This window comes from Moschus berezovskii, chromosome 15 (assembly GCF_049115385.1).
Source record: "Moschus berezovskii isolate FMDL1 chromosome 15, NW_MosBer_1.0, whole genome shotgun sequence".
NCBI classification, from domain to species: Eukaryota; Metazoa; Chordata; class Mammalia; order Artiodactyla; family Moschidae; genus Moschus; species Moschus berezovskii.
Window position 1 is genome coordinate 7017604 of NC_142474.1, and position 71917 is coordinate 7089520.

Here is a 71917-nt window from a genome sequence, read left to right on the forward strand (position 1 = left end):
TCCTTTCTGAAGTCATATATCTACCAAGGACAAAATACAAGCTTGGCAGTTTGCAGAACTGGTTCCAAAAGGCAGATTTAAAATGCAGATCATGAATTGAGAAAGTAGCATTGAAATATACATACATTAACATATGTAAAATAGATAGCTAATGTGAAGTTGCTGGATAACTCAGGGAGCTCAACCTGGTATTTTATAATAACCTAGAGGGCTGGGATAGGGTAGGGGGAGGTAAGAGGGAGGTTCAAGAGGGAGGGGCTATATGCATACTACGGCTCCTTTACATTGTTTTACAGAAGAAACCAATACAACGTGGTAAAGCAATTATCCTCCACTTAAAAATAAATTTTCTAAAACATATTTTAGAAATGCAAATCATGAAAGGACTGAAGTTCTATAGGTGAAAAAAAAGCACAGTAACCAAAATAAAGGGCTTCCCAGATGGCTCAGTGGTAAAGAACCCACCTGCCAAGCCGCAGACGCAGATTCAATCTGTGGGTCAGAAAGATCTCTTGGGGAAGGAAATGGCAACCCACTCCAGCATTCATGCCTGGGAAATCCCATCGTCCGAGGAGTCTGGCAGGCTACAGTCCATGGGGTTGAAAAGAATCAGACCCAACTTAGCAACTAAACAGCAAAACCGAAATAAGATGCACTGAAGATTTAACAAGTTGTAAATGAAGCTTTAGCTAGTAAATAACTCTGTGTGTCAGTCAGAATGGCCTAGTGTATGCTGCAGTAACAAATCTCAGTAGTTTGAAATAAGAAATAGTTAATTCTCATAAATGCTGCGTTTCCACCTCTGTTACAGCAGGGATTTCTGTAGCTTGTTTTCATTAAGGGCCCAGCCTTCGGCTCGACAGGTGTTTCTATTATACCACTATGGCCAGTGGATGATAATGGTGCTTAAGGGAATGGTTCAAGAATAACACACTCCACTTCTACTCATACGTCACAGGCAAAGCCAGTCACATGGCTGCACCAAATTTCAAATATGGTGGAGAAGCGCAATGCTGTCTAGAAGGAAAGAGGGCCTTGTGTATTTAGCAAATAGCCCTGATGACCACCACACTTCATCACATACAGCGATGTATAGCTTTGCTGGGGCATGGATTTGACTGTCCTACAGCAAAGCTGGTGGGCAGGACAACACACCTTAGCTGGTAACTGAGGCTGGCCCACCACTTAACATTTGGAACCCAGGAAGGGCTAAATTTTTCTCCCATCCATGTTGTGTTCAGGTAAATAACTGATTAAAATTCAGATTCCTTGTGAATAAACATCTCTGAACAGAAATCCAACCTCCATTCTGTTGCGACTTTGTTAAATGAACATTTATTAAATAGAGTCCTGCGTACTGGATGAAACAGATTCAACAAAAGACTGCCAGGGAAAGTGAAATATGAAGGCTTATTACTCACTGGTCCTGGAGGCAGTACATGACACATCTGGAGGGGCCCCTGGGGAAATCAAGGCAGGGTGCAGGCAGAGAGGGTGCAGGCTGAGAGGGTGCCACAGGACCTGGGGTGAGTGCCTTTATTAGGGTCCCCAGGAGGAGTCCTGTGGGGTCCCTGAACTAAGGCCAGATTAGTCAATTGAAGCAAAAAGAGAAGGGTTTGGGTAAGCTCTGGAGCTATGAGGTGATAGAGGTGTTTGAGTGGCACACAGAGGAAGGCCCTGGGCTGTGGGGAAGAGTTTATCATAAAGGTCATTGTGGGAGTCATATTAGGAACTTAACGTTTACCTGTGACACAGCGGTCTCTTAAGTAGGGCAGCGGTTGCCAAACTTTTTGGCACCAGGGACTGGTTTCCTGGGAGACAGTTTTTCCACCGACCCGGATGGTGGAGAGGAGGGTGGGGGTGGGGGTGGGGCTTGAGGCTTGGAGCTTGGCAGGGGGCGCAGAAGGGGGTTGGGGCCCAGGGGTGAGGGGTGGGCATGGTTCAGGCAGCAATGCGAGTGTGGGGAGCAGCAGTGGAAGCTTTGCTCACAGGCCTCCCACTCCCCTCCTGCTTTGCAGCCCGGGTCCTAAGAGGCCTCCCACCGCCACTGGTCCTGGGCCCTGGGAGTGGGAGCCCCTGATGCAGGCATGCAGGAGGGGCTAGTGTCCGATCATGGCCCCTGTAGGCTGCCTGGCCTCACTAAATGGACGCTCAGGCAGCAATGTTATGGAGTAAGCTGATTTTTTAATTTCCTTTTAACCTTTACAGTCCATAACTGTCTTCATCAGTTTCCCATATTATTATTATTTCCTATAGATGCCTATTTGTTAGGACGTTTTAGCTTTAATTTTTCCAAGATAAGACCTGGGTCCTGGCTATTGTTTGGAAGAGGGACAGTTTTATAGAGGTGTTGGTGACCTTGTAAGATACTATATACACTTAGGAGGTCAAATTAACAGAATAGTCTGATACTAAATGGAATAAATGATCCCAGAAACATGAACTTGAGCCCAAAGGCTAGCAGCGGCTTCTGTGGTATTTGTGTATAAAAAAGTAGTCTTTCAGGGGATTTTCAGTATTATGGAGACATTTAAGTCAACTCAGCACAGCCTTTGAAGTTGGAGAAGCCTGAAAGATGAATGGTCTTAGCCAGGAAATGGCTCTTTTGGAAAAAATGAAACAGTGAGATGCAAATACAACTGAGATTGATGAAATGGATGAGACCGCACTACAGAATGGAAACAGAAAGCAATCCATGAAACTGCTTTTCAGCGAGAAGGCATCCTGTGGCATAGCTGCATTTTAAGGGGACCTGATTGAGACCACAGAGCTGTTTGTAAATACGGAAGTTTCCAGTGGCTTCTGGAAGTTGGGATCTACCTGCATATTGAAAAACGAGCCCCTATGAGCAGGTGGCCTAGGTGCTTTGCGGTCACTCAGGTAAAACAGGTCTCTGCCCCTATGGGCTTCAAATATATATGTGAATTTTAAAATTTACTGTGAACAGAAGTCTTGTGTGTGTGTAAGATTTTTTTGATGTGGACCATTTTTTTAAACTCTTTATTGAATTTGTTACAATATTGCTTCTGTTTTCCCTGGTGGCTCAGCTGGTAAAGAATCTGCCTGCAATGCGGGAGACCTGGGTTTGATCCCTGGATTGGGAAGATCCCCTGGAGAAGAGAACAGCTACCCACTCCAGTATTCTGCCCTGGAGACTTCCATGGACTGTATAGTCCGTGGGGTCACAAAGAGTCGGACACGACTGAGCGACTTTCACTGCTTCTGTTTTATGTATTTTGTGTTTCTTTTACCCAAGAGGCATGTGACCTTGTAAAGGTCGAGTCTTTAGAAGACCCAACGAAGGGTCGAACCTGCACCCCCCACTTTAAAAGCCAAAGGCTTAACTGCTGGATCACCAGGAGAGTCCCTGAAAATATATTTCGGATTGAATTATCAGAACTCAATTCATGAAAATAGTGTAAAAAGCAAAATGCAATGATTTTTAAATGTTAGAAGAATATTTATACTGGAAATGCGTCTCTTCAGAAGATGGATAGAGAGCATGGTGGAGAGTTGGTGAGTGGGGCCCTGGCCCAGAGGCCAATGTGCTAAGTTGCCCCTTGGTTTGATGCCCAGTAGGTGTGTACACTTGGAGGTAAAGCCCCAGGGGAAAAGTTTGGATGGCTGAAACCATGCCTTTCTTTTGCAAAATTCAAGAAGGAATATTATGAAGCAGGGGGATGGGAGAAGGCAACAGACTTGCTGAGAACATAGCAAGAGTGTTCTTGGGCAGATCAGTTTAGACAGCAAAAATTGTTAGAAGCTTTTGAACTACCCAGGCCCACGTTTATATACACCCCTTGAAAAGCAAGGGAGAGCCCCAGGTACGCCTTCCTCTGTCAGGCAATCTTTGCTCTTACTCCCATGATTACTTTGCTGGCTTCTCTCTCTGTTCAAACTGTAAGTGTCAGACGTTCTGTGAGTCATATTTGACCCTTTTAGGACCACTGTCCCATGTCTGTCCTCATGGCAGTGTTGGGAGGTGCCCAGGGAAGGAACTCTGTGTTGCACAGAAAGTCTAGTTTGCTATGCCCCTGGCACTGACCTGTTCCTTCTTTCCTGCTTCCCTTCTCTCCACGATCCCATCTCTCCTCCACTTCCCTCTTCCTTCCCCTCCATCTTTCTGTGTAGCTGCCATCTTGGTCTATCTTCTCTCCCCCCATCTTCTTGCTCCCTAAACATTTCCCCAGAATTAAGTCTTGAAAGCTATTTGCATAAAACCATTGCAAAGGGGGCGACAGTGACATTTCTTTATGGACCTGGGTCAATAGCTTTGACAAATGGGGCTGAAAGCAGGGAAAACAAATTGTTAGTATTCTATTGAAATTTCGCAGTGGGTATTAAATATTTGCATGAGGTAACCAAACACGCTAGGGGTTAGGCAGATGAATTCCATTCCAAAACCACTAAAATGAAAAGCCAACTGCAAATTAGGTTTGAAATGGACCTGGCTGTCCTCAGAGATTCCACAGTGACGAATGGATTAGTCCCCAAGTGGAACACAAACCTACTTTGCTTTCATAGAAGCGAAGAAGACTAATAAAGTCTGTCTCTATGCAGTTCTGAGTCAACCAAGTCTCGGTCAACCTCTGTTTAATAGCCTGATGCTTCTCAGCTGAGCTTCTTAATTAAGTCGCAATAAGAGTTGGCCCTTAAGAAATCCCCAAACACCTGAGTTCTTGTCTTAATATCCTTTACTAGTGGCAGTGCCAGCAAAGAATTGAAAAAAGGGCATTCACCAGCCTCTGCAATCTCCACTTCAGTTCCACTAAGAAAAGATGTGTTTAAAGTAAGAATAAAATAAAACTGCTTCATTTTAATCTTATTGATCTTAGACATACACTCCAAATAGAACCAGAATGTTTTGCTGAGGCTCTTCATGACAAGTGCCCTCCACCCATCACGATAGCCCCTAATTAAACATGCTGCTGCTGCTGCTAAGTCGCTTCAGTCGTGTCCGACTCTGTGCGACCCCACAGACGGCAGCCCAGCAGGCTCCCCCGTCCCTGGGATTCTCCAGGCAAGAACACTGGAGTGGGTTGCCATTTCCTTCTCCACTAATTAAACAGAGAGGGCTGAAATTATGCTGTAGCAACAAAGGCTCCCAAATCTCAGTGGTAACTGATTCAAAAATGTGTTTGTTGTATGTGAACTTAGATGCTTATTTTTCTTCTCATGTGAGGTTCACTGAAGGTCCAGGTGGCCCTCGAGGGTAGTGTCCCTGAGTAGACTCAACCATCGCGGAGGCTGAGTGGGGGGACTCTGACTTGGTGTCCCACCAAGCGTGGTGTGGATCTGGCAGCACCAGCTTCCCCATCACGGTGCAAGGTGGAGAGCCCTGGAGCTCACTCACCTGCCATGAAATGCTTCAGCGGAGTGACCCACGATGCCACTTCCATCCACACCAACCACCGAGAGCCTGCCTCCTGGCCCCGCTAAAAGGGCACTGAGAAGCTCTGTACTTCTATTTCTGGAGGTGAGACCATGGAAAATCGTCAGTCAAGTCCACTTCATTTGTCTTCATTAATAAAGGACATGCATGTCCTCCAAATGGCATGTAGCTTAATAAGATGTTTGTCCAGATTTTTTTTCCCCCCAGAAACTTGGGAGTCAGCTGTGCCTAGTTTGAGCTGGTTGCTGCTGCTGCTGCTAAGTCACTTCAGTCGTGTCCGACTCTGTGCGACCCCATAGACAGCAGCCGACCAGGCTCCGCCGTCCCTGGGATGCTCCAGGCAAGAACACTTGAGTGGGTTGCCATTTCCTTCTCCAATGCGTGAAAGTGAAAAGAGAAAGTGAAGTTGCTCAGTCGTGTCTGACCCTGAGCGACCCCACGGACTGCAGCCTACCAGGTTCCTCCATCCATGGGATTTTCTAGGCAAGAGTATTGGAGTGGCTTGCCATTGCCTTCTCCGTTGAGCTGGTTCAGGTCAGTTCAGTTCAGTTCAGTCGCTCAGTTGTGTCCGACCCTCCATGACCCCATGAATTACAACACACCAGGCCTCCCTGTCCTTCACCAACTCCCAGAGTTCACTCAAACTCATGTCCACAGAGTCGGTGATGCCATCCAGCCATCTCATTCTCTGTCGTCCCCATCTCCTCCCGCCCCCAACCTTTCCCAGCGTCAGAGTCTTTTCCAGTGAGTCAACTCGTCGCATGAGGTGGCCAAAGTATTGCAGTTTCAGCTTTAGTATCAGTCCTTCCAATGAACACCCAGGATTGATCTCCTTTAGAATGGACTGGTTGGATCTTCTTGCAGTCCAAGAGACTCTCAAGAGTCTTCTCCAACACCACAGTTCAAAAGCATCAATTCTTCGGCACTCAGCTTTCTTCACAGTCCAACTCTCACATCCATACGTGACCACTGGAAAAACCATAACCTTAACTAGACGGATCTTTGTTGGCAAAGTAATGTCTCTGCTTTTTAATATACTATCAAGGTTGGTCATAACTTTCCTTCCAAGGAGTAAACGTCTTTTAATTTCATGGCTGCAGTCAGCATCCGCAGTGATTTTGGAGCCCAAAAAAATAAAGTCTGACACTGTTTCCACTGTTTTCCCATCTATTTCCCATGAAGTGAAGGGACCAGATGCCATGATCTTTGTTTCCTGAATGTTGAGCTTCAAGCCGACTTTTTCACTCTCCTCTTTCACTTTCATCAAGAGGCTTCTTAGTTCCTCTTCACTTTCTGCCATAAGGGTGGTGTCATCTGCATATCTGAGGTTATTGATATTTCTCTCAGCAATCTTAATTCCAGCTTGTGCTTCTTCCAGCCCAGCATTCCTCATGATGTACTCTGTATATAAGTTAAATAAGCAAGGTGACAATATACAGCCTTGACGTACTCCTTTTCCTATTTGGAACCAGTCTGTTGTTCCATGTCCAGTTCTGACTGTTGCTTCCTGACCTGCATACAGGTTTCTCAAGAGGCAGGTCAGGTGGTCTGGTATTCCCATCTCTTTCAGAATTTTCCACAGTTTCTTGTGATCCACACAGTCAAAGGCTTTGGCATAGTCAGTGAAGCAGAAATAGATGTTTTTCTGGAACTCTCTTGCTATCTCCATGATCCAGTGGATGTTGGCAATTTGATCTCTGGTGCCTCTGCCTTTTCTAAAACCTGCTTGAACATCTGGGAGTTCACAGTTCACATATTGCTGAAGCCTGGGTTAGGATTGGATAAATTAAGATTGGCTAGAACAGTGGAAACAGTGTCAGACTTTATTTTTTTGGGCTCCAAAATCACTGCAGATGCTGATTACAGCCATGAAATTAAAAGACGCTTACTCCTTGGAAGGAAAGTTATGACCAACCTTGATAGTATATTAAAAAGCAGAGACGTTACTTTGCCAACCAAGGTCCGTCTAGTCAAGGCAATGGTTTTTCCCATGGTCATGTATGGATGTGAGAGTTGGACTGTGAAGAAAGCTGATCGCCGAAGAATCGATGCTTTTGAACTGTGGTGCTGGAGAAGACTGTTGAGAGTCCCTTGGACTGCAAGGAGATCCAACCAGTCCATTCTAAAGGAGATCAATCCTGGGTGTTCATTGGAAGGACTGATGCTGAAGCTGAAACTGCAATACTTTGGCCACCTCATGCGACAAGTTGACTCACTGGAAAAGACTCTGATGCTGGAAAAGGTTGGGGGCGGGAGGAGATGGGGACGACAGAGAATGAGATGGCTGGATGGCATCACCGACTCTGTGGACATGAGTTTGAGTGTACTCCGGGAGTTGGTGATGGACAGGGAGGCCTGGCGTGCTGTGATTCATGGGGTCGCGGAGAGTTGGACACGACTGAGCGACTGAACTGAACTGAACTGAACTGAGGACCACCAACTGGGCATGCGCCAGCTCCCCTTAACAACCTTCAGATGTCAGAGGGCTGAACACTCCACCCTCTGACTGGCTGAGCGCCTTCACCTGTGAACCCCTGTTCCATGAAGAGGCCCAGGGCTTAGTCACGCCTGCGCAGAAGGACAGACTGCACCTGTTTCCGATCATCTTTCCCCACGCTCCCCACACTCAGCCCGCGCGGCTGCTTTATCCCCTAACCCATAAATACCCCAGCCGCTCATCCTCTCGCAGGGGTTGAGCTGAGTTTGGTCTTGTCGCTTCTGGTCTTGACTGTCCTGCAAGTATCAGCGTCTCAGGTCCTGGGTTTGCTTTGCATCAAGCAAAGATAAGCCTAGTGTCAGCAGAAGGAGGAGGATGATGCTCACGGACAATGAAAACTCTCAAACACTTTTCACACAGAAGTCTGCTATAGTAGAATTCCAGAGCCACTTGTTGGAAACAACTTTTTTTTTCCAAATGAAAAGAATTTTTTGAACTTTCTTCTAAAAGGGGTGCCAGGATGGGGGTGCCCCCCGAGGAAAGGTCTGGGGTGTCCCTGAGGAGGCTCTGGGTTCACTTGTTGTCTCCACCATGGAGTGTGAGCTCCATGGGTGAAGGCTGAGCCAGCTCTGTTCATGTTGTGTTCTAACTTGTGTCTGGCATGTAGTGGTTAGCACATATACAGTGGAGGAGGGAGGGGAAGGCAGGAAGGTCTGACCCTAGTGTGACTGTATCTGAAGATGGGGCCTGGAAGGAGGTCATAAGGGTGGGGCCCTAATCCGTTAGGGCTGGTGTCCTTATAAGAAGAGGAGGAGACACCAGAGCTATCTTCACATGCACAAAGAAAAGACCATGCTCCTTCTGGAAGGAACATGGTTCCTTCCTGAAACAGGCAGGGTCCCCTGAGGGGGTAGTTCAAGATCTCCCTCTGATTTTACCATGTAGCTGATGAAAGCACAGAACACAACAGAGAGGGGACGTACGTTAAAAATGCAGACCTCCAAGTCGGTGCCATCTTAGGTGAAGGAGGCAGATTCATCTGTCCCTTGGAAGAAAAGAAAACCTTTTTCATATCTGTTTTGGGGCGTGGAACAGTGGCTGCTTTTTCTACTTGACCAGCTGGGGAGTTAGTGAAGGTGGGGGGGTCTCTTAAGGGTAAGCGTTTCTCTCCATTCTTGGGGATCTCAGTCAAAAGGGAAACTTTCCCCACTCCAGGGCCTGTTACATACCTCCTCCTGTCCACACTCCGGGTCCTGGGCAGGCGTAGTATCAGCACAAATGCTATCTAAGAGGTAGCCCCACAGCCATCCCACCAGAGTGACACCATTGCCTCCACTTGTGACCACAAACCTCTCCCCAAGCCTCAACTTCCTCATCAGTAAAAAGAGACTGCTAACTCCTCCTCCCCCAAGGTTGCCGTGAGGGTCATCAGGGCCTGGCAGGCCATGGGGGCCCAGCTCCAGGAGTTGGGTGGCTGTCTACAGGAGTGAAACCCCTTCTGGCCAAATCTTTCTTTAGAGACAACTTGGAAACCTGGTTGTTTTATTTGGAGTTTCCCAACTAATTAAAAAAAAAACTTTAACAGTCAATCTGTGGCCCGGATTCACCTGAGGCTATCAATTTTCTGAACTGAGTGCAGGAGGAAAGAACTGCAAACTAGGAGTTCAAATGTTGTGAAAGTTGCTCAGTCATGTCGACTCTTTGCGAGTCCATGGAATTCTCTAGGCCAGAATACTGGAGTGGGTAGCCTTTCCCTTCTCCCAGGGATCTTTCCAACCCAGGGATTGAATCCAGGTCTCCTGCATTGCAGGCAGACTCTTTACCAGCTGAGTTACAAGGGAAGCTCAAGAATACTGAAGGGGGTAGCCTATCCCTTCTCCAGCGGATCTTCCCAGCCCAGGAATCAGCCAGGGTCTCCTGCATTGCAGGCGGATTCTTTACCAACTGAGCCGCCAGGGAAGCCCTCAGACGCTTATAGTAGTAGTAGTATTCGCTCAGTCGTGTCCGACTTTTAGCCACCCCATGGACTGTAGCCTGCCAGGCTCCTCTGTCCATGGGATTCTTTAGGCAAAAATACTGGAGTGGGTTGCCATTTCCTCCTCCAGGGGACCTTTCCAACTGTACCTAAAGGAGACTTCATTAATGTGCATTACAGGATACCCCAGGTTAACCTGTTACAGAGAACTGTCTCTTGTCTTTAAATTCTATACCAGTTCCATACCTCTGGTTGGCCTATTGTTTGTTTAGGTTTTTAAGATGAATGACCTGGGGCTATTTGTTTCCATCAACCTGATTGAGAATCTGAAGGCACAGTTGAAATGTCTATTTACCTTGCTATCCTCAGAAGAGATTGCTGCAAATCTACAGCAATGTATGATTCTCATTCTTTTCAGCTTACAACACAAATAACTCATTATTTTTTGCAACCTGCTGCTGCTAAGTCGCTTTAGTCATGTCCAACTCTGTGCAACCCCATGGACGGCAGCCCACCAGGCTTCCCCATCCCTGGGATTCTCCAGGCAAGAACACTGGAGTGGGTTGCCATTTCCTTCTCCAATGCATGAAAGTGAAAAGTGAAAGTGAAGTCACTCAGTCGTGTCCGACTCTTTGCGATCGCAGGGACTGCAGCCTACCAGGCTCCTCCACCCATGGGATTTTCCTGGCAAGAGTACTGGAGTGGGTTGCCATTGCCTTCTCCTTTTGCAACCTATGTCTTATAATAAAGCAGTGCTGAAAAATAGAAGAACATTCAATTGCCATATAGGCTATGAAAACAATTTGCTGGTGCTGATTTTTAAGCTTGATTCTAAATAGATTTATGAGAAGAATGGCACTTGGAAGACGTGGTTCAAGTTTTGCTACTTAAGGTTTGTTGAAATTATAGTCTCGCTCTCCCTAAAACTTCAAAAAGCAAAGAACTTAGGACTTAAAGGTATAGCTGTGATAAAAGCTTTCATAGTCATTTCTTAAAAGCAACACTTCATCGTTTTCTCTCTCCAATGGTTCTCTAATATACTTGTAGAAGGAAGGCAACAGAAAACCAAGAATAAAAATAGCTGAGCTCTCCACAATTGGGCTTCCTGCTTGCTTTTCCTGTTCAAAGAGAAGAGGAGCCACCATCTTGCAATAGAGGCTTCATAGACAACTGGGCTTCTGCAGTGACAGTTGGCGTTTGATGCCCCACATCTCTCTGTGGTTCTTGTTGCCAGTGGTCGACCTGGCAATGGTGAAATGGGAGCAATTAAGCTGTAGAAACAGCTCACCGCTCTGTATTTTCTTGAACACTGCCAACTGCTTTCTGGATGTTTTTACACTTTTCCTCCAAATCGTGGAAACTCTCCCCCCAAAGACTGACTAGCGGGCAAAGTCCTGTGAATGGAGTTTCTTTGCTTTCTTCATGTCTTCAGTTTGTACACAGCTTCTGTGATTCAGCCAAGGAAGAACCTGCATTTCCTTTTAGTTCACGTAGATTGCTAGTGTACCAAGATAAGCCATCCACTTCCTCCTTCTGATCTTCTATCTTATTGGCCACAATAGACGAAATCTTGAAAACATTCTTCAGTTGACTGCTGATTTCCAGTACAGATGCCACAGTGGGGGAGAAAGCTGTTCCCAGTGAATTGAGGTCAGTAATCAATTCCTGAAGTACAGTTTTACTTCCTGCTGCTAAAAACTGTTCTTTCAATATCATATTAGACATCTGAGGAGCAAGTGTAGGCACATTTTCTGGAATCGATGCGAGAGATCCAAGTGCTGCAGTAATCGTGTCTAATGCAGAGACACGACGTCCGCAGGGTACCAAACGAGATTTTGTGAACTTCTAGCATGGCCTTTTGTTTCATGCTGCCATCCTTAATTCTTCCATGTTATTAAACAGACTGTTCAAGTTTTTGCCAGAAACATCTTGAACTTTTGCATTATGCTGATCAACTGTCTTTTCTTCAGCTGTGTTAAGCAACCTGTTGGCAGAATCATGAAGTCTCTCCTCAGTACTTTTCAAAGCCGAGGTGATATATTCCTCTTCAATAAGCTGTGATTTTGTTTCCTGCAAATGTCTTTGAGTGATTTCAAGTTCCTGTGTTTTACTTTGCAGGTCAGATTTGCACTGGTTAAGTTCATGTTTACTCTCCATAAACAGTTCTGGAACCCTATTTAGCTCTTCCTCAATAGCAGCAATTTTTTCAACCAGTTCTACAATTTCTTCCTCTTGAACAGTTAGTTTTCCATTCATAGCTCTAGAATTTTCTTCAGAAATTGTACACTCCATTTTTTTTCACAAGTTGCAGCAAGATCCTGTTTCAGATGCTCTTTTCTGTATATTCCTTAATCAGAGCTTTCTTGGTGAGTTTCTGGTTAACCTCAGGCTTATTGGGAGAAGGCAATGGCAAGCCGCTCCAGTACTCCTGCCTAGAAAATCCCATGGACAGAGGAGCCTGGTGGGCTATAGTCCATGGGGTCGCTACTAGTCAGACACGACTGAGCGACTTCACTTTCACTTTTCACTTTCACGTATTGGAGAAGGAAATGGTAACCCACTCCAGTGTTCTTGCCTGGAGAATCCCAGGGATGGGGAGGCCTGGTGGGCTGCCGTCTATGGGGTCGCACAGAGTCGGACACGACTGAAAGTGACTTAGCAGCAGCAGCAGCAGCAGGCTTATTGAGTATGTTCTTTGCTCTATGAGCATATTCCAATGTACTCAGAGTTTCCTCCAGATTGAGAGATGCAGGAGAAAGTATTGCAATGATTGATGTTCTTGTACATCCCCCAAGAGAGTCCTGGAGGATTCTAGTCAGTTTTGATTCTCGATAAGGAACATGAGGTGTTCAAGAGCACCAATAACCCTTCCCGGAGTCAACAGGGACTGATTGATATTTCCAGCTTCCCGCGCTCTCTTGTCAACTGCTCCAGAACGGCCAATGTTCTCACTGCCTGCAAGATCAACCTTAATCAGAGCTTTCTTGGTTAGTTTCTGGTTAACCTTAGGCTTATTGAGTATATTATTTGTTCTAGCCCAATTCTGCCACCTCCTGGCAGGGGAACTTTCCCCATCATGTTGCCAAGACTCTGTTCTTATAACTTGGGGATACTAATGACACATTTGTCCAATGGCCAATGGACTGCTGTGACATTCAAATGAAAGGTATTGGTAAAGTGAAATTCATTCGCTTGAGTAATTATTGATGAGTTGTTCTAGATCCTTAGGAAAAAAAAAGATGGAGTAATAATTGAAGGTTGGAACTCTGAACACCCCCACACACACACACATACATACATCTGTAGACCAAATCCTGGCTTCCTTACCCACGAACTCTGGGAGAACTAATACTAACACTTAAGAGTTATTGCCAAACTTGTGCTCAGTTGTGTCCGACTCTTTGTGACCCCATAGACTGTAGCCTCCAGGCTCCTCTGTCCTTGGGATTTTTCAGGCAAGAATACTGGAGTGGGTTGCCATTTCCTCATCCAGGGGATCTTCCCAACCTAGGGACCGAATCCGCGACTCTTCATCTCCTGCATTGGCAGGCAGATTTTCACCACTGCTCCGTATTTGCAAAGCACTTACCACATAGAAAAAGTTGCTCTAAAAGCCTTTGAAAAGAAAAGATTTCTTTGACATAAACTAGGTCGAGTTACTCTTTAAGGAGACAGCTGAATATCTTAAATTATATCAGAAGAGGTAAAGGAGAGCAGAACACACCAGTATAACAATTCTTTAAATATAAAATGAAGTTTTAATTATTAATCACTAGCCGTTGGGAACACAGATGTCCAGGATGCCTTACATTACTTGGGTTACAAACTAAAGATTAATTCTACTGCCATTAGAGCATCCTAGGTTTCTTTTTATTAACTAATTACCCAAGTGATATGTGAATATGTTCCTTTAATAAGTAATGAAAACATTTAGATGAGGCTAAAGTTCCCTGAACTCCTTATTGCCAAATTCAGACTTAAATTGAAAAAAGTAGGGAAAACCACTAGACCATTCAGATATGACCTAAATCAAATCCCTTATGATTATACAGTGGAAGTGAGAAATAGATTTAAGGGACTAGATCTGATAGAGTGCCTGATGAACTCTGGATGGAGGTTCGTGACATTGTACAGGAGACAGGGACCAAGACCATCCCCATGGAAAAGAAATGCAAAAAAGCAAAATGGCTGTCTGAGGAGGCCTTACAAATATCTGTGAAAAGAAGAGAAGCAAAAGCAAAGGAGAAAAGGAAAGATAAGCATCTGAATGCAGAGTTCCAAAGAATAGCGAGAGATAAGAAAGCCTTCCTCAGCGATCAATGCAAAGAAATAGAGGAAAACAACAGAATAGGAAAAACGAGATCTCTTCAAGAAAATTAGAGATTCCAAGGGAACATTCTAGGAGAAGGCAATGGCAAGCCACTCCAGTACTCTTGCCTAGAAAATCCCATGGATGGAGGAGCCTGGTAGGCTGCAGTCCATGGGGTCGCTAGGGGTTGGACACGACTGAGCGACTTTACTTTCACTTTTCCCTTTCACACATTGGAGAAGGAAATGGCAACCCACTCCAGTGTTCTTGCCTGGAGAATCCCAGGGACGGGGGAGCCTGGTGGGCTTCCATCTATGGGGTCACACAGAGTTGGACACGACTGAAGTGACCTAGCAGCAAGGGAACATTTCATGCAAAGATGGGCTCGATAAAGGACAGAAATGGTATGGACCTAACAGAAGCAGAAGATATTAAGAAGAGGTGGCAAGAATACTCAGAAGAACTGTACAAAAAAGATCTTCACAACCAAGATAATCACAATAACGTGATCACTGACCTAGAGCCAGACATCTTGGAATGTGAAGTCAAGTGGGCCTTAGAAAGCATCACTATGAACAAAGCTAGTGGAGGTGATGGAATTCCAGTTGAGCTATTTCAAATCTTGAAAGATGATGCCGTGAAAGTGCTGCACTCAATATGCCAGCAAATCTGGAAAACTCGGCAGTGGCCACAGGACTGGAAAAGGTCAGTCTTCATTCCAATCCCAAAGAAAGGCAATGTCAAAGAATGCTCAAACTACTACCCCACAATTGCACTCATCTCACACGCTAGTAAAGTCATGCTCAAAATTCTCCAAGCCAGGCTTCAGCAACCGTGAACTCCCAGATGTTAAAGCAGGTTTTAGAAAAGGCAGAGGCACCAGAGATCAAATTGCCAACATCCACTGGATCATGGAGATAACAAGAGAGTTCCAGAAAAACATCTATTTCTGCTTCATTGACTATGCCAAAGCCTTGGACTGTGTGGATCACAAGAAACTGTGAAAAATTCTGAAAGAGATGGGAATACCAGACCACCTGACCTGCCTCTTGAGAAACCTGTATGCAGGTCAGGAAGCAACAGTCAGAACTGGACATGGAACAACAGACTGGTTCCAAATAGGAAAAGGAGTCCTTCAAGGTTGTATATTGTCACCCTGCTTATTTAACTTATATGCAGAGTACATAATGAGGAACGCTGGGCTGGAAGAAGCACAAGCTGGAATCAGGATTGCTGGGAGAAATATCAATAACCTCAGATATGCAGATGACACCACCCTTATGGCAGAAAGTGAAGAGGAACTAAGAAGCCTCTTGATGAAAGTGAAAGAGGAGAGTGAAAAAGTTGGCTTAAAGCTCAACATTCAGAAAACGAAGATCATGGCATCTGGTCCCATCACTTCATGGCAAATAGATGGGAAAACAGGGGAAACAGTGTCAGACTTTTATTTTTGGGGGCTCCAAAATCACTGCAGATGGTGAATGCAGCCGTGAAATTAAAAGAGGCTTACTCCTTGGAAGGAAAGTTATGACCAATCTAGATAGCATATTAAAAAGCAGAGACATTACTTTGCCAACAAAGATCCGTCTAGTCAAGGCTATGGTTTTTCCCGTGGTCATGTATGGATGTGAGAGTTGGACTGTGAAGAAAGCTGATCGCCAAAGAATTGATGCTTTTGAACTGTGGTGCTGGAGAAGACTGTTGAGAGTCCCTTGTACTGCAAGGAGATCCAACCAGTCCATTCTAAAGGAGATCAATCCTGGGTGTTCATTGGAAGGACTGATGCTAAAGCTGAAACTGCAATACTTTGGCCACCTCATGGGACGAGTTGACTCACTGGAAAAGACTCTGATACTGGAAAAGACTCTGATGCTGGGAAGGATTGGGAGCGGGAGGAGAAGGGGACGACAGAGAATGAGATGGCTGGATGGCATCACCGACTCGATGGACATGAGTTCGAGTGAACTCCGGGAGTTGGTGATGGACAGGGAGGCCTGGCGTGCTGTGATTCATGGGGTCACGGAGAGTCGGACACGACTGAGCGACTGAACTGAACTGAAAGTTCCCTGTGATATCTGACGTAATTCTCACATAACATGTGAGGAAAAGAAACGATCTCAGTAGCTTGAAGCGACAGCGTTTATTATCTGCTCAGATTTATGTCCATGGCTGGGCAGTGGGCATCTGACGCCACAAGACCCTGACTTACCAACCTGAAATGGCGGTTCCTCGCCGTCTAGAAAGTGTCACCACATTGAGAAAGCAAGACACATCATGGGTCACAGTGACATCCTCTCCAGAGCGACACACACTTCCCGTCACGTTCCGCTGGCCCTTGTCAGGCACATGGCCACTCCCAGTTCACAGGTGACAACGGTCAATGCTATCCTGTACTTGACCCCATCCTTAACCTTGGGAAATTTGCTTAATTTCCCTGCGTCTCAGTTTCCTCATTTGTAAAATGAGAACAGATACAATACTAATTTCAGGGCACTGATAAATAAGTGTAACGTGCTTACAGTGGTGTTCAGAGTCTAGCCATGATGCTGATGAAGACGACGCTTTACGTCTGTAAAGCACTGTGTAGTCTAAGCATGTCATGTGCTAGTCTGTAATTTAAAAGCAGCTGCACTTTCCACCCAGAGAATAATCTTCCACTGTTCCGTAACTCTGGTGTGTGCACACACAGATGAATTTAACGCATATAAAACATACCTATTTGTTTTCATGCAAACTTTGAGACCTGATTTTGGTGCCTTTGGTCTGAGGCTGCAGCACAATTTATAGAGCGACCAGTGGGTGGATGCTGGACATTTCCTCATGCGACCGAGAGAAGACGGGCTGCTCCCAACAGGCAGTTCGGCCCGTGTGCCCACTGGCCTTTGGCAGTCTGACGTCAGAGGCGACGTGAATCAGGGCGCTCAGATGCTTGAGCGGTGACACCGTTGGAAACCCGGAGTCTTTCTTGGCCCATTTAGAACAAGCACTGTTGGCTTCTCAAAAATTACAGTTTATTTTGTTTCCTTCTGGGAAACTGAGTATTAATTCATCCTCGTAAAGCACATGTCTCTGGAATAGCCAACCAGCCGCTAATTTCCACTTCCCTTTAGCTAATTTGTCTCTGCGTTATTAATACCATGCAGCTCCATGCTCTTCCACATCCCCATGACAGTCAATCATCTGGTCAATTTGATTTTTTTTTAAAGCCTTAATTGAACCCCTAAAATGTGTTTACTCTGAATGCATTAAGGTTATACTTATCAAATCGGAACTATATTCCCTCCTGAAATTACCTTGAAAACAAAATCAATAGTTTATTTCACCAGAGTCAAGAAATAGAAAAGGGAAAAAAAATGCCCTGGGGAATTTGTGTAATAAGTTTTATTTGGAAAGAAACAATGTGGATAAACAGGGGGAAGGAATTTCAGTGTGAAGCAAAGAATATGGGGTAGCTTGGAGGAATAGACAGGCACCTAATTTAATATTGTTCCTTTCTGTGCATTTTCTTACAAAATAGGTCACCAGCTTTTGTCAAGTGTAGGTTGCTTTCTGAGCAAACCATAGGAATAAACAACCGGGTGACATTTAAAAAAATATGACAGCAGTTGGATTTAATACAGGCATTTATAGCATTTCTTTAACCAAATACTTGAGATCATTAAAAGTCTGGGCTGCCTATTAATGCCTCCAGATTGGACTCCAGGGAGGAAAATTTGATCTAATTCAGATGCCTCTACCTAAGCTCCCAGTGTGTTTCACATTTACAGGTTCTCAGGTTTTCTTCCCCAGGTCACAGCTCCTCTGTATTGAGAAATGAGGATCTCCATGGAGTGGCAGATACAGCCCAATATCCTCTAAAACTGGGGTTCCCAACCTCTGGAATCTGACGCCTGATGATCTAAGGTGGAGCTGATATATTAATAATGAAGTGCACAGTAAATGTAGTATACTTGAATCACCCCAAAAGCATCCCCCCAACTGGGTCTGTGGAAAAATTGTCTTCCACGAGACCAATCCCTAGTGCCAAAACACTAGGGAACGGCTGCACTAAGATCCGAGCCTTCCCATCAACAATCTTCTATTGGCACTTTGAGGATATCCGACAGTGAGCAGAAGGCAACTTCTTCCAGAAAAGCTGATGAATGTCTCCTGGGGGGATGGATGGTTGAAGTCTAAACATAAGAGGAAACAAGAGGGTTGGTTATTTTGTCCAGCTTCCACATCTTTCCAAGTTGCTTCCCATTTGGATCTGCACGTCCTGGTGTCCTGCAAGTCTTAGGATTCTTGTCGAGTGAGATGAGAATTGGGAATCCTGGAGCTCAACTCATCATCTTCATTAGCTCTTCTATATCCTTTTTCACCAAATATTTCCTGAGCATTCCCCGGCACCTGGCCTTAATCCAGGCTCTGTGCTGACGGTGGAGACCGTGGAACAGAGTAGCTGTGATCTCTGCCCAATCTGAGAGACAATAGAAAATAAAGAACCTACAAACAGATAAACAAGATAGTTTCCGGTGCTGAGAAGTGCCATGAAGCAAGTAGAACCAAATATTAAATCATGGTCTCTAATATCTAGAGTCCTGAAGCTTCCGTGTGCTACTCTTTTCAAAAACTTGATTCACAAATTTGTTTCACCTGGTGACCTTCCCATAGCTTTCCAACATAGCGTCTTCTTCTTTTTTTTTTTTTTTTTGGCTTAAGTTAACTAGAGTTAGTCTCTCCTGTTTGTGACCAAAGAGCCCAATGGATACAGAAATAGTGAAAAAGAATTAAGGATTTTTCCTAACAAGATTGTCCTCAGAACTTCAAATACAATTGGAAGAGAAGGGTAAGACCTGCCCTGTTTGGAGGAGACACTTTGGCTGCCCTGCATGTCAACTGGAAGAAGAAAAGCGTAACTTGAGAGTTGAGTTGTTTTCTGGGGGCAAAATGAGGACTAGATCCCAGAAGACAGCGCCTCAGATAGCTCTGAGCTGCCCTGAGGGAGGTCAGTGATCTGAGTGAGGGTGCTTGAGTCAAGCGCGTATTTTGGCAGAGGCCTTGCCTGGCTCAGGGAGCAGGTGTTTGCCTTAGTGATTTTAGTGCTTAGCTTGATACGGGGAGATGCAAGAATCTGGGCTCATAAGACGTTCTCCTGAAAATCTCTAACATGTGACGTGTTCTGCCAGTTTTGCCCACTCCTGATCCGGCCCGAACTCCTTTCAGGATGTGTTGAAGGTCAGTGACTGCAGTGGCTTGTGACTTAATCCTTGTAGGGGCAGATGGCGCTTGGCACTCGTATCTAAACACTGCCAGTGTCTGCGGGGACTTCCTGTCTTAGCTGCCATCCCATCCCCTGCTTCCACGACCTCTCCTGCAGGTAGAGCTCTCACCTGACCAGGGCTTGGCCAATCGGCATGTGGAGGCTTCCCTGAAGACTGGTGATGCAGAGAAGCAGGGTTAGTGATGACTGTGCTAGTGATGGGGGCATCGTGACTTGTCTCCAGAGACAGCTGGGACCAAAGAGCTGGAATCCAGTGCTCAGGTTCACACTGCAGAGCTCCACAGGGTAACTGAGACAGGATTCCCGGCTGCAGAGACTCCAAGAAGCCTGATTTGCTGTCCCTCCCAGAGAGCTGGGGAGCTTCCTGTTGCCACTTATTAAATTCCTTCCCTGCTTGAGTCGAGTGAACACAGGCGACCGAGCTCCCCGATGTGGTAGGACCACGTCAGGACCTTCCACTCCACATGTCCATCCTTTCTAAGTCTGAGCAGCTGGTGATCCTCAGCCACCGAACTGTCTGATTGGGGGTGGGGGAAACTTTCCTTGTCGCCTGCCTGCAGCAGCTGACAGTCTAACAGAGCAGAAAACGTTTTTTGCTTCACAATATGAAAATTGGATGGTAAATCAATAGTGGGCCACCTGTGAACACGTTCCCACAAATGCCAAGTGTTCCGAGTTGGTGGACAAGTCCCTGGAGAGTTCTTCTCACCGTCAACATTCATAACAATGAAGATGGATTCTCCTGAGGGGTGGGGTAGAGAAGAGGGCTGGTCACAAGTGGGAGAGAAGCCGCCCTGGCCCCTGAACCCCATGAACAGTGAGACACAGAGGGTTGGAGGTTGAGGGGAAGGAGAAGAGTCGGGATCAAATGAAAAGAATACGTTGGCTGCTGGGTCTGACCTTCCTGGCTGTCCCCCGGTATCCATGATCTCTTGAGTCGTGGAATCCCAGAGCCTTATCTGATCACTCGGAGCATGTTAGGAACTCATGCAGGGACTCATGGCCAGTTCTGATCAGTGGGAATATGAGTATAAGCACTGTGTTCAAATTCTGGGAAGTATCTTAAGAACTACAAGCTGCTTTCCGGTTTCCTGCAGCTGGAACGCAGACTCAGGTGGCCCATCCAGGGCAGGTACCCTAAGGCAAGAGTGAGAAGCCTTATGTTGAGCCCGGCCGAGCAACAAGGTAGAGAGAGCCTGGGTTCTCAGTGTCTTGAGAGCCACAGTGAGAGCCCTGCAGTACCCACGTTCGATGGACACAGAAAGACTTATCTTCAAGGCACTATCAGTCTTGGAAATTCACAGCAGGCTGTAATCTCACTAACACACAGTCCGTGTTGCTCAGCACCAGGCTAAGACCCGGGCGGAGGAGGAGGTTGTTGAGAAGAAATTGTGTAGTTCCAGTAAAATATCTGGTAGAAAGAGAATACAAAACTCCACGGGGGTGGAGGCTGGGTGGTGAGAAGCAGCGGGTAAGAGTTACGGCAATGAGTGCAGCAGACACTTGGGGCTTGGTCAGGGTAGGTGGGCGGGGGAACTGGGCCCCGAGGCTGGAGGATGAGGGAAGAATGGCAGAGAACACCGCTTACCTTCCAAGGCTCAGAAGGCGAGTTGTCCCTCCTTACCAAGTCAACAGGAGGTGATTAAACCTCCCTGGAGTGGGTTTCTAGAGGAGATCAGTGTGGATGAGGACGCGCCCACAGTTTAGATGTACAGGGCCCAGCACACAGCCAAGCTCAATAATTGTCTGCCTCATGAAATAAAGATGGGATGTCTGTATAGTAATCCACCAACCAAGTGAAAGAGGCGGGTAATGCGGTTTGGTGGTTAAAGGAAGGATGCCAGAACCTGAAGACTGGGGTTTAAATGCTTAAAGTCTAGCTTTACCATTTAGCAGGTGATGAGTAATCTGGGCAAGGTAATTAACAAGCTCATTCTCCTGTAAATGGGTGATGGTGTTGATAAAGCTTCTCTTAATAGGGACTGGCCTTCCTGGGTGGTGCTCTGGTAAAGAATCCGCCTACCACTGCAGGAGACAGAAGAGATTCAGTTTCAATTCCTAAGTAGGGAAGATCCCCCGGAGTAGGAAATGGCAACCCACACCAATATTCTTGCCTGGGAAATCCCACGGTCAGAGGATGGCAGGCTTACTGCACTTGGGGTCACAAAGAGTCAGATATGACTGTGCACACACGCCTATAGGGGATTGTGGAGTGGGATATGTACATCAGTTCAGTTCAGTCGCTCAGTCGTGTCTGACTCTTTGCAACCCCATGAATCACAGCACGCCAGGCCTCCCTGTCCATCACCAACCCCCGGAGTTCACTCAAACTCATGTCCATCGAGTCGGTGATGCCATCCAGCCATCTCATTCTCTGTCGTCCCCGTCTCCTCCCACCCCCAATCCCTCCCAGCATCAGAGTCTTTTCCAGTGAGTCAACTCGTCGCATGTACATACAGATGGAGGAATAAATATTGTTTAGCTCAGTGCCTAGAAAATATGTGTGCTGGATATAGAACTGTAGCATTATCATTTTGTAGTTGTTGATCACAAAAAGAGGACCCCAGGGTCTTTAAGCCAATTTCCTCTTTCTAAAATGTCCTGACAGCCTTTCCCCTGATGTATTCAAACCCCCACCCTTGTTTTGAGCCCTGGTAAGCCTTGAGGCCTCTCTAGGAAACCTATTCTGACCCCGGGGATCTTCTGACATCATATTATTTCTTATCAGGGTCTAGATGAGGTCTGTCCTGGTCATCTTCTAGATTCTTATTTTATTCCATCCCCTGATCTCCAGTCACATGAAGCATCCACATCACCCTTGGACCCCTGCTGAACTCTCCAAATTCATCCCTTCTATTTCCTTCTGCGTTTAAAAATCCATGTAACCCCTCTCCCCCACATACTTTTAACACCTAATTTAAAAACATACATGTAAATCATTACACCAATAATATTTAATATTCATATTCTAAAAGAAAACTTTTAGATCACTTTTCAAGTATGTCTGGTGGAAACTCAGGACCACAGAAATTTGATATCCATCATCAATGATTTGGAAAAAAGGATGAGAAACTCGGCTCTAATTGATGGAAATTTCACATTATTCCATTTTCTTTCAAACTTGTCCTTTTCTGGCAGAATTTGATGGGGATGTGCTCTATTTTTATGCTTGGAAATCTTTCGTTGATCATCAATGCCACAAAAACATGGGTGAGCTGACACAGAAAATTTACAAATGTCTGTGACCACACACTCCCAATGTTTAATCCATGATTCTAATTGTGAATGGTGCATGAATGATCAAAACTATAACTATTGTGGGCAGGGCTGTTTGTCAGTTCACATAGTCACAAATGAATATTGTTGATATAAAGAGACAAGATTCAGCATTAAGATTCAGCTATTCCCTCCTTTAAAAAGTAACTTTTTAGTTTGATTTGATATAAGTGTGGTGAATCTTGGGCTTCATTAGTGACTCAGTTGGCAAAGAACCCGCCTGCCAATGCAGGAGGTGCAAGAGACGGGGACTCGATCCCTGGGTTGGGAGGTTCCCCTAGAGAAGGAAATGGCAACCCGATCTAGTATTCTTGCCTGAGAGAGCCTATGGACAGAGGAGCCTGGTGGGCTACAGTCATGGGGGTTGCAAAGCACAGGAAGGGTCGTGAACTAGATGGGAATTGAAAAGCTTCTACTATGCCACTCGGTGCTTTGTGTGCCTTCCCCGGAAATGCGCTGCCTTGCGTTCTGGCTTTTGAATGGGTTTGCCGATGCGTGGGGAGAATGGGTGGGAGAGGAGGAAGCTCGAGGGCGGGTCTTCATTCTACTGGCTCCCACAGGGTGTGGCCCCAGCTGCGTGCACCCCTCCAGGTCACAGCTCCTGTCTGCCTTCAAGTCCCAGAAACCTCCCCCAGCTTCACCCCGCCCAGGGCCCTGCTGGCACAGCCGGAGCCCTGCGATAGCCTTTGTCATTCCCCTCCATCCTGCTCACAAGTTTTAAATAGTACCTATGTGAAGCTCTCCTCCAATTAGCCAATATGAGTGCCATCTGTTTCCTGCTGGAATCCCAATCCATCAATCTTCCTTTTATAAAGGGGGAGAAGGGCGTTTGTAAAAGAGAATGTGGGAAAGAAGAACACACGGTGGTCCAGGGGTCTGGATATTGGTTCTCTGAAAACTGTCTGCGCCTGTGAGCCCTTACAAAGTCACCGTGTGCCCCCGGGGGTCTGAGTACTCCAATTTGATGATCGCTGATCTAATATCCGACCATCTGCCCCTCTCTCCTAGGCCCTGTAATTGCAAGAACCATGTTGGGAACCAAAAAGTCATTAAAGCTGGTGAGTGTGTTAGCATCCGGACTAAAGGATGCTGAGGGATGCCGGGTAGCCACGGGGTGTGTGCTTCCATCCGTCTCATAGCAGGGAAGCCACTTCCCTCCTTGACACATTGTTGGGGAGGGGCTAATCTCAGGAGGCAAGGACCCCAGGGTCACCTGCTTGAGTCGAACACTTATCACCCTTGGCGGGGAGCCTGCCTGGCTTATCCACCAGCCTCTCTGCAGCACTGATTTAGAAATTCCAGACAACCCAGTGAGAGTTCTTTATTGCAGCGGTGGGCAACTGATCTACAATAACACATAAAAAGATAGGGGTCCCCAGGCAACAACAGCAGCTGCCGATTAAGTTGAAATTGGAGTTAAAATGTGCGCTGGACCCACCTGCTAGGAGGAGTTGGGGGGGGCAGTGGGGAAGAGGGGTAGTAGGGAAAGGGGTTGGGGTGATGATTCCACGCTCCCCATCCCTGAAGCTGCCTAGAAACTCCAGGTTCATTGCCAAATAACCTATAGGTGTCTTCATCCCCAGGTGAAGTGGTAAAGAGCCCACCTGCCCATGCAAGAGAGACACAAGAGACGTGGGTTCAATCCCTGGGTCAGGAAGATCCCCTGGAGAAGGGCATGGCAACCCAGTCCAGTATTCATGCCTGGAAAATTCCATGGGCAGAGGAACCTAGCGGGCTATAGTCCATGGGGTCACAAAGAGTGTTGGACACGCCTGAAGTGACTTAGCCCTTCATCCCTGGAAGGCAGTGGCTGTGGATGTGCTTGCATATCTCCCAGGGTCATTCAGAGTAAACCAGCCTTCCTTCCTTCCTCCCTCCCTCCCTCGATTTTGGTGCTCACTTCATTACTTACACAAAGGGGGAGGCTCAGCTCTCCCTCCGTCTGTTTGTTACCTGGTCTTTTGAAGGGAAATGAGGTAATGGATGTACATATTCCCATAGCACTTGGCTGGGAAGGCAGAAAATAATGCCAGCCTCTTTCCCATCCCGTTTCTCCTGCTCTGCCATTCTCTGGGGCCAGGCTGGGGTGGGGTGAGTCAAAAGGAATCCTGAGCCTGTCCAGGCAGGAGCTGATGATCCTTCTGAATTAAATCAGGGGCTGTGGGTAGAAAGGGAGAGAGGGAGAGGATGCTTGCCATCTCGCTTGAAGGGAACAGGTGTTCTCACCTCTTGTTGGGTCATTTGGCTCAGTCACCTTGGGGTTGGCCTTGTTTCTGTATTCAGAAAAAGAAACTGAGGCTCAGAGAAGGAGGTGGTAACTCATCCAAAGTTACACAGCTGGCAACAGGGCAAGAGCAGAGTTTGTACACAGGAACCCTCTTTGGATCCTTTCAATGATGGTTGTGCTTTTCTAAGGGACAGTCATTGGAGAAACAGCAATGAATACTATAAAATTGGCAAAGTCCTGGCCTACTAGGCTGTGTTAAGAAAGATGGAGGAGGACTTCCGTGGTGGCTGTCAATGCAGGGGACGTGGGTTCGATCCCTGGTCCAGGGACAACTAAAGCTGTGTGCCACAACTACTGAGCCGCCCTCTCTAGAGCCCGTGAGCTACAACTACTGAAGCCCATGCACGTAGGGCCCGTGCTCCACACCGAGGCCCCCGCCACAGTGAGAAGCCCGTGCATCGCAGCGAAGAGCAGCCCCTGCTGCCCACAACTAGAGGGAAGCCCACCGAAAACAATGAGGAGCCAGTTCTCAAACTCATGTCCATCGAGTCAGTGATGCCATCCAACCATCTCACCCTCTGTCATCCCGTCTCCTCCTGCCTTCAATCTTTCCCAGCATCAGGGTCTTACCAAATGAGCCAGTTCTTCACATCAGGTGGCCAAAGTATGGGAGTTTCAGCTTCAGCATTTAAGCACATTAAACAGTGCTCACCATCGTTCAGTCTAGGAGCCCTCTGTCACCACACAGTCTTGCAGTATTATTGAGTATATTCCTTATTTGGTGTCCGACATCCCCGTGGCTGATCTATGCTACGATTAGAAGTTTGTTCCTCTTAATCCCCTTCATCTGGTTCACTCATTCCCCCACTCCCCTCCCTTTGGGCAACCACCAGTTTGCTCTCCGTATCAGTGAGGCTATTTCTGTTTTGCTTGTTCATTTGTTTCATTTTTAACTTTCAAATATAAGTGAAATCATAAGACATTTGTCTTTCTGATTTAATTCATAATTCCCTCCAGGGAATTATGTTGTGGCAATGGCACTGATATTGTAGCAATGGCACTGATATTGTAGCAATGGCAAGCTTTTATACTCTCATGGTTGAGTAATATTCCATTGTGTGTGTGTGTGTGTATATATATAATATTGTATATATATAAAGTGTACGTACACTCACAACCTGGAATCAAGATTGCTGGAAGAAATATCAACAACTTCAGATATGCAGATGATACTACTCTAATGGCAGAAAAGGAAGAGGAGCTAATGAGCCTCTTGATGAGGGTGAGAGAGGAGAGTGAAAAAGCTGGCTTAAAACTCAACATTCTAAAAATGAAGATCATAGCATCCGGTCCCAACACTTCATGGCAAATAGACAGGGAAAATGTGGAAACAGTGACAGATTTTATTTTCTTGGGCTTCAAAATCATTGTAGACAATGTGTGAAGTTATGACATTAAAAGACTCTTGCTCCTTGGGAGGAAAGCTTAGGACAAACCTAGACAGCATATTAAAAAGCAGAGATATCACTCTGCTGACAAAGGTCCATATAGTCAAGCTATGGTTTTTCTAGTTGTTATGTATGGATGTGAGAGTTGGACCATTAATAAAACTGAGCACCAAAGAATTGATGCTTTCAAATTGTGGTGTTGGAAAAGACTCTTGAGAGTCCCTTGGACTGCAAGGAGATCCAACCAGTCCATCCTAAAGATAATCAACCTTGAATATTCATTGGAAGGACTGATGCTGAAGCTGAAACTTCAATACTTTGGCCACCTGATGCAAGGAGTTGACTCCTTTGAAAAGATCCTGATGCTCAGAAAGATTGTGAGGGCAAGAGGAGAAGGGGGCGACAGAGGATGAAATAGTTAGATGCACCACCAACTCAATGGATATGAATCTGAGTAGACTCTGGGAAACAGTGAAGGACAGGGAAGCCTGGCATTCTGCAGTTCATGGGGTCGCAAAGGGTGGGATACAACTTTGTGGCTGAACGACAGTATAATCTTAGAGCCTGCAGAGTAGTCTCAGGAGGAATCATATTTACTCCAACAGTGGAGTCATTACCAAGATGACCATGGCTTTCTCCAGGATCCTCAGAGAGGGTGAGAACCACGGGGAAATCTGCCCCTTTATGCCACAGTCATGTCCTATCTGGGCAGCACCTGAGCTGGAGCACATTTGTATATCCTTTTCACTAACCTTGAACCTGAACCCAGACACTTATAAATGCCGAGCTCATCCTCCAGGGCCAGCTGGAAGGGCATACTACCTGCACAGCTGCACAGAGTCCCACACACAGAGGGGCCCTTACTTAGTTTAATACTCTACTATTATTGTCTTGAAAGTCTTAGCATTTTTGGACACAGGACTCTGCATTTTTATCTGGCATTGGGCCCCAAACATAGCTGAACCTGTCACCTTCCAGGAACAAGGTTTTAAGAAACACAAGCTCCCCAAGTGTCTGATCACTGGGTGTGCCAGTGTAGGGTCCCACGCAGTGGAATTCACAAGCACCATTGTCTTGGCTAAACCACACAAGTCTTACCAGTGCTCAGGTTACGCCCTGGGAACCAAGTCACGATTTCAGGATCTGAGCCTGACTAAAGATGGAACATCATTAGAGTCTGGCCTAGATACTCCTGGTTCATTTCTTCCTCTCTCATCTATTTCTTCTGCGTCAGGATGGGCTTGATCAGGGTCTCACTGGACCCTGGCTGCTCTGTTATAAGTTTGGGGCTGGAGCAGTTTCTGTTCAGTGCCCCCAATTTTGTCTATACTTGAGTAAAATGATGCCTCCCTCCTGTGGGGATGGACCTCCAAGGTTGGCTTGCCCTACAGTCTCATTCTGCTGAGGCCTCACTCACAACCCCAGGGCCATCATCCTCAACCATCCAGGAGCTGCCATGAGAACCCAAACCCTTCCATACCATAGTCCCAGGAGCGTCCACCACGTCACCTTTCCACTCTGAAAGTTTTTTGAGAGAAGGGTTTGAGCAACTGTAATAAAAATGAGAAAGACTGTTTCCCAGCACAAAATGAAAACATGGGACCCCTTGTTCAATGATCGTTAGGAATTTAAAAACGGAGAGTTAAACCAAATAGGGACCCTTCCAAATGCAGGTTGCATGCCCTTGACGCCAGGGCTGTTTCCAGGGTCTAACAACTTAATCATAAGGCGAACCCAGGCTGTGTGTCTTTTGAAAGTGATTACAAGCCTCATTCTTCATTCATCTCTACTGCATGAGTCCCAGGCAGTCAGACCCTGTGCAGCTAAACGAAGCCAGAGCCCAAGGCTGCCTGGTGTGATCTCGGAGTGCCTGGAAGGAGGAGGCAGAAACTCACCCGTGAACTTCAGGGCTGTGTGTGCTGCCCAGGATGCTGGCCAAGTACAAAATTACCCCCCAAGCCCTCAATTTCGGAGCAGCATTTTTCACGCATCCTATGCTGCAGACATACTGTGTTACTGTTATTTGAAATTCCAGCGAAATGGTTCTACATTTGCTAGGTGTCCTTTCTTTTTTTCTCTTTCAATTATGGATAAATCGAGTTTTTATCCATCATTGTGAACGTCTGCATTGGTGTGGAGAACCGAGGGGGACTGGTCAAGAGGTATTTGCAAAGGCATGTGGATTTTTGCTTCACTTTTTTTAAAACTTCAGCTAGCTTTAATTGGAGGGTTATGAAGCATCTTAGAGAAGAGATAAAGTTTTCCAAAACCACAGCTTCTGTTGTTAGCTAGAAGAGAATCCAAAAATCTTTAATTTCATCAGAAAATTCTGCTTGTCTTTTTTTTTTTTTAGTCATTTAAAGCTATCCAGTCTCTGGCAGCTTCTCATGACCTCCAGTCCCACTATCCTGGTCACTATGGTCCATGACCGTGACCTTCTCACTTCCATCCTTGCTTTGTGCCACACAGGAGCCCGTCATCTTAAAAAAAACAAATCATTAGATATGTTTACACGCCTGCTCAAAATGTTCCAGTGAGTTTCACTGGCGCTTGAAACACAACCCAAACACATTCCTACCATCCACAAAGCTCTCTGTGATCTGGAACGCACTGTCCCTCTGACCTCATCACCTGCCCCTTTTCTCCAAGTTCACCTGCCCAGCTACGATAGTCCCTGAAAGCTCCTTGAACAAATGAAGTTCATTAGTGTTTCACAGCCTTTGCCTCTACCGTTCCCTGTCTGAAATGCACTTTCTACATGTTGTGGTTTAGTCGCCGTCTCCGGCTCTTTTGCGACCCCATGGACTTCAGCCTGCCAGATTTCTCTGTCCATGGGATTTCCCAGGCAAGAATATTGGAGTGGGTGGCCATTTCTTTCTCCAGGAGATCTTCCCAACCCAGGGATCGAAGCCCTGTCTCCTGCATTGGCAGGCAGATTCTTTACCACTGAGCCACCTGGGAAACCCTTCCACATGCATCCACGTGTGGAAATAAGCAAAATAGTTGCCCCCCAAAGACGCTCATGCTCTAACCCCCGGAACCTGCGAATGTAATGAGATTTTCCCAGGTTATTCAGGTGGAACCAATGTAGTCACGAGAGCCTTTGAAAGGAGAAGAGGGAGACAGAGACTCAGAGTTCCGGATTCAAGGAAACTGAGGCCTGGGGATGGGGGGTGGTGGTTTGCAGAGTCAGGTTAATTAGAATTTTAGCCCTGGGGCTGCTCTGCTGTGCTTTTATTAAATCAGCAATCCCTTTAATCAGCTCATTCAGTGAATTTTCTGGAAAGTGATTGTGAAACAAGACATTCTGTCACACAGGAAGACCCAAAAAACTGCACTTATTGTCCAATGGAATCTGCCTTTGAAACCCTTCAGAAACCTGTTACCCACCAAGCCCCCAAGCTGTACTTTGCCCATAGAGATTTGTAGCTGAGCGGCCCAGGGCATTACTCATTATGGTGGTGGTTGTTTAGTCACTAAGTTGTGTCTGACTCTTGCAACCCCATGGACTGTAGCCCGCCAGGCTCCTCTGTCCATGGGATTCTCCAGGCAAGAATACTGGAGTGGGTTGCCATTTCCTTCTCCAGGGGATCTCCCAGACCCTGGAATCGAACCTGGGTCTCCTGCACTGCAGGCAGGATCTTTACCAACGGAGCTACGAGGGAAGCCCTACATGACTTGTTGTAATACACAATATTTTGCGCTGTTGTTGTTTAGTCACTAAGTTGTGTCCGGCTATTTTGTGACCCCATGGACTGTAGCCTGCCAGGCTTCTCTGCCCATTGAATTTTCCAGGCAAGAATACTGGAATGGGTTGCAATTTCCCTTTCCAGAGGATCTTCCCAACTGCGGGATCAAACCCACATCTCCTGCATTGGGAGGCAGACTCTTTACCACTGAGCCACCAGTGAAGTCCAGTAATATACAATTGCTGCTGCTAAGTCGCTTCAGTCGTGTCCGACTCTGTGTGACCCCATAGACGGCAGCCCACCAGGCTCCCCCGTCCCTGGGATTCTCCAGGCAAGAACACTGGAGTGGGTTGCCATTTCCTTCTCCAATGCATGAAAGTGAAAAGTGAAAGTGAAGTCGCTCAGTCGTGTCTGACTCTTAGCGACCCCATGGACTGTAGCCCACCAGCCTCCTCCGTCCCTGGGATTTTCCAGGCAAGAGCACTGGAGTGGGTCGCCACTGCCTTCTCTGAATATACAATTAGCTGTGCACAAATGCTTGTGTGTCTGTTTCATCACACAGTGAAATCCACATGTTTAATCTTCCTCATCTGCTTATCCAAAAAAGAATTATTGGTAGATAATAAAGCAAGCAAACCATCACCTTTATCTATGATCTCAGAGCAGTGTCTTAACTGGTGATGGTGAGAATTTAGAGTAATCACCATCACTCTCTGAGGTCATACATAAAACAGTACATGGGTGACTAGTGAAGCCAATTTATAATTCTCCCATCTCCCAATCTAATCCTCCCTTCATGAAGATGCACTGTTAGGCACTGGGTATTAGTATAAATCAGACTATTCAGTTAGGTGTAATTAAGGGGGAAAATGGGTACCTCTTTGCAAAGATGAGCCCTATTTTGCTGAAATAATTCCATCTCTATGTCAACGCGCAGCTCAGGGAGGCAGCATGAAATACAATTATCTTTCTTCTGACTTAATGGGGGGTTATGCTGTTATTTTTCATTATCATAATTTCTCAAGACATATAAACAGATTTTTTTTCCTAATGCAATTACAGTCCTACATACGAGACAGTTTATGTCTAAATGAAAACTCGGGAAGAATTAACGTGAGTTTGCTGTAGATGATACTGGCATTTCTATTTTAAAACACATGCCCAGTCCCCACTCCAGGAGCTGAGGAGTTTGAATCCTCGCTCTGAGGGTGATTTCTGTAGCATCTTTTGTTCTTGAAAAGCAACTGTTACAGCCCCCTTGCTCCAGCTCTGTGCCTGTCCTCCCCTGAGCAACCATGCCAGGCTGCAGCCATTTTTCCTACTTTTAACCTTTCTGTTGTACATACCAATTTGTTTGACTTGGTGAAAGATTGACTTTTACAACCTTCATAAAATCCCTTTGCTGAAACCTAAACTTGGTCGAAAATCCTCAAGCTAAAATGGCCCAGGTATCTTTCAGCTCTTGATAGAGATTTAAAAAAATAAATAACGAATGATTTTTTAAAATTGTTGCATAGGAATCCAGGAAATAGAAGAGCATTAAGGGTCAGCCAGATAGATCTAGATGGGCGCTCTGCACAAAGGGAATTGGCCAGAGGAGGAAAACAGGCTTGTGGGTATCGAGAGAAAGGTCCCCTCGAGGTTAAACCGACGAGGGGTGGGGAGTGGGGAGTGTCGTGAGGAGCCTGAAAAGCCCGATTATCCAGCCAGGAGCAGGGTGATCACAGCAAGAGATGATGTCAGGGTGAGGGGGGACACAGAGGAGAAAGGCTGTCCCAGATGGTGGGGTTGGACACAGGAGAGGCCACAGAATCAGGAGGTGGGATGTTCTGAGAATTATCCTGAGCCCCCACCGAGGTCCCGGCCCAGCAGTGGCTGAGCGACTTCCCAGGCTGGGGGGCATCTGAGCCCCTGAGGCCTCTTGTGTTTCCCAGGAGGACACTGCACTCCCAAATGGGGCCAGGAGTCCCCACCTGCCTGCAGGGAACCTGGGAAACTTAGGCCGAGGCCTTGGACCCAGAGAACTGTGAAGTGAGAAGGAACATGACCAGAGGACACTCTGCAGATCCTCTGATCCTGAGAGTGTCTGAGCTGGTGAGTTAAGTCCTGACCTGAAGCTGGATCCACAGCATCTGCTGCGGTGGACACACATATGTGCTTACACTTGCACGCTTGCTCTTGCACACTCACTGCCACTGTTTGTTCAGTAGTTCATCCATTCATTCTGTAAATGTTTACAGAGCACTCTCTCTAGCTAGGTACCACATTATGTTCCAGGAAAATTCAGAGAAACAATCTAATTCCTGGGGGCCTAAAGCTCCTGGTATACTTGGAGGCAATGGGGAAAAAAGATGTTGTCTAAAAGTAAGCAGATAGCCACAAATCCTAGTTTTGCCCAATGACCTCTGTCTGCAATTTCCTGCCTACCAAGAGGCTGAAGACCACACCCCCTGCATACAGTAAGCGTGTGTTAAGTTGCTTCAGTTGTGTCCGACTCTTTGCGACCCTATGGACTGCAGCCCACCAGGCTCCTCTGTCATGGGATTCTCCAGGCAAGAATACTGGGGTGGATTGCCATGCCCTCCTCCAGGGCATCTTTCCAGTTCAGGGACTGGACCTTTGTCTTTTACATCTCCTGTATTGGCAAGCATTCCTTACCACTAGTGCCACCTGGGAAGCATGTAGTAGGACAAGCCCATTTTGACAATCCCCTTGCTCCTCCTCCACTTTCCTGAGACTTCTGAATATTCTCTGCACCCTCTCCTCTCTGGGCAGCCTTTCCTGTAACTTGTTTTAATCACTTTTTGAGTTAAAAATCAATATTTAATTAACCAAGTCATTACATTCAGCTTCTGTTGAATCTGGTTATTTGCACATCTGTGCATGTCCGGGCGCCTGCCCGCGTGCCTCTCGATCTATCCGTTTCCCCCTTCCCGCAGGGTCACTCTCGCTTCCTTTGGGGCAGAGAAGGAAGGGTGCTCTCAAGCGGGTTCTCTGGCGGCCAGCGAAGCAGGGAGGATGGGCTTTCCCTGGAGGATGCCCCGCGCCTCTCCCTGGAGCGGGAAGAGTTGCTCTCTCTGCATCTCCACTCCCCATTACAGAGCCTGTGTGTGTGTGTGCACGCTTAGTCACTCAGTCATGTCCGACTCTTTGCAATCCCATGGACTGTAGCCCGCCAGGTTCCTCTGTCCATGGGGATTCTCCAGGCAAGAAGACTGGAGTGGGTTGCCGTACCTTCCTTCAGGGGATCTTCCCAACCCCGAAATCGAACCCAGGTCTCCCACATTGCAGGCAGATTCTTTACCATCTGAGCCACCAGGGAAGCCCAAGAATACTGGAGTGGGTAGCCTGTCCCTTCTCCAGGGGATCTTACCAACCCAGGAAATCCAAATGGGGTCTCCTGCATTTCTGGAGGATTCTTTGCACTGAGCTAACAGGGAAGCCACAGAGCCACTGAAGGGTTTTAATTGAAACCATTCATTCTACATAGAAATGGGGTGGGGAGGAGACTGAAGACCATTTATCTGGTGAGAGAGGTTCTCCCAGCTTTGCTTGTCCCACATGTAGAGGGTAGAACTCATCGCAACAGTCTATCCAGGTGTGTAATTTAGTATCCTCATTAGCAGCGCAAGGTGAGATGGAAGGAGAAAGGCTGGCTGGAGGCATATTGGACCTTTGCATGTGAAGGAGTTTTTAATTATGTTCTTTGCGAGAAAGTTACCCTCTTTTCCTGGTTTCTGGGTACTTTTATTATGAACAGATGCTTTTTCTTCAACTAAAATGATTTTTTTGGGATGATATTGATTTTTTTCTTGACCGTTGAACTAGTCTTGCAAACCTGAGGAAAAAAAAGCCCACTTGTTCATATTATAAAATCCTCTTTATACATTGTTGTATTCAATTTGCTAATATATTTGAGAAGTCTGTTTAAATTCATGAAATATATTGTCCTGTAGTTTTCTATTTTTGTATTGCTTTTGTCTGACTTTGGCATCAAGGTAATACTGGACTCATAAAATGAGCTGGAAAGTGTTTCTTCCATTTTCTGGAAGAGATTGTGTAAAGTTGGTGTTAAAATTTTTTTTTTAATGTTAGATAAAATTCTCCAGTGAAACAATCTGGAGATTTCTTTTTCAGTAGCTTTTTAATTACAAAAACAATTTCATAAATAGTTTTAGGATTATTCAAGTTACCTATTCCATCTTGATTGAGTCTGGTTGTTTGTGGCTTTTGAATAATTGGTCCATTTCTCTAAAGTATAAAATTTATGAGCATTAAGTTGTTTGTCGCTTTCCTTTATTATCCCATTAATGGCTAGATGATCTGAAGTGATACTCTGTTTTATTCCTGGTATTAGTGAGATGTTTCTTCTTTTTTGTCGGTCTTGCTAGAAGTTTATCGGTTGTATTGATATTCTCAAAGAAGCTGTTCTTTTTTCATTGCTTTTTTTCCCCCATTGTCTTTATCTTCCATTTCATTGAATCCTGCTCTTTACTATTTTCTTTCTTCTGCTCACTTTGGGTTTACTTTGCTCATCTTTCTCTAGTTTCTTGAAGTGATAACTTAAGATTACTAATTTGAGCTCTTTCCTTACTTAATGTAAGCAGTTAGTACTCTAAACTCCTCTCAGTATGATTTTAGCTGCCTCTCACAAATTTCGGAGAAGGCAATGGCAAGCCACTCCAGTACTCTTGCCTAGAAAATCCCATGGATGGAGGAGCCTGGTTGGCTGTAGTCCGTGGGGTCGCTAAGGGTCGGACGCAACTGAGCGACTTCACTTTCACTTTTCACTTTCACACATTGGAGAAGGAAATGGCAACCCACTCCAGTGTTCTTGCCTGGAGAATCCCAGGGACGGGGGAGCCTGGTGGGCTTCCGTCTATGGGGTCGCACAGAGTCGGACACGACTGAAGCGACTTAGCAGCAGTAGCAGCACAAATTTTGGTGTGTTGTATTTTCATCTTCATTCAATTCTATGTGCTTTTAAAATTTTCTTTGAGACCTCCACTTTGACTCATGGCTATATAGAAGTGCACTGCCTAATATTCATATGTTTGAAGGTTTTCCTGTTGTCTTTGTTGTTGATTTCCATTTCTAGTTTGATTCCATTATGATGAGAAAATATACTGTTAGTGATTTGAACTCTTTTAAATGTGTTAAGATTTGCTTTATGAATCAGGATATGACCTCCCTTGGTAAATGTTCCATGTGGGCTTGGAAAGATGTATATGCTGTTGTTGGATGAAGTAGTCTATAAATGTCAATTAGGTCCTGCTGACTGATGGTGCTGTTCAGTTTAACTATATCTTCACTGATTTTCTGTCTGCTAGATATGGAAATTACTGATAGACGGTGTCAAACACCGATACGTTAGACGCTGAGGTCTCCAGCTATGATTATGGATTTATCTGTCTCTCCTCTCAGCACCATCAGTTTTCGCTTCCTGTAATTTGAAGCTCTGTTGTTTGGCGCACACACATTTAGGATTACTACATCATCTAGGTGGACTGATCTTCTAATCATTATACAATGTCCCTTGTCATCTCTAGTAATTTTTCTTTGCTCTGATGTCTACTTAATCAATTACCAATATAACTGCTCCTGCTTTTATTAAAGTAATGTTTACATCACACTTTATTCATTCTTTTACTTGTAGCCTACCTATATTAGTCTCAAAGTGAGTTTCTTGTACACAGCATGCAATTTGATTGGCATTTTTTAATCCACTCTGTTGCTTTGTTTTAATATATTTAGGCCATTGGCACTTTAATTATTGATAGGTTAAGACTAAAGCCTGCCATTTAAATTTTTATTTTCAATTTGTTCCCTCTGTTTCTGTTTTCTTGGCTTCCTGAGGATTTTTTTGAATGTCTTTTAAAATTCCATTTTGATTTATTTATAATATTTTGCAGTATTTTGTTGTATATTTTTCTCAGTGGTTGCTTAGGTATTACAGTATGCACGTACACAAAGTAACATGCTGCCATCAACGTTTTAACACTGCAAGTTAAGTAAGAAGCCTTCCCTTTATCTTTCCCACTTTAAAAATACAATTGTTGGGACTTCCCTGGTGGTCCAGAGGTTAAGACTATGCACTTCCACTGCAGGGGCCTTGGGTTTGATCCCTGGTCAGGGAACTAAGATCCCCCATCCACACTGTGTAGCTAAGAAATAAATACAAATAAACCTGTGTTCACATACTGCTTCAATAAAAAGATTATATTTTGAAAAAAAAAATACAAGTGTCTGAAGTGTTTTTTATGAGCAGTACATCACATGATGTGATTATTTTTGCTTCAGCCATCACATATGATTTAAGAAACTCATGAAGTGAAGAATAATAGTCTATTAACACCCATTTTTCACCTGAGCAGGCGAGTGACAGGGCTGGACTAAGGTGAGCTGAGTGCCTTACACCTGCCCTCCTGGAGTGGGTGCCCCTTCAGACCCATGCCCTGGGTGCCTCCCTGGTCTCAGCTCATCCAGGCCCTACTCAGTTATATGAGATTTGAGTTTTAGAAAGAGACTGCTGGCTGCCCTGGGGAGGATGGTGGGTTGGGGAGGAAGAGGGAAACCCCTTAGGTGGCTGTTGCTGTCCCTGGAATTCAAAACTAGCAAGAATTTTTGTTATGGGACCTGTTGACAGGAGACTTTCACACACATCCCCGTTGGCTTCAGTTCTTATAATAGCCATGTCTCCCTGTTTTATACTTGAAGAAACTGAGGTCCCTCGCTGGCTTGTTAATGGGGGACAGAACTGGTGAATGACAGCAAGGACTAAAAGAGAGTCATCCAGCCCAAAGCAGATGATATTCCTGGCTGTGCTCACCCAGACCCCTCCCCTGAATTATCTGCTACCTGAGAGCTGGGGCTGCATCCGATCGCTGCTGCATCCTCCATGGTTCCTGTGAAAGGAGATGACCAGAAAAGTCTGCTCCTCCAGATCGGGTTTCCTCCTTTTTTTCTCTGGGGAATGATTTGTCTGTTGCACTGGTTGGATGGTTCAGAGACAGCCTGATGATCTGACTTGGGTCTTGGGCTACCCACCAATATTGCCAGCAGGACCCAGGAGGAGAAATTCTGTCTACAGAAGTGGTCTCCAAAGACTTTTCTGCCAGCCTATCGACCGAGAAAATTGCAAATATTTTTCTTTTGATTTTAGAAGAGTTAAGTCTTTGCTCCACTGTAGTGTCAACTGTTCAAAGAAACACTCATTGGTCATGCCAGAAGGTATTAATATAAATCATTATCGGAGGGCTGGTATTGGTCTGCCTTCATGTAAATATCCACCTGATTGTTTTTCTTTAGATCTGTAACTATGGTAGCAAGGGGAAACAATTCAAACCCAACGTCCTGAGAAGCAAGAGATCACGACCGCCTCCGTCTCCTATTTGTCTGCTCTCCACAGTCGAAGATGCTGGATAGGGGTCAGTGGTTCTCGCAGGTACTGTCCTTGCACACGCAAAGGGCCTGAGGCAGAACTAAGAAGGCAGGTGTGGCTAGAGCGTAATGAACCTAGGAAGGGAGTTGAACATGAGATTGGAGAGAGAGCTCCTGGAGGCTCTCGTGTGTGGTAAGACGTTCCAGCCACTGATCAGGTAAAGGTGAGGCTGTGGCCGCTGTCCACTGTCAAAGGACAACTGAGCTTTGGAAGTTGCTGGCAGAAAATATAAAGATTTTCTAGGTAAGACTTTGCAATGAATTCTTAAATGGTGGTGAGGATACAACTGCAAATCTGTGGCCTTTTAAGATTCAGTATTAAAATCATGACTCGGTCTTTCAGCAGCCAAGAGGAGGTGATTTGTATGAAATCAAGATGCTTCCTTATATAACAGTATGTATTAACGATCATGCATATAGATGCTTCCCGGGCAGTTTTCAAAAAGAATTTGCAGCTAGGAAGCAATCAGATTCCAGGGCTTACATCAACAGTTTGGCATTTAACAATGTGGCGTTTAGCATGGGCCACGTGGGGTCATGGGTGGGGGCTGCTTCCAGAATCGGTGTGGTGGGAGTTCTGTTTCCAGGCAGCACTTTGCAAAGCGCACACAAGAGAAAGGGCAGCAGGGGCCATGGTACTTGGGGCTCCACGTGCTGCAATGAGGTTTGGGTTTTACTCCAAGGAAAGAGGCGCGGCTTAGGGGGGGTTAAACAGAGGAGGGACACGCCTGACTTAGGTTCCAGCAGAGACCCCTCTGTCCTCACATGGAGGAAGAACAGTCAAAGGTGAGGACTGAATCAGGGAAGCCATGGAGGAAGACAGGCCTTCAGTCAGAGAGGCGACGACGGCGTCTGCAGAGCCCGGGTGAGAAGGAGCCAGGCTTGCCGTGGGTTTGGGGGATCAAGGTGCAGAGAAAGAGAGAGGGCATCTCCTAGAATTTTCACCTGAAGCACGAGGTTGGTGATTGAACACAAGAATTTCTCTCTTGGGATCCATAAATGCTTGTTGGAGAATCTGTGGTCAAATAGGCTAAATTTTAGGCTTGGGTTATCTTTTTGCTTTGGGGACTCTTAATGGAAACCAACGAAATATGCCAGTCTAAGAACAAGAGCTATGGGTATGACATGGATACAGCAGAATAAGAAAAATTGTGGACGGGTGAAAAAATCTGTGTGTGTGTCTGTGTATTCGTACCTGACAAGTATGAAAGTAAAAGTGTTAGTTGTTCAGTCATGTCTGACTCTTTGAGACCTCATGAACTGTAGCTCACCAGGCAATTCCATCCATGGAATTCTCCAGGCAAGAATATTGGAGTGGGTAGCCATTCTCTTCTCCAGGGGATCTTCTCGACCCAGGGTTCGAACACAGGTCTCCCACATTGCAGGCAGATTCTTTGCTGTCTGAGCCACCAGAGAAGACCAAAATAGGTATATAAATGTACATATGTATTTATTGGAGTGGCAGAGCCAAGATTTGAACCCAGAGCCCGGGTTGCTAATCACTGCACTGTTTCAACAGTCTCCTGGTTTTCCATATGAAAGTTTACCTTTCACTATGATGAGTAATGTTGCTGAGAATGTCTGTGCATGTGCATCCCTGGACCCCAGGTAAGAGTTTCTGAAGCCGAGTTCAAGGAGGCGTGTCTTAGAGCCCCTCACATCTGTGGTGTCCGGCAGCCCACCTCTTAGACCAGTGCCTGGGAACCTTTCCTGTTCCGATAGAGCTGGCACTTCCTCTCTAGAAGCTGAACTGGACTTTGAAGCTGGGGAAGTTCCTTCCAGGATGTGGGGAACAGGGGATATAGACCTCCTGAATCTATAAACCGGACCAGGTCAACGATGATCACCCCCAAAATATTTTGTTTTCTCACAGGCAGGTAAGGCTGGCATGTGGAGGTGGAGGTCTGGAAAAAATGTCGTTACTACTTTCTGCTTATCGATGCCGAGGTTCTGGTGGCTCTCTGAGCTGGAGATTTCTAGACCAAGGTCATCCCAGGCTTCCTTCCAATCCAAGGGTTGGTGAACAGCCATCCCCCAGCCTTCTAACTTGGGGCTGGTTTGGGCACAGCAGGAAAAAGGACTCCTCCTGCTTCCTGACTGTGAGGGAGGAATGGATGAAGTCTTCTTACCCTGAAGAGAGAGAAACTCGGGGAGGATCCAGACCCTCCATCCTTTGGCAAGGAGGCTGTGACAATAGTATATACTCTTCCAGGGACACCTGTGAACAGGTATTACTGGCTTAATCCAATCCAGGCGAATCTTTGGGGGCCAGACTCTGGGACACAGAACGATTCATAGCTCTTGCCTTGAGGAACAACCAGTGTAGCTCTGGGTTCCCCACCATCAACCAGGCACACACAATTACACTCGGTTCAGTTCAGTTGCTCAATCGTGTCCGACTCTGACCCCATGGACTGCAGAACACCAGGCCTCCCTATCCATCACCAGCTCCCGGAGCTTGCCCAAACTTATATCCATCAAGTCGGATATACCATCCAACCATCTCATCTTCTGTCATCCCCTTCTCCTCCTGCCTTCAATCTTTCCCAGCATCAGGGTCCCTTCCAATGAGTCAGTTCTTCGCATCAGGCAGCAAAAGTATTAGAGCCTCACAGTTGCACTGGTTTTGTAATAACCAGGTGGCACCTCTATTATTCAGACTTTTCTGGACCAGACTTTATATTTTTATGCTTAAGGAATTTTGTTTTAAAATGAATTTTATATCCAGACTGTGAAGAGAAAACCAATATTCACCAAAATCAGGAGAAGTTTGTTGTAAAACCAAGTACAATGAAAACAGTTATTAATCTTCATCAAGTTCCTGCCTCCCACGATAGCTGATAGGGCTTTATTTATGAGAGTGAGAAAAAGCAAGCCATCACTGGAGATGAAGGCGCTCCTCACTGACACCTTCTCCTTGACCTAATCAGCAGGATGGAGATGGGACAAAAAAGAAATTTCTCAAATGTGAGTCACAGGATTTTAATGTTGAGGCCATGCTTATATGGGCACCATATGGTGGCTCTGGTGTCCGAGGTTAAGGATACACTCAGACCCCGAGTCCGAGTATATTCTGCACTGTTTCACCATGACTCACTTTCCCAAGTGTTCACACCAGGTAGAAATGTTTCCTTTAGAAACATCCTCTTAGATTGCCAACTTCAAGTGCCCCCCTCCAAAAATAAACTAAAAACCCACCCCCCACAAACTGTTTGCTTTTGAGAATGTCCTTAAATGGCAACACTCCAATATACAGGGAAAAAGCACGTACTAACTCTGTGACTCAGGGCTGGCCAATCCCTCCTCCCCACGTTCACACCCCAGGAGGCAGGGGAGTGAGGGCTGAGATGAGGGAGACCCATCAGCAAAGGAGGCTTCAGGCAAGGCCTGCTGGGCCATTCAAGAGGGTTCAGATTCCATCCTAAGAGTGTTTAAAAGCCACTGACATTTTCTCAGCAGGTGAATAATATCTGCTTTGTGTTTTCAAAGGCTCACTCTGGCTGCAGTTGGAAAGGGACCCAGGGACTAGATTGGAATGAGGTAGACGAGCTGCCCCATGGGAGATGACGGGGCACTGCAGGGGAAGAGGGGCAGATGGAGCGGGTTCTGTTCTGAAGGTTGGACCAGAAGGGCTTGCTGATGGATTACAAGTGGGAGGGGCAGGAAGGAGAATCAAGGATGACTCTGAGGTTTTTGGCTGAGCTCTTGGGCAGATGGTGGTGCCATTTACAGAGATGGGAGACTGGAGGAGGAGGGATAAGGATGGGCAGCAAGTGACTTTGTGGGCATGGTCCACCAGGCCGGTGACTGGTCAACTTCCCCCAGACTTGGAAACACTCTTTATAGGCTATATTTGATTGAACAGAAATCGCTGCTGAGGATAGAGCCTCATTGAATCACAGTGAGGGAGTCAGAAAAGGACAAGTTCTGGGCGGAGTCTCTCTCAGAGAAGAAATGAAAATGACCAATGATCGCTGAGCACCACTGTGATACCCATGACCTACTCCCCCTCCCCCAGGGCACCTGTCCTCCACTGAGAGTGACTGGAGCAGAATGTTCTGGAAGCTTGTGCAGCCAGAGACAGCAGAAGGCAGAGGGGGAAAAATTATTGCATGGTTTTTCTGATTTTTCAGTCCAGCGTTCATTAATGAAATTCCAGTACTGCTTCTTCAACATCTGCTTAACTGGTTCCAAAATCCAAAGTTAATTTTGAGTCTTGGTTTTTTGTAGCTAAAACTAGCAGTAATTTTAAATTTCATTTAGCAATCTCCAAGGGTCAGGAATGGTTCCTCCTCTGCCACCACCATGAGGAAATCTCGTCTGAGAAGCGGGTCCCAGGAATCCAGTGGATTTTTCTGGATTGAGTTGCAGGCATGGCAGTTGTTGCCAACTGACAGCAGGGCGGATGCTCCAACAGGAGGAGGGGGATCAAACAACTGCTCAGGAGACAGTGGCGTCCCTGGGCCAGAGGTGGCCTCTGATGGCTGCTGTTAGTTTCCCAGGCCTTCCCCGCGCCCCGCTGCTGGGGACAGAGCGCTTCTGGGGCCCTTGGTCTGATGGGGCCCAGCCTGATGTGGCCGTTCAGCAGGTGTTGCCACGAGCTGGCAGCTCACAATCTGAGCCAGTGACATTGTGGGGATTCCAGGGACACTCAAGGGCCAGTCAAGGGCTGTCGCTTAAATTCCAGCCTGGGAGGCGGCCACCACCGGCTGGAGGCTGGAGAAGGATGCACGTGCTTCCCCCGCTGTGGCCCGAGCTCACGGCCCCTCCCAGAGCCTGTCCAGGGCAAGGTCTGGCCTCAGTCTGTACAGGAAGCTGCCCCAGCCCCAGCCCCAGCCCTGCAGCCTCTCGGCCTCCTGTGAACACACACAGATTAATTATGTCTTCAGCTGGAGCCAGAGGTTGCAAACTCAGTGTCTTTAACAGGCTAGGGGGTAGAGGCACCGTGAATTAGAGAACTGGAAACAGGGAGGCCTGGGCGGGCTGGTGAGGACGTGTGCAGTCTAGAGCAGCCCTGCTACGCCTCCCCCAGCTGTCCCCATGGGGAAAGGGGGACGCAGAGATAGGCTTCCAACTCTTCAAGCAGAGCTGGAAGTTGCTTTTCAAAATCACTCAGTTACAAAAAAGTTGACAGCTAATCTATAAATGTGCATGTGCTTGATAAAGACATGTCAGCTCCCTCTAGACCCTGTTGGAAGAAATGTAGCAACCAAAATATAATGATAAAGGCCAGCCCAATGGCAACCCACTCCAGAACTCTTGCCTGGAGAATCCCATGGAGGGAGGAGCCTGGTTGGCTACAGTCCGTGGGGTCGCAAAGAGTCGGACACGACTGAGCGACTTCACTCACTCACTCAACGAGAGATGGGGACCGCGGAGGACGGAAGAGTCCATGTCCCGATAGAGAGCCTGACTGCTTCTCACCTGACTGGGACCACACGTCCCTTCAAGAGAAGGTAGAGAGCCAGACCTTTCCGCAACATCAACTAATTTTTAAAATATGGGCAATTAATTCCACTTTGAAAGCATCATTAAAGCCTAACAAAATACTTTCAGAGTCTCTGGGCTGTCCCATCTTGTTCAGTGTTCACAGTTGCCTGTGTCCCCACACTGAGAGTGGGTCCCTTCCCCCCACCCATCTCCCAGCACATCCCAGGCTCCGTACAGAGCACGGTGACCCTCAGCTCTGAGACAGCTCCACAGAGTCCCCTTCATCTTAGTTCTTACCCAGGTTTACTTGATTCCTGGCAGTTTTCTTCCCTCACCGACCCCTCTCCCCATATTCTTCGTTACAAGAATAACACAGTCATACTTGAAGTGTTTAAATAACATGAAACCCTTCACTTGCCTCCCACTCTTCACTCCTCAGCCCAGAAGCCAGGACAACTTTGATGTGTGTTCTGAGAACAGTCCCCTCATTTACTTACAGACAATAGAGGTACACGCGCTATAGATACATTGAGAAGAGAAGCAAAGGAGCCTGAGTCACTAGAGATGGGGGCTCTCCTGAGTTGGGGGGGGGGGCAGTGAGGGAGGGCCTCTGTGAGGAGGGGACATCTACTGAGATGGAGGTGAGAGAACTGAGTCATGCAGATAAAGGCGAGGAGCCGTCCAGGTAGTGGGACCAGCAAGTGCAAAGGCCCTGGGACAACGTCAGTGATTTTAAGCAGCAGCAAGGAGGCCGTGTTGTTGGAGCAGAGTGAAGGAGCAGGAGAGTGGCAGGAACTGGGGTTGCAGAGAGAACATGGTTGGGGGTGGCCTGATCACATAGGGCCTTACGGGTCACTGTGAAGACCTTGGCTTTTATTCTGTTCGAGAGGTTATGTCACTAGAAGATTTTGAGTGATGAAATATGATGACCCGACTCAATGTATCTAAAGACCCCTGGCTGCCAAGTGGGATGCACAGGGCTAGGGAGTAGGATGGTTGCCCAAAGACCAGTTAGGAGACTTGGGCATGGTCCAAATGAGAGATGGCAGGGCCCAGACACAGATTTAAGTCAGACCCTGGGTTTACAGACTCCAGCTTTGTTCTCACAGTTCCAACCTCCTTTCCTCTACTTTTCCAAAGAACTCCTACCTTCAGAAAATCTAGTTATCTACCTAGTGGCTCAGTGGTAAAGAATTTGCCTGCAACACAGGAGACACAGGAGACCTGGGTTCGATCCCTGGGTTGGCAAGATCCCCTGGAGGAGAAAATGGCAACCCACTCCAATATTCTTGCCTGGAAAATCCCATGCACGGAGCTGTGAACCTGACAGGCTACAGTCCATGGGATCACAAAGAGTTGGACATGACCGAGTGACTGAGCTCACAAAAACAAAGCAAAACATGCATGAAGAAATCTTCTTAGTTCTCCATTGTAAGCCATGCTCCTGTGTCCTTAGAAGGAGAGGCACTGCAGGCATTTGGTCTGAAGGGGGCGCTGTGTGCAATGGCTCCCAGACCACCTCCGTCTCTGAATCTTCAAAGCACCAGACACCCTCTAAGTCCCAGTCAACAATGTCTGCTCTGAACTTTTTTACTTTCCAAGTGTACTGCAGAGAACACACCAGCAGAACTTGGCATGCCAGCAAGCATCATTTATTCTGCTATTTCTTCTTTAAGGTTTGAAAGAAAAATGTATACAACTAGCACATCAAACGGAGAAGGCAATGGCAAGCCACTCCAGTACTCTTGCCTAGAAAATCCCACGGATGAAGGAGCCTGGTAGGCTGCGGTCCATGGGGTCGCTAAGGGTCGGATACGACTAAGCGAATTCACTTTCACTTTTCACTTTCACACATTGGAGAAGGAGGTGGCAACCCACTCCAGTGTTCTTGCCTGGAGAATCCCAGGGACGGGGGAGCCTGGTGGGCTTCCGTCTATGGGGTCACACAGAGTCGGACACGACTGAAGTGACTTAGCAGCAGCACATCAAATCCATGCTTCCACGGACAATGTTGCTTGGTTGGAGGCTCAAATTTTAGAGTGAGCCCATTGAAAGAAGGATATTAAATAACAGTCCAATTAGTGCCTCAAAAGGGCCCCAGAAGAACAATCACAAGTGTGTATGAACGGGTGTATATGCTGAGTTTCTGGTGGGCAGGGTGGTGCAGGCACTGGCAGTTAAGTCCCATCCTTGTGGCTGGAGGGGCTTTCTCTTGTGACTCTAATGAGCTGAGGAAAGGTGTCAGAGTGACCTCACTCCCAGCCCAGTGCGGTGGGAAGGTTTGGTCATGGAAAGAAATTGGTTTCTGTTTTTTTTCCCACACGTCTTAAAGTCAATGCTGGGGAAAACAAGTTTTGGTTGGCTGGCCTGGTTTCATTAAAAATATTTAAAATTGGCTTCTTTCACCCTCATAGTGATGTCTTCCAGGTGCTCTGCCTCTCATCTGAGCTGTCTGTCTGCAGCAGGGCGGGGCGGTGGAAGGAGATTAGATCATATTTTTTGTGTTAAAGATGTTGACATATAAGGCTTGGGAGTTACAGCATTTTCAATAAATCAGGTTACCATCCCAAGGGGAGGCTTACCACGTGCTATTTATGCACAAATGCCTCTATCATTTAAGAGGCTGGTTAAAAACTGTAGTTTAAGAGCGGATTAACAAAGCTCTCTGCAGCCTGTGGATTTGGGCAGGAATGAGCACTCTGAACAAGCAGACACACAGGGAGCTGGAGGCAAGAACACCCAATAGCTAATTGCCTCCAAAATGAGTAGGATGGAAAAGCAACAGCTTCAAGACCCTGGTTTTGAGCAGATTAAAAATGAGAAACACTTTTGCAGGCTGTTTGCCTTTTGCCAACACAGCATTTGGGGTTGCTGACTGCAGGTGAATTACTCATGGGGTGGTGGCCTCCTGCTTTCCTGGAGAAGTCTGAAAGATTGGGTGGGTGGCCAACTTTGTCCTTTTTCTCTCATTGAGGTGCAGGAGAAAGGATTCAGCCTCCATGGTGACCTAGCAAAATGTTTAGCAAGCAGTGATTGGTTCTGGTGTCTAAGGACCCCACAGCTGGCTCACTGGGGGTCAGCAAAGCTTTTCCTTTGATTATCAGTTCGAGGGACCCAATCTAGGCCCTGTGACGCGTTTTTTCCTTTCTGACTCACCTTGTGAATCAGGATTTGAACGATGCCCTCCAAGCCCCAAATACTTCTTACAACAAAAACCCAAACTTGAAACTAGGACCCTTTCAGATCACAAGAAGTGGCATGGAGAAATGGGTCTCAGACTGGTAGGGACAGAAAGGGGGAAAGGGAGGAGGCGGTTTACCTTAGATCAGATGCTCAAGGAAGGCTTCTTGGAAAAGGTGACATCTGAGAAACAACCCATATGAACTTAGGGAATCACTTACATGATATCTGGGGAAGGCTGCTCCAGGTAAAGGGAACAGCAAAGGACCAGGGCCCTGACACTTGATAAGTTTGGAAATGAGAAAATCCCTGCGAGGGTGAGGTCAAGTGGGAGGGGTCTGGATCCTGCAGGACTTCATAGACCAGTGTGAGGAAACTGAACTTGACCCTTGAAGGCCGTGAGGAGGCATTAAGGTGCTTTTGGTGAGGAGGTGACATGGCCTGTCATCCTTATTAGAAATTCGCCCCCTCCTGTTACTTAGGAGATGAAGGAGTGACAGGGCAGGTGGGGAGGTGGACAGGATTGGAAGGAGTGACCGGATGGGGGAGGATGAGGTGCCGGGGGATGACAGGAAAGGGGGGGCTCTGACCAGATGTAGTAAGGGGCACTCCCTCCTCAAGCCAGTTAATCGTTAGCTCTCTTTACTGAACCCTAATTATAGGTGAGGTATTCTTCCAAGTCCCCATCACAAATCATCTTGTTTGATCCTTAAATAGCCCTCTGAGGCAGGTAGTGTTATTATCTCCAATTTCCATTAGAGGGAGGCTTGCCAGGTGGTGCTAGTGGTAAAGGACCTCCCTGCCACTGCAGGAGATGCGGACCTGGGTGGGGAAGATCCCTTGGACGCGAGGGCACGGCAACTCCCTCCAGTGTTCCTGCCTGGAGAACCCCATGGACAGAAGAGCCTGGCAGACTACAGTCTGTAGGGTCGCACTGAGTTGGACACACTGAACAACTTAGCAGGCACACATGTAAGAGGGGACAGACACAGAGTAATTGCCCCAAGATCTTTTAGTGTCACTCTCAGGATTTGAACCAAGGTCATCTTGCTGTCCCCTCCTCCAAAGAGCCACAGCTGCCTGAAATCCAAGGCTGAGGGTCCCTCTAATTCAGTATTCAGGACCCTGGGGGGCGAACCAGGAACTGGTTGCTAAGCAACCTACTTTTCATAGTAGATCATGGGGATAGAGGCAGAGCAAAGTCATTGGTGGTCCTAGTTATCACATGATTGGGATCTGACCAATCAGACTATTTCAATCGGGGCACTGGGGAAGTAATAGTTAGCTTGGGAAGTACAGACCATGGGCATCCAGGGAGAGGCCTGGGAGCAGGCAGGCCTCCTGAAGGAGGCCTTGGGAAGGATGGGAGAGTGGGCAGGATTTGCTGGACAGAGGCAAGTCCAGCCCTCTCTCTAAGCACCAGTGTCACACACCGAGTCCTGTCTCCTTTTGACCCTCTGTACTGGGGAGAAAGGTCTTTTCTCCCCGCAGAGAAGAGGCAAGATGGGCCCTAAGGGAGCATTGGTGTGGGAGACAGGAGACCTGTCCTCTCATCCCCAGCATGGGAGGACTTGGGCGCATCCTAGTTTTAACTCTCTGAGCCTCGGTTTTGTCATTTGCAAAATGACAGTAGTCAACCCCTCTCTGGACCTCAGGCTTCCCTTCTGTCAAACGGGGTGTTGGAGAACTTGGCTGATCCTTGAAGTCTCTTGGGGCATCAAGAGACCAGTCTGGCAGGGAGACCCTTCTAGAACCCATGTCAGCAACTCTTGAGTCTGTGGAAGCCTCAGGAAGCTTCTCACCTCCCTGTTGGAAGACGGTAATGAGCTGTGTTAACAGTCTGGTGATGGGGACTGCATTTAGGTGCCTGCCACCCCAGAGGAGGAGGGGACGTTCCCAGCAGGAAGACTGCGAATGTGATAACGTGGTGGTTTTATTATCGTGTCTCATGAGCTGTGCACTTAGCAGGGCAGATAGTAGAAGAATAAATATCAGCAGTGGGTAGGGGAGGGAAGGAAAGTGCTCCTGTGGGGCTCCAGGGAATCTTCCAGAGACAGGAAGGATTAAACAGTAACAAGTCCCTGCCCCTCCCATGGCTTGACTGCCTGGGACACAATGAGTTAAGGAGCATTGGTTCTTGTACCTTATAAGGCTGCCAGTTCTCTCTCTCTGGATCTCCGGATGTGAAGTCTCCATCTGCTCTAACAGCTGCACCTGGCTCGGCAGTCTATGGGCATCTCGGAAGGAGCACGTCTCAGACGGAGCCCTGACAGTCCCAACCCTGACCCTTCCTCCCGCAGGTGTCTCCACTGCAGTGGATGGCCCAAGCGGATGGGGGAGAGGGCCTGAGCCAAGATGCTAAGGCCAAGTTGAGTGATAAGACGGTGCCCAGTGGAAAACATTATCCACAATAATTAAAACCACCTGTCTATGGCAGCGAGTGGGATGAACAGGTTGAGCACAAAGGATTTTTAAGGCATTGAAACTGCTCTGTGTAAGACTATATCGATACCTGTCACTGTGCATCATCCTGACCCTTAAATGTACCGCACCAAGAGTGAACCCTAACGTAAACTGCGGACTTTGGGTGACAGTGATGTGTCAGTGTAGGTTCATGGGTTGTAACAAGTGTCCCACTCTGATGGGGGATGTTGATACTGGGAGAGGCTGTGCACATGTAGGGGCAGAAGATAGATGGGAATTCTTTACCTTCTGCTTAACTTTGCTGTGAATCTAAAATGCTCTAAAAAATAAAAGCTTACTAATATTTTGAAAGTTACTGATTTAGAAGGGTACAGTCTAAATTCATAATTGTCTCCAAGGTGAGGGACTCGGACATTCTGGGAAATTAATTTTATCTTTATCTGTATTCATCGAATTTGTACTGCCTTTATTAAAAAAGCACTAGAGGTGCAAGCAGGGCGAAATGTTAGTAATTGTCTGTTCTGGGCATGTTGGTTCATGTGCGTTTGTTCTTGATCTTTGTACTTTTATATCAAGCCACTTCTCCCATAAAAATATGACAAAATAAATAACTGGTCACAGCAGGGGGCCCAGAGAACCCAGGAGATGGGTGGGAGGGGTGAGCCAGGGTGAGCGTCTGACAGCAGGACACAGCTGGGGGTGGAACCAGACAATGCTTTTGTCCAGAAGGTTGGGGAAGAGGCGTGAGCCAGCCTTGCAGTACACGCCAATGGTCCTGGAGGGACATGGAGCTGCTCACCGAAAGCCTGTCATTTGGCTCATCTTCCTGAGGAGGCAGTCTCTGTGCAGGTGGCAGGCTCGGCTTGATGTAAAAACTATGGGAGGGGGACTCGTGGGTTCCTAACCCCGTGACTTACTGCCTGTGGGCCCATCCAGGTGAGGGATGGTGACTTCAGCTGCCTGAAGACCTGGCCCCCAGCCCCAAGACAATACTCAGTGCTCCCCGGGAAAAAAGGAGGGAGGGAAGTGTAGTTTCAGGCTCCCTGGGAGCCTTACGGGCCACAAATCTGCTGGGCCAGAGGCCCCCGCTGGAGGTGATGCCCCAGGTTTCCCTTTATTTTCCTTCCCATCACCACCTCCCCCCGCCAGCTGCTGATGCCCCGAGTTGGAGCCGCTCCTCTCTCCCTCCATCCCTGTCTCCGCCTTGGTGGGTGGCCCTAGGATATCCATTCCTGAGCCTCTTCATTTCCATTCTTTTGTCTGCAAAAACAGGTTGCAGTTTGCAAAGCAGGCTGGGAAAATCCCTTCGATACTGTGTGATATGCCTCCCTGCCCCAAATGCTTCATAGTTTGGGGTAAGAAGTAAATGCTCCAATCTCCTCTGGGATAATGAATAGATCCTGCTCAATCATTTATAATAATAGCAACAACCATGTAAAAAAAATAGTGATTTTAAAAAACTTGCCAGCACCTGGCAGGAATATTAAGGTCTCCTCTCTCCTGGGATTATATGCTGGGGTCACTGTGATGTTTCGCTAAATTCAGTTTGCTTATTCCAGTCTGAACCACATCGACTTGCTTACAGCCTCTACTCTCTTCCACCTTGTCAATCTCTATTCCTCCTTCTTTCCTGGGTTTTCTTGGTTGTTCTTGGGCACATACTCCCACCCTGAAATTGGAAGATGATTCTACCCTGGAGTGGGTCGTCCTAAGCTCAAATCCTGCCTCGACGACTCACAACCTGGGTCACTCACTGCCTACCCTGAACCTCAGTTTCCCCATCTATAAATGGTGGGCGGGGAAAGTACTACTGAATCAGATTTCTCGGGGTGGGGCTTAAGTGAGATCTCGAGTACTCGGGTAGTTGGAATAGTGCCTGGGGCGGGGTAATTGACTATCAGTGGTGGCTGTTTTATCATCATTATTACAAAAGTTAATGTGAGATGGGAAGACTCCAGTCCTGTTTGATTCAGACTTCTTTGGAGCTAATGAACATCATCCCTTGAGACTGTGGATTCTTGGATGAGAAGGTGGTTGAGAAGGAGATGGAGTCAGGGAGGGAACAAAGGAGAGCCCAGGCCTCGCTTGGTAAAGGTGATGGGGAGACCCAGCCAGCAAAGGAGGAGGAGTGGCCCGGGTCTGGCAGGCCTCGGCGGTACTTCGTTGGTGGCCTTTCACCAGCCTTGGAGGTTGTGCAGGTCTAGAAAAGTCAATGCCACAAGGAATGGTGTGTAGGGAGCAGATAAAACTTCCTAACGTCAGACACCTCATATAATCCCCGTGCATACACTGTGATCCTGCAGGCTCCACGCCTACATACACCACAGGCAACACAGCCCAGCCCAGCCTGGTCCATGTGCCCCCTGCTTGTGCACATATTTGCACACCCAGTACACATGTTGTTGTTCACTTGCTCAGTCATGTCTGACTCTTTGCGACCCCATGGCCTGCAGCACGCCAGGCCTCCCTGTCCATCACCAACTCCTGGAGCTCACTCAAACTCGTGTCCATCAATTCGGTGATGCTATCCAACCATCTCATCCTCTGTCATCCCCTTCTCCTCCTGCCCTCAATCTTTCCCAGCATCAGGGTCTTTTCCAATGAGTCAGTTCTTCACATCAGGTGGCCAAAGTGTTGGAGTGTCAGCTTCAGCACCAGACCTTCCAATGAATATTCAGGACTGATTTTCTTTAGGATTGACTGGTTTGATCTCCTTGCAGTCCAAGGGACTCTCAAGAGTCTTCTCCAACACCACAGTTCAAAAGCATCAATTCTTCAGCACTCAGCTTTCTTTATAGTCCAACTCTCACATCCATACATGACCACTGGAAAAACCATACCTTGAGTAGATGGACCTTTGTTGGCAAAGTAATGTCTCAGCTTTTTAATATGCTGTCTAGGTTGGTCATAGGTTTTCTTCCAAGGAGCAAGCGTCTTTTAATTTCATGGCTGCATTCACCATCTGCAGTGATTTTGGAGCCCAAAAAATAAAGTCTCTCACTGTTTCCATTGTTTCCCCATCTATTTGCCATGAAGTGATGGGACCAGATGCCATGATCTTTGTTTTCTGAATGTTGAGCTTCGAGGTAATCTTTTCACTCTCCTCTTTCACTTTCATCAAGAGGCCTTTGAGTTCCTCTTCACTTTCTGCCATAAGGGTGGTGTCATCTGCATATCTGAGGTTACTGATATTTCTCCTGGCAATCTTGATTCCAGTGTGTGCTTAATCCAGTCCAGCGTTTCTCATGATGTACTCTGCATATAAATTAAATAAGCAAGGTGACAATATACAGCCTTGACGTACTCCTTTCCCAATTGGGAAACAGTTTGTTGTTTCATGTCCTGTTCTAACTATTGCTTCTTGACCTGCATACAGATTTCTCAGGAGGCAGGTAAGGTGGTCTGCTATTCCCATCTCTTTAAGAATTTTCCACAGTTCGTGGTGATCCACACAGTCAAAAGCTTTAGAGTAATCAGTGAAGCAAATGTTCTTCTGGAATTCTCTTGCTTTCTTTATGATCCAAATATGCTAAAAGATTATGTTGTAAAAGTGCTGCACTCAGTGTGCCAGGAAATGTGGAAAACTCAGCAGTGGCCACAGGACTGGAAAAGGTCAGTTTTCATCCCAATCCCAAAGAAAAACAATGCCAAAGAATGCTCAAACTACTGCACAATTGCACTCATCTCACACGCTAGCAAAGTAATGCTCAACATTCTCCAAGCCAGGCTTCAGCAATACATGAACCGAGAGCTTCCAGATGTTCAGGCTGGATTTAGAAAAGGCAAAGGAATCAGGGCACACGTATTCCGCCAAAATACCCCAAGCCCCGGGCTGGCAGTGGGCCTCAGCGGCACTGCCCCTCCCTGGGGAAGCCCTGGGTGGAGGTGTTTGCTCTCCTTCAGGCTCCTGGGTCTGGTGTTGAGCCTCCCTGGTGCTCTCACCCCTGGACCTCCTGGAGTGGCCATCGTGCCAGCATAAAGCCTGGCCCTGGGAATGCCCCGGGCCTCTCACCCCACAGCCTGCCCTGCCTTGGGCACCCAAGCACCGTTGGAGACGAGGTGTGGATTTGCACTCAGATGTGGTGGAGGCATCTCGGGGCCCTGGAGGTGCTCTGAGGGAAGCTGACGGCCTCCCTTCCCTCTCCCTCCTCCCTCCTCCCCACACTCCTCACCCCGAGGCTTCTCCTCCTCCTCCCGCTGTGTCCCCGGGTCCTCTCAGCTGGGGAGGAGGAAGGCAGCCTGACGGCTGAGTCTGCAGAGACACTGCTGCTTTGTGCTCCCCAGGCTGTGGATGGAGCACCAGCAGGGAGTCAGCAGCCCCTGGGGAGGAGGGCAGGCTCCCTGGGAACCTCTTCCTAAGCAGTTGTGTGGTTCACCCCCTCCCTCTGCTCAGACATCAGCTTGTCCGTGAGGCCATCGCTGCCCGACCATGGCTGCCCATCTGACACTGCACACCGTCCAGCTTCCTTTTTCTGCTTCCTTTTCTCCACAGCTCTGTGGTCATGATTACCTGTAACTAATAAATTCATGGATTTCGGTTTTGTCTCTTCCCCCAAACTAGACTGGATGTCCCATGAGGGCAGGGATCTCGGTCCACGGTTTTCACTGAGCAGCCCTGGCACACAGTGGGTGCTTTATAGAAATACGCTAACTGAAGGAATGAAGTCTCCCTTCTGGCCACAGCACCCTGAGTACCCTTTGGGGAACCTCTGTCCTGCATTCATGGTTCATTGAGCTATGAGTGAGGCAAGCCCCATGCCCACTGCATTTGGGATCCATGACCCTGGCCTGGCAGTCCACACATCCCGGACCACTGGCCACACCTGGGCAGGTGGTACCCCCACAAGGGGCTGAAATCCCTGCCCCCCCCCAAGCCCGAGTCCTGGAGCAAGGCTGCTTTTCCCAAGAAAAAGGAGCACCCTTTCTAAACTGACACCATGGTACCTCAGAGGGTCACCCTGACCATGAACAAATCTCCATGACTCCAGAGTCTGGGTCAGAGATGGGCATGTGACCAAGTTGTCCAACTGGGTGAATCCTGAGAAATCTGCAGATGCCACCAGGAAGAGAAGGTTTTCCCTCTGAGGTTACTGCATTGGCAAGATCGCATCTCCCTGCAGTGAGGGAAGAGGAAAGGAACAGTACTGTAAGGCTGGGATAAACTGGCCTGGACCCAGCCCTACCTGAAAATCCACCCCATCCTCGGGACTTTTCAGTTTACAGATCCATACATTTTCTTTCTGCTTGCGTCTCTTGCAGTTGAATTTTCTGTCCTTGCAACTTTAGGACCCTAAAGTCTGTCAGTGTCGGGGTACCCACAGGGCAGTTGTAAACATTGGATGAGAACTGCCTTTGAAAAGCTCTTTGTTATTTGTAAACACTTTATGCATATGAAGCTCACCTGGCTCACCTCCCTTTCCCTCGGGCTACTCCTGACCCAGACCCCTTCCTGAGAGAGCCTTTGTCCCTCCCCAAAGCGGGTTCCAGTTAATTACAGCACTTCTCTGTCAAATGAGTGATTTTTCTCCTTTCCCGTTTTTCATCTTGAAAAATGACAAATTGAAGCACTTAATTTTCCTCCTCCAAGCCAATTAACGTGGACGTGCTCAGCACCGATGCTGGGCTGTGAAAGACAAGTCATTTATATCAATTAGCAAAACACACATGAGCTTTATGGCTATGTGCACTCTCCAGGGGAGGCTGTCCTTTGAGAAGGGAAGCTGGGGGCAAAGACCCTATCAGGAGCACGTGGGGGTGCATAAGATTTGGTGGGCATTAGGGTTGTGCTGTGATGGCATTTTGGACAGGGCACTGGTCCAGCCACTTCTCCTTTCCACAAAGTCCCCACGTGAATACATCCAGGGAACAAGAGCATTTCCAGATACAGCCACACCTACCTGTTAGCAGAGATTTTTATTCCCAGACCTCAGCCTGGACTCCACACAGGCAGGTTGGAATGCCAAGTCCGTCTCCAAAGGGTACCTGAACCCCCACGTGCCTCCCGAGGCCAAGCACTCCGAATAATTACAACAGCCTCCTCCCTGGAATAGGGAGCTGCTGAAGGTGTCAGAATGTAGTGACACAGTTTGATGGATGTTTTTTAAAAGTTTGCTTTGACTGCAGGGGATGGACGTGGATTGAAGGAGGTCAGAAAGTGGGAGATGAGGGTGGGTTTCGAAGAGGAGGAGACATATGAGCGAAGACCTGGGGGAGCTGATGGAGGGCCGTGAGGGACCCTGGGGAAGAGCTTTCCAGGCAGAGGGAGGAGCAAGGGCAAACTTTCCAAAGCGAATATGTCCAGTGCACACACGGGAGGAAGTGTGGCTGGAACAGAGTGATGGAGGAGAATGTGCCAGGAGCTGGGATCAGAGAGACAGAGGCAGGACGTGAGGGGGCTGAGGGCTCTTGTGGGGACTTGTCTCTTGTTGTGAGTGAGGTGGGCGCTGGGGAGGTCTCTGAGCAGGGGAGTCACAGCCTGACTTGTATTTTTGGTGGATTCCTGTGGGCGTGAGTACAGACTACAGCGCGGGGTCTGAAACTGGTGTCATTTCAAGGGAAGAGCTCTGCCTTCAGAGTCCTTCATGTCTCAGTGCAGAGAAGAATTCAGCGGGAGCAGAGCGGTAGATTAGAAAGGATTTATTGGAATAGGATACTTGTGATGGCGATGGACAGGAGGCCTGGCGTGCTGCAGTCCATGGGGTCACAAAGAGTCTGACACAACTGAGCGACTGAACTGAGCCTTACAAGAAGGCAAGCCGGAAATGCCACTCCCTGGAAACTTGGTGGGCTAGTTTTCTAATCCAAGGAAAAGTGGGGAGGGGGAGAAGCCCTTCTTTGTCTTTCTCCAGTAGATGTCATGCTTCCATCCATCACCAGTTCCTCCCCCAGAGAGGGCAGGGAAGTTGACTCGTCCCTCCCTATGTGGTCAGGCCAGGACTATCATAGAACTTTGGGAAAAAATATTTTCAGGTCTCAGGACAAGGAGGGTCTTTTATTTTGAAACATCACCTTCCCATAAATTTTTTTTTTGTGGGCACAGAGCCTGTTGGGGGTCATTAACTTACTGAGCTCACTGGGCGGAGTGTGGGTTTCATGACACCGTTGTTTCGTTGTTTGGGGCGTGTCCTGTGCTTCTGTTGCATGGTTTTGTTGCTAAGCAAGCCTGCTTGGTTTTGTGGTAAAGCAAACCTGCTTTCTTGAGTGATTATTAGCTTACAGGAGTTTCTCGTATTTTTCTTCTTATAATTGTCCAGGGTTAACTATTTTGTCACCTATTGTGTCCCTCCATTCTGTCCCCATCCATGGGGGTGAGGAGGTGAGGACAGAATCAGGCAGAGTGCTTGGAGGGTGATCACAGGGGTCCAGGCAAAATGTTTTTGTAAGCAGGTTTTGGGTGGGTTGCAGATGAGGTGCCTTGACCTTGATTCTGAATTAATCTTGGGAATTAGAAAGTAGGGAAGGGGCTTTCCTGGTGGCTCAGTGGTAAAGAATCTGACGTGGGTTCAGACCCTGGGCTGGAAAGATCCCCTAGAGAAGGAAATGACAACCCACTCCATTATTCTTGCCTGGGAAATCCCACAGACAGGAGAGCCTGGCGGGCTACAGTCCATGGGGTTGCAAAAGAGTCAGACACAACTTAGCAACTAAACAACAAAAAGGGGCGTAAGAGAGAAGTATGGACTCTCTATGGGTTTCAAAAAGCCCTTGCGGCATCTCTGCTCACAGGGACCTTGTGGCGGTATGTGTTTATTTCAGCACTCACTCTTTCCTTCAAGATGGAGTTCACCCATTCATTCCAGACATATGAAAGGCTTAAATCCAGATGGGCCTGTATTCAATTCCTGCCTCCTCCACTTCCTAGGTGGCTGTCTCTAACTTCCCCCGGCCTTAGTTTCCACATCTGTAAAATGGGGGAGCACCTGTACCTATTGGGTTGTTGGGAACTCTGGAGTGAGACAGTGCGTCAATGCATTTATCCTGGTACAGAGCAAGCCTTCAGCACACAGGAGCTTATTTTTCCTCCCTCCCTCCCAAACACCCATCCTTTCTTCTTGCTTTTATCTCACTTGATTAGGCTCTGAATTCCAAGAGCACAGTGATTTTCGTATGTCGTATTGTTGTTCGATGTTTTACCCAGTGCCTAGAACCTCACTTGGCACAGAACTGGTGCTCCATAAGCATCTGATGGAAGGATGGATTCCCTTCGGTCCCGATCAGAGGGAAAGGTAGGGCGGTGTTGGTTTGTGGGGGAGGAGGTAGGGCAGTGAGTTCCAAATTCCAGAAAAGCAAGGCAGAGTGGGGGGAGTGACAGACGAGTCAACAGGGCCCTTGTCCTGAAGTCTCAGAAGCCCCACAACCGAGAGGTAATGAAATGTTTAATGTCTTCTTTAACTTCATGTGCAAGTTATAGGTCAAATTTATGAGCCAGAGAGAGTTGTAGTTTTAATCTACTCCATGTAATTTTTATCACATTAGGGCCAATTATGTAATCAATGTACTCTTCATATGTCTAGGAGCATATTTTTATTGTTTCTGCTATTTATGAAGGTCTGCCGACTTAGCAGCAGCAGCCAGAGCCTTTCCGCCTGGGGGTGCAGGCAGGCCAGGGGGCTGGGCAGGGGGCAGTCCCTGGGGCAGGACCTCAGAGCCAAGCTAACAGGAAGAGGCATCCTGGGTCAGCTACCCACGTGTAGGATTTCACGAAACCCTTCAGACAAGCCCAGGGGGAGGGTCCGGCTACTATTTCTTTTCCAACTTCAGATACTTTTAAAAATTATCATTAAAATAAAAAAACAACTGGGACTGCCGTGGTGGTATGGCGGTTAAGACTCTGCCTGGCAATGTAGGGCACAGGAGTTTGATCCCTGTTCTGGGAACTAAGATCCCGCATCTGCCACGGAGCCACTAATTCCACATGCCACAACTCCTGAGCCCGGGTGCCACAGCTAGAGAGTCCAGCGTGCCATAACGATGATCTCACGTGTCACAGTTAAGACCCGACACAGCCAAATAAAGAAAATGAAATGAAACGACTGCTACTATTTCCATTTCACAGGGCAGGAAGCTGAAGAGAAAAGGGTCTGATGATTTTGCCAAGGTCAAACCTGGACTTGACCCCAGATATACTCCAAAGCCCAGGCTTTGAGTCAGTTTTGTCACCCTCTTGGGCCAGATAACTTATTCCAAAACAGCCTCCTACACTCTAGAAAGACAAGGATTTATTCAAGGGAATAGAAGGTTTAGGATCCGTCCTGGTCTGTATGTTAACTGTGCGTCGTATTTACGGTCCTAGAGAGTTATCTTTCTCATGTAAGCATGTATATTTTTATCATACCAGGGGCCTGATACAATAGATGTTTTACAAGACTTGAGGGATAATTTCATTCCTTTTCAGTATTCACAGAGGCTCAAAGCTGTAGTTTTCCTTTAAGGTAAATTGTGACATAGCGTGGCCCCGTCTCTGCCTTGACTGATCCTCGGCTAGGAAACAACCCTCAAGAAGAATCTTGGGCCTTTGAGGGGTGTGAGTAGTGCTCTGATGTCCCCGGAGGGAGGCAGTGTCCCAGGGCAGGGCCTGAGGAGGGAGGACGTTTATGGGGAAATAAACCTCAGCGAGTGGGCCAGCAGGGCTGCGTCAGGGCTCGGAGAAGACCCCCATTCCTGTGAGCCGGGAGCCACAGAACAAACCTTGGAGAAGAGGCAGAACTGGGCTGGACTGCAAGGGGCCAGTGGGTCTCAGGAGGTGGAGGAGCTGGGTGTGGATCTTCCCGAGAGAACCACGTGACATTATCACCGTGACAGGTGCCATCATGGAAAGGTTTCCGTCCCTCCCAAGATACTGTGGTTGACATTCCCAAGCTCTAAGAAACTAAGGTTTCACTGTTATTTCTTTCATAAATCCTTCCCAGACATCCTGGGATTACAGACTGAAAGGACAGAGCGTAAATTCATGGAGGGAAGACGATGCTCTTTGCCCAGAGGACAGAGGGTCTAAATGAAGCCCTTGTTCTAACTGAACAGGTGTCAGCGGGGGACCAAGGGTGGACCCTGGCTCCTGGTCGGCTCTGCTTGAATCTCCTCCCTGGGAAACGTGCCCTGTAATTGGACAAGATTTCTGCTGTCAGGCAAGGGGGCCAGGGGGTATGCCTGTGTGACAGATGTTGCTGCAGTTAAGAATGTGTGTGTGTTCACACAGGCTATATATTCATCAAGTCTTTGATTATTTTTTAGGTAGTATTTACCAAATACCTACTGTGTACCTCAGATTGCATTAGATCCTAGGACTCAGTGGTTAAAATGGCAGACAAGAGACAGACATGACCAAGTAGAATCAACTAATAACCAGTGAAGTTAATTTTATGATGCCATAAGGGCAATGAGGGAAATTAACCAGGCAGTGTTTTAAAAATTAATAGGGTAGCAAGGGCACCCACCCATAGACAGGAGGATTGTGGAAGTTGGTGGTGATGCTGAAGAATGAAAATCTGTCAAAATGTTTGCCTCCAGCTCACAACTTTCTCATGGCTCCAGGTGCCGAGATCCAGATGCTAACCCAAAATCTCCCTGGCTTCTGTTCTGACCCCAAGTCAATGTGGCTGAAGGGAAGCTCCTGTTTCTTTTGCCCAAACCTGCCTTCCTCCTCCCCCCGACCCCCACCTAGTCTTTCCCAGCTTGGTCTGTGGCCTCAATATTTACTAAACGATGGGAGCAGCTATTGTGGGAAGGGCCAGGGAAGAAGCATCTCACATAGAGGGAGGAGTAAGTGCAAAGGCCCTGTGGCTGGCATGGTCTTCCTGGAGTGGAGGGATAGAGAGGAGGTCAGATACAGTCAGGCCAAGGTGACCGCCCCTCTCCCCCACCCCAAGGAGGGAGCCAGGTGCATCACCACCTTGGCACCAGCCTCCCCGTCCTGCTGATCTCCTGCTGGGGCTCCCCAGAGCAAGAGCCCTGAGTGCGGGCGACCTCAGTCAGCCTTGCAGGCCCCAGGGCAGTGGAAGGCGGGGAGAGTGGACATGGAGGACAAAGGGAACATGGGCATCACGGGCCTGCAGCCAAGGCCGGGGCTCTGGCGCTTATTCTGCGTTAGGTGGGGAGCCAGGGGACGCAGTGAGCAAAGAGGTGACAAGATCCGTTCACGGGTTTGAAGTGTCATCTCACTGCTATGGGGGCGGTGGACTATAGAGGCCCCGTGGTGGAGGCAGAAGCCAGTGGGGAGTTACCTGCAGGGTCCAGGGAGAGGGGAATGGTGGCTCTGGGCAGGGGAGGTGGGCCTGTCCTGGAGCCAAAGCAGGAAAGCCACACTGCAGGCTTCCCACGACACAAGGCCCAGGGATGGGCTCAGGCGCAGCTTGAACTGCAGTGACAGCTCAGTCGTGTAGCTACAGAAATGGCCTGGATGCCTGAGCAGTTGGTGGTGAGTGGGGTGCAGGGGAAGGGGGGCGGGGAGGGGGAGGAGGGGTTGCTGGTGGGCTGTGAGAAGCCAGAAATATACCTGCTCACTTTACCTTTGTTGCTTGACAACACCCAGAACTGTATAAGCCCTGAGTAAGAGCCCCAGGGTGAGTTGAGGTAGGGGCAGGGGCTGGGACGGGATGGATTTCCTACTTCCTCAACTACGGCTGAGCACTGAAGAATTGATACTTTTGAACTGTGGTGCTCGAGGGGACTCTTGAGAGTCTAAAGGAAAGCAACACTAAATGTTCATTTGAAGGACTAATCCTGAAGCTGAAACTCCAATACTTAGCCCACCTGATGCGAAGAGCTAACTCCCTGGGAAAGACCCTGATGCTGGGAAAGACTGAAGGCAGGAGGAGAAGGGGACGACAGAGGATGAGATGGTTAGATGGCATCACCAACTCAAAGGACATGAGTTTGAGCAGACTCCAGGAGAAGGTGAAGGACAGGAAAGCCTGGCGTGCTGCAATCCATGGGGTCACAAAGAGTCTGACATGATTTAGCAACTCAACAGCACCAACTCTGTGGACCTGTGTTCAACCCAGAGTGTGACTTCTGCTCATACCTGTGGGGCAGGAATGTCACCAGGGTAGGGACAGGGTTCCCTTCTTCCCTGCATCCCCAGCACCCAGCACAACCCTAGACAAGGGGTGCACACACACTGCCTCCACGTGGCACGTCCCAGTAAGGGGTCTGCAGGCCACCTCTCCCCCCGCCCCCACCTCCACCTCCGCAGCCTGGGGCCCGGCAGCTGCCAGGCAGTTCCTCAGCCCTGGGCGTGTGTCTGCCCGGACTCTGCAGTCCCTGACCTCTGGGGGCTCAAGTGTCAGGGGTGCCTGATCAGAGAGGGAGGTGGGGCAGGGGCGGGGTGGAAAAGAGACGACGAGCAGACAGCAAGTCCTCGGAGGCCCAGAAAAGCCCCCTTTCAGCAGCTGCTGGGGCTCACGGTACACTCAACAGGCCTCACCAGCAGCTCCACAGTCCTCACCGCGAGCCCGACGCAGGTCAAGGCTGGGCACCCCAGGGCAGACCCAGCTCGTGGTTGAGCAGCGGTGGGGGGTGTTCTGCACTCGGACATGGGGAAGTCAGGAGGGACAGCAGGCCTGAAGGAGCCGCACTGCCCAGCGGGTTCCCCGTGGGTGCCCACCATGTAAGGCCCTGCTTTGCCCCGTGCCCTGTGGTCCTGCCCTTGTTTGTCTGAAGATCCTGGCACCCTCCAGGTGCGACCAGCAAGGCCCCTGTCAGAGCCATTTTCAGAGACTTCTGTCCACCCGCCTGCCAGGTGTCCAGGAAGCCAGGTCCCCGGTGTCCCTCCTGTCACAGCCCTGGCCCTAAGAGCCCAGTTCTGGGAAGTGGTTCCCCTACCGGGAAGCTTCAGCTGACAGAGTATTGATCAGAGCTCTGGTCAATGGAAGCCTTGAACTGCCCGGCTTCCTGCAGGACCTCGTGACCCTCTGCTCTAGGAACCTGTCCTCCCGGGGCCAGAGGAGCATCCCGGAGGCTGTGGCAGGAGGCAGGTGGGCAGAGGAAGAAGAGGATCCGGGGGACTCAAGACCTGAGGTTCTGCTCTGCCACCATCTCGGCCCCAAAAGTTGGCATTCTTACTTTTCGAGCTTCATTATAAGTAATTAATAGGAGCAGCAATTTACTCTCTGTGAGTTACAGATGCCCGGGGTCCAGGGACAGTAACTCACAGGTCCTGGGTCTCATGCTGCTGAGGCTGCAGCCCAAGTGGGGTCACCTCTCTCTGCAGGCAACACCCCCCACTGCCCAGCCAACACCCAAGTTCTGTCTGGAACCACCTGCGGGGGATCACCAGGGGCTCAACCAGTCACAGGACCCATCCCTTGCTGTGACTGGTCAGTGACCACACCTGACCAATGGATATAAAGGGCATCCTTGAGTTCTAGGATACATTTGTCTTATAAGGAGAAAAGGGAAACCAAACAAAATACAATCAGATTCCATGAGCACTTTCTTTCTTCTTTTTTTGCCCCAATCCCTTTGCTCCTGTTGCCCATGTCCCACCTCCCAGGCCTCTGCCCTGGCCCAGCCCCATCACCCCCTGACCCCTGCTGTGACCCCATCCTGGGCACCCTATGCCCCCACCTCTCCACGCAGAGCCCAGGAGAGACTTGAACCCCGACTCAGGTCCCTCCCGTGCTGGGATATCCTGACTCCTATCTTGATCAGAGTGAAAACAAAGCCCCTCAGGATGACCCAGAGGGCAATCTCGCCTCTCCCACTCACCTCTGCCCACCTGACCCACCAACGGGCCCTGCAGCTCCTTAGTTCTCCAGGTACCACCTGGGCCTTCATCCTCACTCTGCCCTCTGCCTGGAGCCCCCACCCTCCTCCAACTCCCCCAGACCTCTGCTCCCAGGTCACCTTCCCCAGGCCCTCTCCGACCTCCGTTGCTGACACAGCATCCGCCTTACCCAGCATTCCTTGCAGCTGACATATATTTTTCCTAAGACTTATTGCAGTCTGACATTTTATTTTACTTCTTTTTAAAATATTTATTTGTTTATTTGGTTGTGCTGGGTCTTAGTTGTAGCATGTGAGATCTTTAGTTGCAGCATGAGGGATCTAGTTCCCTGACCAGGGCTTGAACCTAAGACCCCTGCATTGGGAGCTTGGAGTCTTAGCCTCTGGACCACCAGAGAAGTTCCCTGACATTTTATTTTATATTTAATTGTTTATTTGTTCAATGTCTGTCTCCTGTCATTGTAATAACTCCAAGAGGGCATGAATGTAAGGCTTTTTTTCTCACTGCTATATTTACACAGTGCCTAGAACCAGCACCTGGCACTTAGTAGGAGGTCAGCAGACAATTGTGGGATAAATGAAGGGAAGAAAGTGAGTGGTGAGGGAGCAGGCTGCTGGTGGGCAGCAGTGGCATTGTTGAAAGATAAACCTAGGCACATGAAAATTTCAAGTTTATTCGAGCAAACATGGGTTATTAAACCAAGCAGTTCCAACCCAAGTGTAGTTAGGAGTCTGCATTCTCCAAACAGGAGCTGGGAGGTTTTTTCATAGGAAAGACCCAGAATCAAAACAGGGAAGTAGTTTGATTGGCTATGGCTTAAATAGTTGCATAATTGGAAAGGCTTGTTGTCTCTTGTGATTATTTGCAACTTAATTGGTCTCAGGCTTCATTTTCTCCAATTTCAAGTGCACTGACTGGCTTAGGTTTGGTTTGGTTACACGCGTGACATCAAAATCACTTCAGGCTAAAGGCCTCCTCGATTAATTGCTGTAACATCATTGTAACACTTGTTTGGAGCCGATTATGTGCAGGGGCTTCTCTGAGGGCTCCGTGGCCTATTCACGCGTTTATTCATTCATTCATTCACCATTCATTCATTGATTAGTTCACTCAAACAAGTCTTTACTGAGCACCTTCTCAGTTCAGTTCAGTTTAGTTGCTCAGTCATGTCTGACTCTTTGCCACCCCATGGACTATAGCACGCCAGGCTTCCCTGTCCATCACCAACTCCTGAAGTCTACCCAAACTCATGTCCATTGAGTCGGTGATGCCATCCAACCATCTCATCCTCTGTCGTCCCCTTTTCCTCCTGCCTTCAATCTTTCCCAGCATCAAGGTCTTTTCCAATGAGTCAGTTCTTCGCATCAGGTAACCAAAGTATTGGAGTTTCAGCTTCAGCATCAGTCCTTCCAATGAATATTCACGACTGATTTCCTTTAGGATGGACTAGTTTGATCTCCTTGCAGTCCAAGGGACTCTCAAGAGTCTTCTCCAATATCACAGTTCAAAAGCATCAATTCTTCAGTGCTCAGCTTTCTTTATAGTCCAGCTCTCACATCCATACATGTCTACTGAAAAAACCATAGCTTACTACGTGCCAGCAATCTTTATGGGTCCTAGAGACAAAGCAATGAGCAAAACAGGAAAAAAAAGTCCTTTTCTCAGGGACTTCACATTTTCATGGTGGAATCCAGACAATCAGCAAGAGAAAGAAGTACCACACACAGCGTGTCCGACAGTGCTGAGGGCCATGGGGAGAGTTGAGGTGGGGGGCAGGGAGAAGTATCAGGGCTCCGAGTTGGGACTTTGTCCCTGGCCACTGCATTTTAGTCTCACACAGACTTGACCTGAATCAAGACCTCAGGGAGGCTGTTGGATCCTTTGAGAGAGAAGCAATCATCTTTATTTTACGCGCGAGTATAGTGAGGCTCAGAGGGGCTCAGTTACTAGCCCACAGCCACACAGCACCGAGGGGCAGAACAGGTTCCAGCCCCCACAGACTGGCTGGAACTTGGCTCCTCCCTTGTCTCCCCCAGACCCTCAGGGCACTCTGGGTCTGGGGGCGTCCTGGGCTGTGTCTCCCCATCCCCAGTTCTGGGGTGGCTGTGGCAGCTGCCAAGGAAGGAGTGGAAGACCCCTCATGCTTCTTCCTGGGGACTCCATGTCTGCCCCCCCGACCATCCCCATCACCACCAATTATCTAACAAGCAGGGAGGAAAGACGAGGAGAACACAGCTAGAATTCATTTCCATATTAATTCTGGAACCTCATTTTCAGCAGATAATTAAATTACTTTTTAATTACAAACAGAATATGTGTGCATTCCCTCTGAGTGGGTGCCGGCCGGCGTGAAGGAGAGAGAAATGAACACAGCTCTGCAGGAAGGGCCGGGCGGGCATCTCCCGTCCACGTCCCCTCACATCGGAACCCCCACGGGCCGCCCTGCGGGGCCCAGGGACCAGGGTCCCTCCTCGGTCTCATCTGCAGGTCGTGCGCGGGTCCAGGAGCCCCTGCTGCCGATCACCAGGCAGACCCCTCGGGTCTCCCCACGGCTCCGCCACAGGGGCAGCGCTCCCCACAGCCGCCTCCTCCCAGAGCCAGAGGCTCCAGAAGTTCCAGCTGAAACAGGGAAAAGCATTGCTCTGTGTCGGCGCCATCAGACCTGCTCAGGCTTGGGGAGCGTCCTGACCCAGGGGCATCCGAAGCCAGCGTGGAGCCCGCCCCGGTGCCCAGAGTCCTTGCAGGGCCTGGCCGCAGACCTCCCCTCCTGGGGAGACCCGGGCGGCCCCGGCTGGAGCGTCCAGGCCAGGTCAGTGCGGGAGCGAGTCCCCCGGGAGGACAGCCTCCTGGTCACCCATAGGTGGTTCCCGGGGACCGTCCCCAGCGCTGGCCGCCCCGTGACTGACGGCCTGGTGGGCAGACCCTGGCTCCTCGGCCGCCCCTGGGGAGGGCTGGGAGCCGGGCCGAGCCCAGGCCGTCGGGAGGGCCGGGCACAGATGGTGCCGGAGCAGCCCTGCCCCGCAGAGCCGCCCTCGCCCTGACGGCGCCTTCTGTCGGCTTCCCCTCATCCTTCACCCTCCGCCCCTGCGGTGGGACCCGGGTCTCGGCACAATGAGCTCCCCGAGCAGATGGCGGTCCCCAGTCCCCGGTCACGTCCCACCTGCCTTTCACATGAAAATGGGGGAGACGGCCAGACAGATGTCCACCAAGCCGGCCCTGCCGGGCAGTGGGGACCCAAGACCACGTCCTCACCAGGTGCCTGGAGCGGCCCCTGGACAAACAGCCTCTGCTGGGCGCCTCTCCCACCCGCGGCCTCGCTGCCCCAGCCCTGTCCATCCTCAGCCCAGAAAAATGACACCTGTTTCCCTTTCCTCCATCCCCGCTTCTCCTCCTGAGGCCACAGGAGGGGACTGCCCAGCGGGCTGGACTGTCCAGGGCCTGGTGAGTGTGCGCAGGGCCCCCCATTTTAAAGGGACACCCAGTCCCTGCGACATAGTGAAGAGCAGAGTGGGCTCGTTTGCTGGGCCAGAAACAGCCCTGAAGGAGGGACTCCCGCCCAAGCCCATGACAAGCCCCTCTGCACCCGCACTAGACCCCAGGGCACCGCAGAAGGAGGTCACCCCGCCGTTCACTTGTTCATTAGTTCATCCATCATCCACCCATTCGTTCGCTCATTCAACATGTGCGGTGAAGGGGAGGGGACGCCTGTCCCCCGAGAGGCAGTTGGGGGATGGAGGTGCTGGGAGAGCTCCCGGCGGGGCCTGGCTCAGAGGAGCAGCCACTAGTGTGTCCTCTTGGGTCAGGGTGCTCCCTGGGTGCCGTGGGAGCCATGGGAGGTTCTGAGCAGCGGGGACGGGACCAGATTCAGTTTCCAAAGGGATCCCAAGGCTACATGGAGAGCAGAGCTTGGGCAGAGCGGGCAGGAGCAGGAGCCCAGGAGGCCCCTGAGGAGGGAAGAGCAGCTGCCAGAAGCCCCCGGCCCACCTCATCCGTCAGAGCCAGGATGACAGAGGAGACCAGCCTTCTCTGCCCTCCACTGCAGCCAGGGCCCTGCCCGCCACCCTGAATCTGCTTCTGGTGTCTGCACCAGCTCCCTGGGCCAGAGAGGAGCCCTGGCCAGTGTTCCCAGGGGGGGCACCCACCCCCAGAGTCACTCACCCCCAGAGCATCTGTCATGCAAGGGGGTCCCTTTCTGGGGGACTCTCCCTTTCTGGGGAGGTTCTCCTCACGATGCGTCCAGCGGCTCCTCAGTGGTGGCCAGCACAGGGCGAGGTCTGGTTACAGCCGTCCTGAGTAAGTTGAGTGGAGTGGAAGCCCCTCAGTTGTGACCGACTCTTTACAGACCCCATGGACTGTAGCCTGCCAGGCTCCTCTGTCTATGGAATTAAGAGGTGGCCCCAAAGCTTCGCGACGGCTGTATGAGAAGGAGGGTGTTAATTCTACTCCCCCAAATGCCCAGGCTCTGTGTCAAGAGGTGAAAAAGCAGAAGACGGGATCCCTGCCCTGAAGGAGCCTTAGTTTACTCATCTGCTAATTGGGCTTAGGGAGAAGGTAAGGGTCTCTCGAGAACAAGGAGAGAATTCTGCTGGGCTTGTGCACCTGGAGGTCAGTGGTGAAGGGGCTTCCTGCCCGCTAAGGGAAGGTACCCCACGTCCGTCTCCTCACCCTGTGATGGAGCCCTTATCCCCAGCCCATCCGTCTCCTCTGTCTTATGTCTCCTGATCACTCTCTGAAATTACCTTTTTTCTTTACGTGTTCTCTGTTTTTCCACCAGAACGCAAGCCCCTGAGAGCAGGGAGCTTGCTTGTCGGGTCTACTGATGGATTTTGAAGGTCCAGGACAGCCTGTGCCTGGCACATAGTAGGGCTTCGGGAATATTTGTTGAGTGAATAAATGAATTGGGAGGTGAATAAATGAATGCGTAAGTGGGCTTTATGTGACTTTGACCCTGCCTCCTGTCTGGACTCACTGCCCAGCGCTTTTCCAAGTCACTCTGGCCACACCAGGCTTTGCCCAGGAATACTGCTGCCTCGGGGCCTTGACTCTTGCTCGTCCATCTGCCTGGAAAGTTCTTCCCCAGATACTTCTCATGGCTCCTAACCTCACCACCTTCATATCTCTGTACATAAACGTCACCAGTACAGACCACCACAGAATCAGCCATGGCTCCTCCTCTTGGCGTTTCCTCCCCTCCACTCTAACTTTCCGCTTTGTTTTCTCCATGGTATTTACTATCTTTGGATGTGTTAATTTCTCACTTTGCTCATTGCCTCTTACTCTCCACAGGCAGGAGCAAGTGCCTGGCGCATACCAGGTGCTCAATAAATATTTATTGACTTCATGAATGAGGGCATTGGTGGTCAGACAAAGGAGCATTCCCTGCAGGTGGGGTAAGCAAAGAGGGCTTCCTGGAGGAAGAGACTTGAGATAGGGCCACTGAGAGAGGCAGAGTCTTCATGGGAGAAAAGTCCAGATGGAACCCAGTACTAAAAACCAAAATGCAGCTTCTGGGGCCATGACTAGCGGGTACCACAAGCCCAGTGTCGTGTTGTTTTGTGCTTTCAAAGGTGCTCAGATCTCATGCAAGCTGGCGACAGTTCTTTGGCAATTAATTCAATGTTTTATTCATCCTTGAATTCTTTAAAGCTGTGAATCAAACAGTCAGTGGGTGCTTTGCTAACCACGTTCTGGGCTCCTGTGTTGCAAATAACTGTGCTCTTTTGCATACCAAGCAGACTTCTCTCTGTCCCCGGAAAATTAATTTCTCCCGGTATTCATCGCTCTAATTGCATCCATTGCGAGCCAGACCAAATATGTCTCCATCCCGATTTGCAATATGCAAAACCTTAATCTCCCCAAGTTTCCAAAGTCACCAAGAGTGATTCACAACCTCCCGAAGCCTGGAAATGCACTGTTTGATCTGCCAATCCATATAAATTAGATTTATTGGAGGGAAATAAAGGAGCTTTGATACTATAAACTATCAGGAAATAATCACCGGTGTGCATGTGTACCCCATAAATTTGCTACTTAGGAGGAAAATGGGGCAGCTGACCAAGCACATGTTGCTGAATTTATGTCCTCAGTGCAATTACCAAAATGAGGAGGACGATAGACTTCTGTCTTTGCAGAATTATGTGCAATCGAGTTGGGGGGGTGGTGGCAGCCAACCCCCACGTTCCCTAAAGTCGGGGCAATTGACCTAAGAAAGGCAGCAGGGATTGGAAAGGCAGCAGGGACGCTGCATCAGATACAAAGCACTGGGGGAGTGGCGAGTCTTCATTCACTCACTCACTCGGTGAACACTTACGAAGTGTAGCCTCTGGGCTACATGGAGCTCCGCAGGTGGCCCAGTGGTAAGGACTCTGCTGCCAGTGCAGATGAGGGTTTGATCCCTGGGTTGGGAAGATCCCCTGAAGAAGGAAATGGCAACCCCCTCCAGTATTCTTGCCTGGAGAATTCCATGGACAGAGGAGGACCCTGGCAGGTTACAGTCCATAGGGTGGCAAAGAGTCGGACAAGACTGAGCTATTGAACAACAACAACAATAGTTAAGACGGAAGCTCTTTCTGGAGCAAACACGTCTCTTGGGAACTGACATGGACACAGAAGCACAATTCCTGCAGAATCAAACAAATCCTGTTTTTACCTCCTCACTGTTAGTTCTGCATTATCAAAGGGATTATCCAAGAGGGAAGATCTGAAGGAGAATTAGCTACAGGCCATGCTGTTATCCACCGAGGCGCCTATTGTTAAACCTGAGTCATGAATGAGAAGGAAGCGGCCCCCCTCCCTTCACTGGGCACCCCAATGGAGCAGGACGGTCTACCGCAGGTCATGCTCTTGGAGGCACTTACCAAGTTCTGATTCCCAAGGAGTCTCTGGAAGTGGACGGCCGTCCCCACCCTGGGTGCACACAGGGCTGCACTTCTGGTCCCCTGTGGCTGTGGCCACGTGACTCCTCCGCAATGAGCGGTGAGCACAGTGATCAGGTCCCCCACAGGCTGGGGAAATCAACAGCCAGGGCAAGACCCCGCCCCAAGCTCCTCTTCTTTCTGCCAGGTCTATGGTGACATCAGAGAGGGCAGACCGCTTCACCCAGGGTCACGAGGAGGAGACTGAGCCCAGCTCCCAGCCGCCCTCTGGGGACCTGCAGTATGAGCAAGACATCAGCCTTGATGGTTCAGCCCTCTTAGCTCAGGAGACTGCTTGTTAGGCAGCATAACCCAGCCCACCTGACTGCATATCAAGTGTTCAGACAGACCCAGAACCAAGGGGAGAACCGTCCCCACTTGCTGAGCTCCCCCACGGCCCAGGCACTGTGCTCAGTTGTACAATGTGTATAGTGTGTTTGGCAAATACCCGTGTGGTAATCATTCTTCTCCACTTTGCAAAGGAGGAAATAGCAGTAACAACCGCATCCTCTGAGCAGGGACGACGTGGCAGGGACTTGTCACGTACACACTTGAACAGAACTTCTTCAAGCCTCATACTAGCCCTGGGAGGGAAATGCTTTTATTTATTCCCATTTTACAGATGAGAAAACTGAGGCTCAGAGTGGTCATGCATATACCCAGGACCACAGAGCCAGTAAGTGGCAGAGGTGGAATCTGAACCAAGGCCCCTCTGACTCATTTCCGGTTCCTCCTGACGTCACCCTGGGTCTCTGGAGGGGACCTGGGGGTGGGGGGCAGGCTGTGGGGTGCAGATACCCAGGGGCCGTGTGTTGTACACTCTCTGCCACTGGAAGAGGGTGTCCACCGGAAGGGCTAGTGTCGGAGCAGCACAGGCTTGCATCCTCAGTTCCTGGAGGCTGGAGGGAGATGATACCCGCGGGTAGAGGCCGTGTCGTCACACAACCCTTCACCCACTTTGCACTCAGCCAAGCAGTCTTCCTCCTCTAATCTCCATGCCTCGTGGTCTGGAATGGACCCTGCCTTTGAACAAACCTCATTGATTCTGCCTAATTAGCTCCTCAAATGAAATCACGGGTTATTTTGGGAGAGCAGCATCCTCACAAATGTTTCCCTGGAGCATTCAGGTGGAAAATGCAGATAAACTCACTTCTTTGTAAAATAAATGAACACATTTTGTCCCCAGTCCCCAGGGCCCCAGCCTATCCCAGGCCCGGGCTTCACCTCCACTAAAGGCCTGAACCTTAGACTCTTGGAGTTGCCTCAAACGAGGCTGTGTCTTGAGTCAAAGAGAAACTGTGGGCTATGCTGCCAAATAGCCGTCGCGGCTTCCTGGGCAGTTCTGTGACCCGGTGCTGATCACCAGCTTTACCTGTGGTTGTGAGCCAAGACCCACACAAGCCCTGGGAGGAGCACGTGGCTGTGAGCCCACGCTCCAGATGGGGAGACTGAGGCACGGAAACGAAGCCACTTGTCCAGGAATTCGAACCCAGGAAATCAGGCCACGAAGTTCAAGCACTGAGTCACCTGCGTCTCCACTTGTCTGTCTGTCCTGCTCCTCATCTGAGCAGGTGGGCACAGGCCTGGGGAGAAAAGAAACGTTTCTTATCCCCTTCTTTTCAGGCAGAAAGATTGCCCCAGTATCCCCAAGCATGACCTTTATGCCTCATTGTTCCGAAGTGGGTCAACAATGACAGGCAAAGAAGCAGGATCCCATGATAGGCTTTGACTCTTTCTGGGGTGAGGTCCAGAAAAGCTGAGTGTTTCCAGCAGAGGAAGGATGGTGGGGAGGCGACCACTCATGTTAGCAACAAGCACACACCTGAGCGATGCTCCCATATGTAAATTTCTATGTGGGAGAGGGTGAAGGTGGAATGATTGGAGAGAATGGAATTGTAGCATGTATATTATCATAAGAGACCAGTCCAGGTTCGACGCATAAATTTTCCTCTGTTCATTTCTTTGCATTTGTGCTTTTTTAATAAAATTCTTTTTTTAAAAAATAAATAAATAAATGTAGGTCAGGTCACGTCACGTATCAGTTCCATCTCCTCCAAAAGCATCCATCTTAGGGTAACATCCAAATCTTACCATATCCTAACTTCCTAATCTCTGTGTGTGCTTAGTCACTCCAGTTGTGTCTGACTCTTTGTGAGCCCATGGGCTGTAGCCTGCCAAGCTCCTTTGTCCATAGGATTTTCCAGGCAAGAATACTGGAGTGGGTTGCCATGCCCTCCTCCAGGGGAACTTCCCGACCCAGGGATCAAGCTTGCATCTCCTGCACTGCAGGCAGATTCTTTATCCACTGAGCCACCATGGCTCACTGCTACTGCTCTGAGCTCATCTCTTGCACTTGCCCTAACCTCATCCCTGTTCAGTCCTGTCTACTACACTATCTTCCTCTTTTATTCTCTTTCTCAAAACACACCAAGTAGTCTCTTGCCTCAGTGCCTTTGCACATGCTGTCCTCTTTGCCTTGAATACTTTTCCCCTCACATACTTTCATGGATCACTTAATAATCTCCTTCAATTTGAATAGTCATCTCTTCCAAACAACCTTCTCCAACCATCCATCCTTCCTAAAATGGTGACCTTCCCATCAGTTTTGTTATCATCGCCCTGATTTACTTTCTTTGTATCACTTAACCATATTTCTTATCTGTGTCCTTTCTTATGCTGTTTCCTCCTCTAGAATACAGCCTCCATGAGGAGGTTACCTTACCTTATTACATGGCTGCAGTCCTAAAATGTTAACAACTTCTAGCTCATAGCTGATGCTCAGTAATATTG

General features: G+C 48.5%; 1 pseudogene; it reads right to left on the bottom strand.

The window, feature by feature from the left end:
* Nucleotides 1–11088: 11088 nt before the first annotated feature.
* Nucleotides 11089–36916, bottom strand: LOC129555063 (kinesin-like protein KIF11; annotated as a pseudogene).
* Nucleotides 36917–71917: the final 35001 nt, after the last annotated feature.